This window comes from Acomys russatus, chromosome 21, assembly GCF_903995435.1.
Source record: "Acomys russatus chromosome 21, mAcoRus1.1, whole genome shotgun sequence".
NCBI classification, from domain to species: Eukaryota; Metazoa; Chordata; class Mammalia; order Rodentia; family Muridae; genus Acomys; species Acomys russatus.
The window spans coordinates 7,834,890-7,906,183 of record NC_067157.1 but is presented as its reverse complement, the minus strand read 5'-3'; the positions used below and the strand labels follow the sequence as shown (position 1 = coordinate 7,906,183).

Here is a 71,294-nt window from a genome sequence, read left to right as displayed (position 1 = left end):
CTGAGTTCAAGGTCAAACCAGTCAGGCAGGGCTACATAATATGACCCTCTCAAAACAAAACCATCTACCCGTGTGTGTGTGTGTGGTTTGGTTTGTTGTGTTTTTGAGACAGTCTACTAATAAACATCAGGGTGTCCTCAAACTCACTAGTCAAGGATAACCTTTGTTTTTTAATGTGTAGGTGATGCTTCAGAGACCAGAGAGGGTAGAGCAAGAGTCACAAGTGGTTGTGGGCAAACAGAGGAAGGAAGGAAGGGAAGAAAGAAGCAAGCCAGGCGAGGCGGCACACAACTTAATACCAGAACTCTAGCAGCAGAGACAGATCTCCTGAGTTCAAGGCCATCCTAGTCTACATAGTGACTTCCAGGCAGCGAAAAGCTACATAGTCAGCTGGGCATGGTGGCACACGCCTTTAATCCCAGCACTCAGGAGGCAGATGCAGGTGGATCATTGCAAGTTCAAGGCCAGCCTGGTCTACAAAGCAAGTCCAGGACACCCAAGGCTACACAGAGAGACCCTGTCTTGAAAAAAAAAGAGCCAGAGAGCTAAAAAAGCTCAAGAGCCAAAAGCCAAAGATCTTGCTAATTCAATGCTCAAAAGCCCCTTCTTCTTGCCACGTTGTCTTAAATGCCCTTCAACTGGAGGTCTCTCTTACTCTAGCCACCTGCCACCTGAGTCTTGCTCTGCCTTGTGACCTGGGGTTAATTTTATTAAATCCTGTTTACAGAAAGCTATTGGATTAAAGATGTGTGCTAGGTCTGGCTGAATCACACCATAATCACCTGTTTGCAATAAATATAAAGTTCTTGGATTAAAGGTGTGTGTTAGAGCTCAAACACACCAAACAAGAGACAGGGTTTTACAATGGGATCATATATCCTGTAACAAGAAAGAAATAAAGAAACAAACAAACAAAGAGTCAGGCATGGTGGCACACACCTTTAACCCTAGCACTCAGGAAGCAGAAGCAGGCGATCATTGTGAGTTCAAGGCCAGCCTAGTGTACAAAAGTGAGTCCAGGACAGCCAGTACTGTTACACAGAGAAACCCTGTCTCGAAAAACCAAAAAGATGAAGGAGGGGGATGAGGAGGAAAGAAAGAAAGAAAAGAAAAGAAAGAAAGAGAAGGAGAGAGAGTGGGGGGGAGAGAAAGGCAGTTTGAGTGTGGTTTATACTTATAATCCCAGCACCTAGGAGGCCAAGGCAAGATGGCTGCTACAAGTTCTAATCCAGCCTAGGCTACAGAGCACCCAGTGAGCCTGTCTCAAATAAAAGGTCTGGAGCAGCTACATGGCAGCTCACAGCTGGCTATAACTCCAGTTCCAGGGAATCTAATACCCTTTTCAAGGCTGGCCTGCACAGGTACCAAGCAAAGGCAAAACACATAAAATAAATAATAAGAGTGGATAGAGGCAGAATGTGGTGGTGCGCACCTTTAATTCAAGCAGTTGGGGATCGAAGCAGCTGGTTCTGAGTGCAAGGCCAGCCTGGTCTTCAGAGCCTGTTACAGGGCTACGTAGTGCCACCCTGCCTCAAACAAAGACAAATGACGGGGCAGATGTCTGGTTTCTTTTTTTGTTGCTTTTTTTGTTTTGTTTGGTTTGGTTTGGTTGTTTTCGGTTTTTTGAAAAAGAGTTTCTCTGTGTCACCATGGCTGTCCTGGACTCACTTTGTACACTAGGCTGGCCTCAAACTCAGAGATCCACCTGCCTCTGCCTCTGAGTGCTGGGATTAAAGGCCTGCACCACAACACCCAGCTGATACCTGATTTCATAGAGGCTCAGCAGTTGAAAGTACTTAGTGTGGCCAGGCGTGGTGGCACACGCCTTTAATCCCAGCACTTGGGAGGCAGAGGCAGGCGGATTGCTGTGAGTTTGAGTTCAGCCTGGTCCACAATGGGAGTCCAGGACAGCCAAGGCTACACAGAGAAACCCTGTCTTGAAAAAAAAGGGGGGGGGGGCTAACAATCGAGATGTAATATGAATAAATTAATAAAAAAAGAAAGAAAGAAAGAAAGTACTTAGTGCTGTTGCAGGATATTTAAACCCAATGTGATCCCTGAGGTTTTGAATGGTAAAGCCCTGTTTCTTGTTTTGTGTGGTTCAGCCCTAACATACACCTTTAATCTAAGAACTTTCTGGGCAGGATTTAATAAATTTAAACCTTGGTCAAGAGGCAGGGCAAGAAACCAGCTGACAGATAATGTAAATATTTAAAATACGTAATTTATAAGTAAATATGAGGGACTTTGGGTGGAAGTGTATTTAAGACATTGTGGGATGTGAGCTGAATAGGAAGGTCAGCTTTCTTTGCCTCTCTGCCTTGCAAGTTTTCACCCCCAGAATCTAGCTCCTGAGTCTTCATTTGGTAAAATCGAACAAATTGGGATTTCCTTTTTAAAATAACAACATTTTGGCATTCCAACTTGTGGCAAGACCCCACAGTCAAAAAGATCGCTTCATCTTCGGACAAACTGAGAAGCCATGAGATCTGGTAAGTCACCTGGGAAGTCCTCAAGGAGACAGTTAAGGCTGGGAAGTACCATAATGGAAGGCTTTAGGAACCCATATAGTGCTGCTCTAGGTGGCTTGAAAAAAGAAGCAAAAAATGAAAACCTAAATAATTTAATGGAAATTGTCTCAATACTAATTTTAATTTTTACCATTTTGGTATTTTATACTTTATTCTTACATTTTTGGCTGTGAGCCTAACCTTTAATGGCTGAGCCATCTCTCCAGTCCTTTATACTTTATTCTTAATACCCATAATGGATTTCTGTACTCACTCAAAGAAAAAGTGGATTGATAAGATACAAGCCTTAGAAGGAAAATTAGAGAGATTTATAAATGAGAATAAAGAAAATACTCAGACAGAGGAATTTAGACAAGAGCCTACCATGCTACCACATAATGAAACTGAAAGGGGAGACCCAATGTTGTTAGAAAAACAACCTTAGTTTATCTTGTTACTATACAAGACATACCAGGAGGTAATAGGCACCCTCCAAGGTTATAATGAAATTAAATGGAATCCTATAGACATATTAGATTCAAGGAGATTTAAGGAAGGAATTGTTCCCTGTTGTATGCATTCATGCTATGTGAAGAAGATTCTTAATTCATGGTTGACTGGGAAGAAGATTATCCACAAGATTGGACAGATTTGGCGGCAGCAATATTGAAAGCTGGCCCTCGGTTACAGTGGCAACATGGTGGAAAGAGGAAGCTATGGCCATAGAAGAATGAAACCAGGCAAGAGGTATTGATATTTCCCAGGATCCGTTGCTAGGTGAAGGTCAATACACTGGTTTACAAAGGTAGCTTGAATTTGATGGCCATACCTTGGTACTATGTCATTATCAGCTTTAAATGCTTGGAACAAGATTGAATAATCAGGAAAGAGGTGTGAATCCTTTACTAAAACTATACAAGGCCCGTAAGAAGCCTTCACTAATTTTTTTTTTATTTTTACAAAGACTGATTTCAGCTGTAAATAGAGTAATATCAGATTCAGAAGTCAGAAAAATACTGATTGAATCTTTAGCTTTTAAAAGTGATAATTCAGAGTACAAAAGGGATTAGACCTTTAAAGGGAAGATCAGCACCCATAGGCATAGAGGAATGGATTAGAGGTAGGCCTGATATTGGATCCCATGTTTATGATGCTAATCTGATAGAAGTAATTTCTAGCTGGGCGGTGGTGGCGCACGCCTTTAATCCCAGCACTCAGGCGGCAGAGGCAGGCAGAGCTCTGTAAATTCAAGGCCAGCTTGGTCTACAAAGTGAGTCCAGGACATCCAAGGATACACAGAAAAAAAAAAAAACCTCTGTCTCAGAAAAACAAAAACAAACAAACAAACAAAAAACAAAAAAATAAAGAAAATATTTCTGAATTGATTCTGAAAGGAAAAATGAAACTTGATCAATTAGTAGGATAGACCCAGAAGAAATTGCAGTAACCTTTACTAATGTTGAAATTGCCTCATTATGGGCAAAAATATGAACATTGGCAAAGAGCTTGTAGTAGTTTTTTTGAGCGAGATTAACAACAAATATCCCAAAAGCAAGAGACTTCAATTTATAGAAAGAACTAATTGGATTTTCCCTTGTATAGTAAAAGGGACACCAATTTCTGGAGCACCTACAATTATTTTTTAATGTATATAATACTCTGCCTGAATTACACCTGCAGGCCAGAAGAGGGAATACAATCACATTATAGGTGGTTGTGAGTCACCATGTGGTTGCTGGGAATTGAACTCAGAATCTCTGGAAGAACAGTCAGTGCTCTTAACCTCTGAGCTATCTCTCCAGCCCATTCTATACTGATGCAAATAAAAGCAGGAAAGGCAGGTTATAAGTCAGGGGGAAAAAAATAGGTAAAGTGGCTCAGAGTCCTTATGATCCAGTTCAAAAGTCAGAATTGTGTGCCATTTTTACGGCATTATGCTATTTTCATGAATCTCTTAACATAGTTACTGACTGGAAATATGCAGAAAGAATCGTTTTACATATTGAAACTGCTGAACTTATTCCAGATGATTGGAAATTAGCTTTGCTATTTATTCAACTACAACAAGTAGTTAGAAATAGGAACCATCTGCCAGGCGGTGGTGGCACACACCTTTAATCCCAGCACTTGGGAGGCAGAGGCAAGTGATCTCCATGAGTTTGAGGCCAGCCTCGTTTACAAAGAGAGTTCCAGGATAATCAGGACTAAACAGAGAAACCTTGTTTCGAAAAACCAAAAAAAAAAAAAAAAAAAAAAAATAAATTAACAATCATCCAGTATATACAATACATATCAGATCCCATGCGGGTCTGCCAGACGCCTAGCACAAGGTAATGATGAAATTGATCAGCTTTTAATAGGAAATGTGCTAGAAACCTCAGAATTTCATAAGAAACACCATGGTAACAGCAAAGGTTTTTATTTATTTATTTATTTATAGTTTTTTGAGACAGGGTTTCTCTGTGTAGCTCTGGCTGTCCTGGAACTCAATCTATAGACCAGGATGGCCTCCAGCTCACAGAGATCAAAAAAAAAAGAGTACCAAAAAAAAAAAAAAAAAAAAAAAAAAAAAAAAAAAAGAAAATCCCAAATCTCTGTCTCATATCAAAAGAGCCACCTGATATGAGACAGAGGAAAATAAAACATAAGGGGGCTATTCTATTGCCACTGATCTAATAATCTTTTGGTTTTCATTTGACTTTTTAGCTTTTGTTTTGTTTTGTTTTTCGAGACAGGGTTTCTCTGTGTAGCCTTGGCCATCCTGGACTCACTTTGTAGACCAGGCCGGCCTCAAACTCACAGCGATCCGCCTGCCTCTGCCTCCCGAGTCCTGGGATTAAAGGCGTGCGCCACCACGCCCAGCTGACTTTTTAGCCTTTTTAAGGTATAAATATTATGTCAAAATCCATAAGACCATTACACACGTGTAAACTTTCTGTTGTGATGCTGGTAGTCATGCAGACTATTAACTAGTTCTAGAAGTATGCTTCCTGTACACGTTTTCATGTTTGAGTCTGAAGCAGGGAACTAAGAACAAAGTTTGTGTACCTCAGACGTACTTAATAGATTATGATCCTCAGACCTTCCCGAGATCTGGTTAATACGGCATTTAAAATGTTTACATTTTTCTACCACTCCTAGCATAACCTTTTAGGTTTTCAAGAAGATGACGACACCCCCCCCCCAAGGGACAAATGCCCCTGGACTGTGTGACACCAGCCACTGGGAAGAACTGCTCCATGCTCCTTCCACTGCCATGTTCTGCTCAGACAGTGGGCACCTTTGAGTTGACTGTTACGGTCTACCTAGTCAGGACTGCCACTTAACTGACAACAACCACCCAAAGATCAGCTTTGGACTAGACTGCTTCAAACATTTACATTGCTGAATTCATATGAGACTAACGCAAACTTTTTACAGAATTTTTGACTCAGAACTACTTAATACAAAGACTGCCAAATAGAACCAAGCTGGACATTGTGGAAAGCTTAGCAAAAACTTCCTCATTTTTGTAAATGGTTTTACTGTATTAGAGTTAAAATATTTCCTTTTTATTTAGACAAAAAAAGGGGTGGTATATAACCAGGCACAATGGTGCACCCTTGTAATCCCAGCACTTGGGAGACAAAGGCAGGTGTATCTCTGTGAGTTCAAGGTCAGCCTGGTGTACAAAATGAGTCCAGGACTGTCAGTACTACAAAGGGAAACCCTGTCTCAAAAAAAGGAGGGAGGAATATATAAATAATATAGGAATAATAGGAAAAAAGGGCAGATTATTGAATCTACTCATCTTTGTATGTTGAAACAAGATTAAGGTTATAATTGGTTACATTAGTATAGATCTTTTGTATATTGATTCAAAATTAACGTTATATTTTAGTTACAGCATACTATGTGTCAACTCTTTTTAAGGTATTGTATCTATGTAATTCTTTAAAATGCAATGTGAAATTTTAGTTCTTTTAAAAACTACTATCACAGACTGTTTAGGATAATTAAAAATGCAAACTAGTAGTAAATCAAACTTGTAGTTTTGTTAGGTACGAGTTTAATCACAAGTGTTTTCTAAGTTAATCAGACAGTATATAGCTAGAAACAAGTAATTCAGATATACTAGACAAAGATAAATGGTCTTCAAAAACCTCAGAGATCTATAGATTATGGCATTTAAAGATGTTTTGTTAATTTAAGACTTTTTTGGCAATGAGACATGTTAGCTCCTGGCAGTGCCCCATTTTGACTTCGAAGAAGATGATGAGCATCAAAAACAAACAAACAAACAAACAAAACAAAACAACCCCCCCAAAAAAAACAACAACAAAACACTCTTAGGGGATGGCTTCATATGTGGCAAGCTAGCCACTGAGAAAGAAAATGTTCTTGCTTCAACTGCAGACAGAACTGCAGACACTGGGCAAACTGGATGCAGGATAGTTGATTGCTGAGCTTTGCAAGGATAAAGTAGGTAAATCCTTCATAATGCCTGCTTCACAGAAAAGTCTGCCAGATATTCTGAGCCAGAAGGCTGAACATGATGCTCCCACATTATAGAGAAATCTTGGGTGACTGTCCAGGTGGCCAGCAGGCTCTGGGTTTGGAATCTGCGTGCTCAGCACTTCCTGTTTATTCAAATAATATTTATCCTTCTCAGGTCTCTGATGGGCTTGAAGACTAAATAGTTAGAGTCGTACAATTAAACTTGTGTTGTTTAGGATTTAAGAAGACGTTTTAGGCCTAAAAAGATGTTTTTTGATTGGTAATGAAAATTATGATGCAAAGTGATTTAGGTACAGAGTTTTGAACTCAACAACGTAGGATAAATAGTAGAATATTTCCTCCAAGGCTGCCAGATGCTAATGGACTGGGCATTATGATTTTTTTTTTTTTTTTTACCAGATAGTATACAGTTTATTGATGTTAGAGAAAAGTCTTTAACTTAAACAAAAAGAGGGAAATATTGCAGGATATTTGATCCCATTGTGAATCCTGAGATTATGAACTGAAAGAAACTGTTTCTTGTTTGGTGTGGTTCAGCCCTAACACACTCCTTTAATCCAAGACCTTTCTTTTGATGGTAAACAGATGATTATGGTGTGGCTCAGCTAGCCCTAACACACACCTTTAATCCAAAAGCTTTATGTAAGCAAGATTAAATAAATTTAATCCTAGGTCAAGAGCCAGGGCCAGTGAACAGCTGACAGGGATTAAACAGAAAGGAGGGACGTTTGAGTTGAAGGGTATTAAGTCAGTGTGGAGAAGAAGCTCTGAGATGTAAGCTGAATTTCTAGATCAGCTGGGAGCTTTCTCTGCTTCTCTGAGTTGCAAATTTTCACCCCAGAATCTGGCTCCTGAGTCTTCATTGGTAAAATAGAACAAATTGGAATTTCCTTTAAAAACAACAACAACAACATGCTGCTCTTCTAGAGGATCCAAGGTAAGTTCCAGCTCTTATATTTTACATATTATTATTATGTATGTGAGCATGTGCCATTCCACACATGTGGGGGTCAAAGGAAAGCTCTATGACATCTGTATTTCTCCTTTCACCTTTATGTGGAATAAGGAGATTCGGTTTAGCCGGCTTTGTGGTCAGCCCTTCTACCTGCTGAACCATCTTACTAGCTTCTGGCTTAAGATTGTTACGACCTTTATCCCAGGACTGGAGAGATGGCTCAAGAACACTGTCTCTTCCTCCAGAGGACTCAGGCTCAATTCCAAGCACGCACATGGCAGCTCATACCATCTGTGACTGCAGTTCCAGGAGAGCCCCCTCTTCTGGTCTCTGTGAGCACCAGGCACCCAAGTGATGGAAAGACATGCCTGAATGCAGGATACCCAGACACATAAAATACGAAATAAATAAACAGACAAATACAGGCTTTTGTGCCTTCTTCACGTTCACATAGATATAAGATGAGGAGATGGAGGAGGGCAGATGGCCAGAACTGTCACACATGTTCCACACACACCACCCATTTTTTTTCCTGACACATCCAGCATCTATATTTTCTTCCGATGTCCTACCCATCAGTGACTGATGGTCTGAGCCTGGCATGCCACATCACTTTCATTTGTATCTCACTGTTGCTAAGTTGTCGCCATGGTATCAAGGCACTCAGGCAAATGTAGATGCCAAAAGACAGATGTGGAGGAAGAAAGATGTGGTCACTTTGCCTCTCTGTCATTAGGATGAGGAGGCGAGCATTAAATCTGTGTCATACTTGCTGCTCGGCCATAATAAAACAACGTTGGACTGAAAACCATGTCACTGCATCCCATAGGTGTGTGGTGTCTGCTAATCCAATCTCGTCATTTGCAGAATCATAGCTACTCTTGGTACCCATACTTTATTGTAATAGAAACAGCCTGCACAGCAATATAAAACATCAGCAAAAACACGGCCTTATTAACGATAATTTTATGCCCTACAGTTAAAATGCATGTCATATTTTTGTTCTGCCTCAATAATTAAAAGTTTTTCAAAAAAAATGTTTGTTTTCAGGTCAAAATAGATTTCAGCAAAATTACCTAACTTGAGCTTTACCTCATTTCTTTTTCCACCTTTGGTCTTTTTTTTTTTTTTTTTTTTTTTTTTTTTTTTTTTTTTTTTTTTTTTTTTCCTCCTCCCTCCTTTATTTCTCTCTTTACAGAGTCACACTATGTAGCCCAGGCTGGCCTTAAGCTCCTGGCTTCTGGAATTCCTCCTGATTCAGCCTGCTAGGTTTACAAATAGGGACTACCACATGCCACTGTGAGCAGTATTCTTTATCTTTATATCTTAGTCCTGTGATTTTTTAAAAAAAAATTATTACACCTTTGTGTGTGTGTGTGTGTGTGTTCATTGTGTGGCTATATGAGTGTCACATTGCAGGTGCGTGGAGCTCAAAGGACAAGTCAGTTCTCTCCTTCTACCATGTGAGTACCAGGATTTAAAGTCAGGTTGTCTGAGCCATCTTGCTAGCTTCAGTCCTATAACTTTCTCTACCTTTCACAGGATTATTTAATCCAAGATGTCTTACTTATTTTTCTATTGCCTAGATAAGACACTATGACAAAAGCAACTTATTTTTTTAAAAAAATTTTATTGCGTTCATAAGTCCAGAGGGTTAGAGTTCATGATCACTGTGGCAGGGAGCATGGATGGCATCAAGCAGGCAGGCATAATGATAGAGCAGTAGCTAAGGATTATACCTGGTCCACAGGCGAGAGGTAGAGAGAGAGAGCTAAGTGGAAAAAGCGTTAAGCCTCAAAGCCCATCCCCAGTGACACACCTTCTTAAACAAGGCCGCACCTCCTAATCCTTTCTGTGATGGGTTGAATAGGTTTGGCCCCCATAGATTCATTTGAATGCTTGGCCACTAGGGAATGGCACTATTAGGAGGGGTGGCCTCATTGGAGGAGGTGTGGCCTCATTGGAGGAAGTGCATCACTGTGTAGGCGGGCTTTATGGTCTCCTCTGTTCAGACTCTGCCCAGTGTGGAAACAGAGCCTATTCTTGACTGCCTGCTGAAGACAGATCTCTTCAGCTGCCTGTGGATCAAGTTGTAGGACTCTCGGCTCCTCCAGCACCATGTCTGCCTGCACGCTGCCATGCTTCCTGCCATGATGATAATGGACTAAACCTCTAAAACTGTAAGCCAGCCCTAATTAAATATTTTTCTTTATACAAGTTGCCTTGAGCTGGGCGTGGTGGAGCACGCCTTTAATCCCAGCACTCGGGAGGCAGAGGCAGGCGGATCGCTGTGAGTTTGAGGCCAGCCTGGTCTACAAAGTGAGTCCAGGATGGCCAAGGCTACACAGAGAAACCCTGTCTTGAAAAAAAACAAAAAAAAAAGAGTTGCCTTGATCATGGTGTCTCTTCACAGCAATAAAATGTAAGACACTTTCCAAACAGTTCTACCAACTGAGGACCAAACATTCAAATATATGAGCCTGGGGATGAGGGGGGGGGCTGTATTCCCATTTCAAAACACCACAAAGGCCAACAGCTACATTTTCTTAGAAGTGCACATCAGTATTATCAAAATATGTATATTGATTGGAGATGCCACTGTTTAGCCACAAATGTTTGTTTTGAGACTACTTCCCCACTATTCCTCATACATGGCTTCTTGGGCAAGGCTGTGATAGGAAATACGCCACATCTCCCTTTGGCTAGTTATAATGAGAGCTTCCCAACTGAAACAAGGTGTGTAAACACTCTTTTCATTCATAGCATGTGCCCATCAAAAAGCTCTTTCTGTCTGCAGGATGTCAGTTGCACTATTTATAACCTAGTTAACAATGCCAGCTAGAGGCAGTAAAAGGTGTGTGCTTCTAATGCAAATTCAGCATTAGTTCCTACAATTACCTGTAATTGCTCACTCTATTATGTTGAACATCAGCGTTACAAAACTGAATACAGGAAGGAGAAAATAATATTAAAATTATGTTTTTGTATTCCCTGAGGATTCTTTTATTGAACTAATTAAATAGTACAAAATGAAAGCAGACCTAAACTATAATGGGCATTTTCACACAATGCTACGTTTTAATAACCTTATTCATTTTGGTTTTATGTGTTTGAGTGTTTCACCTAAATGTATGTGCACAATATGTGTGCAGTTCCTGCAGTGGCCATGTTTCACCTAAATCTATGTGCACAACATGTGTGCAGTGCCTGCAGTGGCCAAAAGAGGGCGTCAGCGCTCCTGCCATGTGGATTCTGAGAGGCAAACTCAGGTCCTCTGCAAGAAGGGTGAGTGTTCTTGCCGGGCGTGGTGGTGCACGCCTTTAATCCCAGCACTGAAGTGGCAGAGGCAGTCAGATTGCTGTGAGTTCAAGGCCAGCCTGGTCTACAAAGCAAGTCTAGGACCACCAAGGCTAACAGAGAGACTTTGTCTCGAAAAAACAAACAAACAAACAAACAAACAAAAAACCAAAAAAAACAAAAAAAGAAAGAAAGTGTTCTGTGTTCTTAACTACTGAACCATTTCTCCAGCAACTTTGGTGATGAGTTACAGCCAGCCATTAAGAGGATAGTATGACAGAAAAATCCCTGGTGTTTTCTCAAACCTTTGTGGCGTCTTTGTTTTACCAGGTTAGGATTCCCCTGTTGAAGCTCTCAGAAGAAACCAGACTGAGTTCATGCCTCCTTTTCACTAACATTCATTAAGCAAGTGTTACTCATTGAGGCACACGCCTATACAAAGGTGAACCATAGGATGACAACATTCTACCTTCCCTCCTACAGTGTGGACCTCTTGAGTTATCACTGAAAGCAACAGACTCTAACACAGAGTGGGTTCAAAGCTTGGCTTCCCCATTTAATGTGATATTAAACAACATGAGGAGTTTATTTTCATTTTCATTTTTGGGGGTCCAATCATAAGTTTTGCATGTACTAGGCAAGTGTTCTACCACTGAGCTACAACCCATCTGTGATCAGTCTGTATGACAGGAACAAATATTTTGTAAAGAGACACTAGAGGCTAAAGAGATAGCCTCATTGGCTGTCAGACAGGAAACCCCTCCAGGGAAAGGTGTCTTAGTCACTGTTCTCTTGATGTGAAAAAACACTGTGACCAAGGCAACTCTTTTTTAGTTTTGTTTTGTTTTGTTTTTCGAGACAGGGTTTCTCTGTGTAGCCTTGGCTGCCTGGACTCGCTTTGTAGACCAGGCTGGCCTCGAACTCACAGCGATCCGCCTGCCTCTGCCTCCCGAGTGCTGGGATTAAAGGCGTGCGCCACCACGCCCGGCATCCAATGCAACTCTTATCAAAGAAAGCTTTTAATTGGGGCTGGCTTACAGCTTCAGACCTTTAGTCCATTGTCACTGTGGCAGGAATCATAGGGACACACGAACACTGGATGAGACTTCTACACCAGGATTGGCAGACACCAGGAAGTGAGAGACACTGGGCCTGGCACGAGCATTTGAAACCCAAAAGCCCACCCTCAGTGACACACTTCCTGTAACATGGCTAAACCCTCCCCAACAAGGAATAATGCCACATCCCCTCAGGGTTCAAATATATGAGCTTATGGCGGCCATTCTTAGTCAAGCCACCACAAAAAGGAAATGACCTTGCATCAGAGATTTGGAGCTGAGACTACAGGAGCTGGGGGCCAGAACTTACCTGTTTAGTACATATCCCTCTTGTTTTCTGCTCAACACTACTCTCAGGACTTAGGGGGAGCCCCCCTCAATCTCTCCATCTTTCTTCCCAGTGTGGCCATGTTGAATAAGTCTCTTTTTCTGCTTGTCACTGTTAACTTGGCTGCTTTAGTTGGTTTTGAGGATGGGTGGCCAAACGTGGCTTGTGGAGGCACAGTCTGTGACCCCGATACATGCAGTAGCATTTTTCTCTTGCTTTGTTGTAGACTGAGAGAGAGGTGCACAGTGAGACCCTACCTCAAAATCCTGAAAGAGGAGAGAAGGAAAGATATGGAGACAGCTGTGCTGACCAGTGAGTAACTAGTGACTAAGTAGCTGCTTCTCAATAATACAAAGGCTCAAGGTCAATAAACACTGTTAACAGAAATGGATTTTCCCATTTTCTTCTGAGCAGTCACTCGCTAAATAATCCAGTGTGGCCTCAAACTCAGCCATTTTGTCCCAGCCTCCTGGGTAGCTGTATACAACACAACACTTGGCTCCCAGGAAACAGACTTTATAACAGCGTCAGGGAGCGATGACTCACAAGCCTCAATGAGAAGAGCATAAATACAGAGAGGTTGAGAGGGTTTAGATGGCTAGCGGAGCATGAGGACCTGAGTTTGAATCCCCAGCACCTACTGCCTTTAGCCCCAGGCCTAGGGTTAGGGTTGGGTAGACAGAGAGAAGATGACTGCTGGGACTCATCACTAGCCTACCTCCAGGTTCAGGAAAGGACCAGCTGAGGGCAGAGAGCGATAAAGCAGGACACCTGACAGTCCCCCTTGGCCCATATGCAATACATACATACACATACACACCCATGCACGCGACACACACATAAACATGCATACACACCCATGCATGCAACACACATGCATATACATATGCACCCATGCATGCAACACACACATAAACATGCATACACACCCATGCATGCAACACACACATAAACATGCATACACACCCATGCATGCAACACACATGCATATACATATGCACCCATGCATGCAACACACACACATTGTCTAAAGTCCTCTTTTAGGGTTAAGACTGGGGTCTGGCTCGTTTGGTAGATCGCTTGTCTAGCATCCGGAGCCCTGACTTCCATCCCTAGCAACGCAGGACACCCAGCAAGGTGGTACAAGCCTGTAACCTGAGCCTTCAAGAAGAGGCGAAAAGAGACTAGAAGTTCAAGGCCATCCCCCACGTCTTTGTCACTGATCCATTGCTGTGTGGAGACTCTGTGAGCAAAGCAACTTATAAGAGAAGCCATTTAGTGATGGGCTTGTGACCAGCGTGACAGCAGGCAGGCAGGCAGGCAGGGTGCTGGAGCAGTAGCCGAGAGCTTACATCTCACCCACAAGCAAGACGGATAGGAACAGACTGAGCCCAGTGTGAGCTTTTGAAACCTCAAAGCCCACTCCCAGGGGCACACTTCCTCCAACCAGACCATGCTTCCTAATCCTTTCCAAATAGTTCCACCAACTGATGACCAAGCATTCAAAAATATAATGGTCAGCTGGGCATGGTGGTGCCTGCCTTAGTTCCAGCACTTGGCAGGCAGATTGCTGTGAGTTCAAGGCCAGCCTCGTCTACAAAGTGAGTCCAGGTCAGCCAAGGCTACACAGAGAGATCCTGTCTCGAAAAACCAAAATCCAAACCAAACAAACAGCACAACAACAACAACAAAACCCCAAAAATATGGGGGCCATTCCCATCCAAACCACCACAGCCTGCTACATAGGAAGCTGGAAGCTGGTCTGGGTTACATTGGATACCTTCCAAATTAAAAAAAATAAATTGTCTTTCCTTTTTTTCTTTTTCTTGCCAGTCATGATGGATTACATTTTTTTGTTGTTGGGGGTGGGGGTGAAGTAGAGGGTGGTTTCGAGAGAGGGTTTCTCTGTGTAATAGCCCTTGCTGTCCTGGACTCACTTTGTAGACCAGGGTAACCTCAAACTGACAGAGATCCACCTGCCTCTGCCTCCCAAGTACTGAGATTAAAAGTTGTGGGCCACTAAGCCCAGCTAATGGCTTACATCTTTAATGCCAACAGAGGCAGGTAAATTTCTCTAAGTTTGAGGCCAACCTGGTCTACAGAGCAAGTTACAAGCCAGCCAGGCCTACCCAGTTGCAACTGTCTCAAAAATAAATAAATAAACAACAAACAAAGAAAGATGGGAGAAAAACCATAAAGGACAAAGAAGGACATCGTATTTTTTTTATTTTTTTGTTTTATTTGTTTGTTTTATTTGTTTGTTTTGAGACATGGTCTCAATGTGTAGACCTGGCCTTCCTGGAACTTGCTTTGTAGACCAGGCTAGCCTCAGACTCATAGAGATCCTCCTGCCTCTAGGGTTAAATGCACGTGCCACCATGTAGGGTGCCATCATATGCTGTTCTTATTCCAGAGAACAAAGAAAGATGGTGTAATAATCAAAATACTGTGTGCTGCTAGCCATACAGCCTGAAAATCACCACCCCACGTCCTCATCCCTCCCCGTCCCCCGACAAACTATAGGAAGAAACAGATACTAATGTGTACCCTTCAGAAGTTGATCAATCAAATGTGGTTGCTCATACCTGCAACCACAATACTGGGGAGGCTGAGGCAGGAGGATCATGGGTTCAAGGCTAGCTGGAGCTATACTAGAAGACCCTAAATTTAAACAAAAAATTTTTTTCAAGACAACATTTTTCTGTGTTGCCTTGGCTGTCCTGGACTCACTTTGTAGAGCAGGCTGGCCTCAAACTTACAGCAATCCACCTGCCTCTGCATCACGAGTGCTGGGACTAAAGGTGTGTGCCACCACACCCGGCTCTTAAATTAAAAAAAAAAAAAAAAAAATAGCCGGGCGTGGTGGTGCACACCTTTAATCCCAGCACTCGGGAGGCAGAGGCAGGCGGATCGCTGTGAGTTCGAGGCCAGCCTGGTCTACAAAGTGAGTCCAGGATGGCCAAGGCTACACAGAGAAACCCTGTCTCGAAAACAACAACAACAACAAAAAAAGTAAAACAAAGCCAGCTTGGAAACATAAGCCTTTAATATAATCTCTTGAGAGGAGTGGGAGCTGGAGAGATGGCTCAGAGGTTAAAAGCATTGGCTGCTCTTCCAAAGGTCCTGAGTTCAATTCCCAGCAACCACCTGGTGGCTCACAACCATCTATAATGAGATCTGGTGCCCTCTTCTGGCCTGCAGGCAGAGCATTTACACATAATAAGAAAAATAAATCTACCAGGCAAAGTGGCACATGCCTTTAATCCCAGCACTCGGGAAGCAAAGGCAGGTGGATTGCTGTGAGTTCAAGACCAGCCTGGTCTACAAAGCGAGTCCAGGCCAGCCAAGGCTACACAGAAAGACCCTGTCTCAAAAAACCAAAATAGAAAAGAAAAAGAAATCTTTTTTAAAAAATATAATCTCTTGAGATGCAGAGACAAGTGGACTTCTACACATTTACAGCCTGATATTGAGACCCTGTCCAAGGAAGGACGGAAGGAAAAAAAAACTGAAAACAAGAGCTAAGGAAACGGCTCAGTCTGTAAAGTGCTTGCTGTGTAGGCATGAGGAGCAGAATTTCAGTCTGCAGAACCAATGTAAATAGATAATAGATAGATAGATAGATAGATAGATAGATAGATAGATAGATAGATAGATAAGATAGATGGGTGGATGGATGGATGGATGGATGGATGGATGGATGGATGGATGATAATCAGTCCAGGGCTAGATACAAAGTGTGCTTTAATCCCAGAACTGAGAAAATCCAGACAGCAAAACCCCAGGGCCAGCCCAGCTGTCAAATGGTGGAGCTCTTGGTATAGTGAGAGTTTCTGCCTCAAGGACAGGGAAGGGAGGGCTAGCGGGGTGTCACAGGCAGTAAGTTTCTACCACAAATGTGTGTCCCCCAGACCCACGTAAAACTGAAAGAACCAAATTCATGAGGTTACCCATCACACACACACACACACCCCAAAATGAGGAAGTTGATATTTATAAAATGCCCAGGTGAAAACTTTTTAAAACAAGAACTAAGCTCATGGGCTGAGCTGTGTGTTAGCGTCCCTCCACACCGTAGGAACTGCAAACCAACAATAGCTACCTCACAGGTTGAACTGTGACACCAGTGTTTAACTTACGAAAATGACTTTCACTTTATTCAATCTATACCTTATACATAAAAAAAAAAAAAGGCGTACGTAAGATATTTATCATAAGCCCTAAGCTCATCTCCTTTGTCATTTTGTCCCTTGACTGTAGTTATAAATTGATACAGTAAAAACTCGACTGCAGTTGGTTGGATGAAATGCAAAAAACACGCGGGCATGTGAAAGGTGAGGTGGCAGTGTTTGTGAACCTGACAACAGAGTGACTGATGTGGGTCTGTATGGCTAGCTGGTGAGGATTCTGGGAGCCCAGCTGATACAGCTCAATTCCTGCCAGGCTTGGCTACAATTTGATGCCACCTGGTGGCAGGAGTTGGTCCCATCTGAAACATCACAGTGGATGACTCTGAATCCAGAGGCCCCAGGATGGCCTCACTGGGTTCCAGAATGTACCAGGTAGTTGGTCAACTCAGCTGCTTTTTTTTGGGGGGGGGGGCGGCGGCGGGAGGCCGGGGAGCACGGGGTGCAGTGAGGATCTCTTTTCTTTCAGCAGTTCACATGCATTTCCTCTGCTTTCCTGGCTGCAGCTCAAATCCAAGAACTTGCTCCCCACTAGAATCCTAGCCCTTTAATTCCCGTCTCCAGCCTTTGTATGTACCCTGTTCAACAGAAGCTAGGCAGAGAACAGGAGCTAGTTGCTAATTCTTCATTATAACTACAATTATATCGAGAGTGAGTGAGCGTGTATGTGTGAGCGTGAGCGAGCATGCGTGTGCACGTGGAGGAGGCCCAAGATTGAAGTCTGCACGCGTCCTCGGCGGCTCTTCCTATTCCCAGAGGCGGGTTCCCTCAGTCAAACCCTGAACGCAGTGATATGGATCGGCTTATTAGCCAGCTCACTCTGAGGACCCCCTCTGTGTGCTTTTGGAGGCTGGCATGACACGTGAGCCACCAGACCTTCTGGCATTCTACGTGGTGGGTTTGGGGGGCCAGAACTCCAGCCTCGTGTTTATACAGCAAGCTCTTTGGCCACTGAGCCCTCGGCCCCAGTCCCTAAAGTTAAAGCTTATTTGTTTATCTATTTATCTATTTATCTGTTTATTTATTTATTTATTTATTTATTTTTTTTTTTTTTTTGAGACAGAGTTTCTCTGTGTAGCCTTAGCTGTCCTGGACTTACTTTGTAGACCAGGCTGGCCTCGAACTCACAGAGATACGCCTGCCTCTGCCTTCTGAGTGGTGGGAATAAAGCTGTCAGGCACCACCACCCAGCTAACAAGACTTGTTTTGTTTTGTTTTGTTTTTCGAGACAGGGTTTCTCTGTGTAATAGCTCTGGCTGCCCTGGCACAGGTCGGAAGCCCTGCTCACCATTGTCTTGGCTGGCTTACCTGTTGTGTGTCCTTCTGTCTTACCCTATCCTCCAGCTACACAAAAGACTGAATCACAATACTTCAGTATTTCCCAGTTTCCTACCTCAGCTGCAGCCCACACTTTCCTCATCCTTCTCGGGGATAGTCCTACGCTGGGCCCTGAAACCCCGCCCTTGCCTCCATGAAGTCTCCAAGATCTGGTCTAGCTTCTTGCTCACTCCAACTCGTTGCTCCCTCTGATGCCACTGGCTTTACTTCTCTGCTTGCAGGGCTAGTCCTCCTGAAAGTCTGAAATGATCTCTTGCCTATCCTGGCTTCATTCCCTAAAGACTCAAAAGCCTACAAAGAGTTAATTTTGAAAGCTTTTGTCGCATGAAAACTGGTGAGGCCATCATCCAAAAAGCTCTCTCACCCAAGGCCATCATCCAAAAAGCTCTCCTGCCAAGACAGGTGTCCTCAGCCCTATATTTAGGTGCTAAGTGGTCTCACTCACCTCTCTCCATAACTGATAGGAGCCAAACTGTCACTCCCAGTGATGAGAACGCAGTGCTGGAACAGCTGGCCCACACACTGTAGCCTAGACTGGAGACCCCATAGCAACTACAGTCATTTATTTACCTGCCTGTTGCCAAGTGCACTTCGTACATTTTGCACAAGGATAGTGTTAATTTACTGAAAATCAGAATGGTCACAGAGCTGGTTATGGTGGTGCACACCTTTTATGGCAGCACTCGGGAGGCAGAGGCAGGCAACTCTCTGTGAGTTGGAGGCCAGATATCTCAAAAATAAATAAATAAATAAATAAATCTCTGGAGGAAAAGAACCTGACACTTTACATGTTTTCAAATACAGGTGCTGAAGAGGCTGGCCTCGAACTGACAGTGTGCCCGGCCTAGATTTTCTTTTCTTTATTACTGTATCATCAGTAATTTAAAACACTGAGCCACAGTGGTTAAGAGCGCCACCTGCTCTTCCAAAGGTCCTGAGTTCAATTCCCAGCAACCCATGGTGGCTCACAACCATCTGTAATGTGATCTGATGCCCTCTTCTGGCCTGCAGGTGTTCATACAGGCAGAACACTGCATATATAATAAAAAATAAATAAATCTTTAAAAAAAAAAAAACACTGAGCCAAAGCTGGGGGGGGGCACATTCCTTTAATCATAGCACTTAGGAGGCAGAGGCAGGCATAACTCTATGAGTTTGAGGCCAACCTGGTCTACAAAGTAAGTTCCAGGACAGCCAGAGAGGACTACACAGAGAAACCCTGTCTCAGAAAAGCAAAGAAACGCGGGGCACACGCCTTTATTCCCAGCACTTGGGAGGCAAAGGCAGGTGGATCTCTGTGAGTTTGAGGCCAGCCTGGTCTACAAAGTGAGTCCAGAACATCCAAGTCTACACAGAGAAGCCCTGTCTCAAAAAACTGAAGAAAAAAAAAGCAAACAAAGAGCAAGGCACCAGGCCTGGTGGTACACATTTGGAATCTCAATATGAGGGAGGCTAAAGGCAGGAGGACTGATGCAAGTGTGAGACCAGCTTGGCTTACATAGTGAACTCCAGCTTGGTCTATGGAAAGAAATCTTGTGGAGACTGAAAGGGCTAAAAGCTATAAAAACCCTTGCACTCTGGGAAACACCTTTATTTCATCACTTTCTTCGGTCAAGGAAGAGATGCCAGGCTCAATGTGATCCTGATTTGAGTAGTCAGGAGTCGGGCAAGATGAAACTCCTTCAGACCGATGGCCTGGCCACCGTGCTCACCTATGTGATCAGCACTGAGCAGGGAGAATTCGTGCCTTTTCGAGTCAGTGTAAGCTTGAAGGAAACAGGCCATGGGATTCCAGCAATTTACGTTTGTATGTTAGTGCCCTCGATATTCTACATTCGAAAAATTTAAAATTTGCCTGGGTGGTGGTGGCAGCACACACCTTTAATTCCACTACTCAGGAGGCAGAGGCAGGCCAGTCTCTGAGTTTGAGGCCAGCCTGGTTTATAGAGTGAGTTTCAGGACAGCCTGGGCTACACAGAGAAACCCTGTCTTGAAAAAGAAAAAAGAAAACCTTTTTAAAGGCTTATTTATTCTATTGTATGAGTGTTTTGCATGTGGTACATATGTCCCATGTTGGTGTGTGGTACCCAAAGAGGTCAGAAGGTGGTGGCAGATCCCCTAGAGCTGTAGTCATGTATGGATGGCTATGAGCTACCTCCAGGGTTCGAGAAGCTGAACCTGGGTCTTCTGAAAGCTGCAAGTGCTCTCAAGTCCTGAGACATGCTTTCTTGAAAAAAAAAAAAAAAGAAAGAAAAGAAAAGAAAATCTACAATTATTGAATCCAGAAATTGCCCATGTTAGAATCAAGACAATTCAGTTCCATATTAGTAAAAGTGAATGGTGTGTGTACGGGTAGTTTTGTTGGTTTTGTAAGATTAGGTCTTACAAAAAAATAAATAAATTAATTAATTAATTAAAAAAAAAAAGATTAGGTCTTACTATTCAGCTCAGTCCTGCCTCAGCATCCTGAGTGCTGGGAACCACGCCCAGCTATTGTTATATACACATAATGTGAGACAAGATGAAATATGCCATGAATTGGCCGGTGTGGTCATCTGAATATGAACGGCTCCCATAGGCTCATATAATTTAATGCTCAGTCTCCAAGAGGTGGCAGTATTTGAAAGGGTTAGAAGGCTTATGAAGTGTGGCCTTGTGGGAGGAAGTATGCACCTAGGGGTGGGCTTTGAGGGTTCAGAAACCCAAACACACCTAGAGTCTCTCTGTCTGTCTGTCTGTCTGTCTGTCTGTAGTTCTCAGCTTCTGCCTCAGTGTCTGCCTGCACGTCACCATGCTTCCCTCCACGGTGATAGGTGAACTAAACTTCTGACACCATAATCAAGCCCTTATTAAATGCTTTCATTTATAAGAATTTCTTTGGTCATGGTGTCTCTTCCTAGCAATAGAAGAGTGACCAAGACAGACGGATTGGGTTTTTCTTCCTAATACTTCCTTATGGTTGGTAGAATGGGGGAAATTCTAGACCCCTGACCTACAGTACTTTTATCTATAAATGAAGACGCATTTGGTGGTAGCGCGCTTGCTGAGCACAGTGGGAGCCCTGGGTTCTAGCACTAGCATCTAGGACAGTGGAAAGGGAGAGAAAGAGAAAGTCTTCCTAGCTGCTTGAGGATCACCATCATGTCAAGTCATGTGGTAACTACCTGACCCAGGAAATTCATGACAAACTTCAGAGGACAGAACCTGTCATCCCAGGAAAGCAACAGCACCTGTGACGGGAACTCAGGAAACACCAGCCACATGTATGCAGCTCCACCAGATGGCCCTTTCTGTTCAGATCTAGAACTGTGAGTTATGATTCCTTGGATTATGCAAAAAAAAAAAAAGGAGTCCTAATACAGATTTGCAAAACATGGCCTGTAGGAGAAGGCCTGGAGGGAACAGAAGAGCAGGAGGATGAAGGATGCAGGAAAGGTGAAGGCCGGGAACCAGAGAAGCCAACACTGGTGTTGGCAAAAGGGGATCTGGAGGCTGGGTAACAGCAAAGAGGAAAACAAGAAGAAAGGAAAAACAAGAAAAAAGAGGGAAAACAGTGCCATTACTTCATCACCTCTTTATGAGAGAGAGAGAGAGAGAGAGAGAAAGAGAGAGAGAGAGAGAGGTGTAAGCATGCTCCTGCCATGTGAAGATGGAGGGGATTTTTGGAGTTGGTTTATTCCTTACAATTTTTGTGAAAATTCCAGGCACCAAACGTAGGTCTCCAGGTTTGCTGAGATGTTCCCCCAGCCCAGTGGTGCAAGTATCCTAGGAGAGGACCAATGAACTGTAATGCTTTAGAAAGAAGGAAGGCGGGGCTGGAGAGATGGCTCAGAGGTTAAAAAGCACTGTCTGCTCTTCCAAAGGTCCTAAGTTCAATTCCCAGCAACCACATGGTGGCTCACAACCATCTATAATCAGATCTGGTGCCCTCTTCTGGCCTGCAGGCACACATGGGAGCATAGTACTGGATAAATAATAAATAAATAAATAAAAATTAAAAAAAAAAAAAAGAAAGAAAGAAAGAAGGAAGGCAGAAAGGAAGGAAGGAAGAAAGAAAGAAAGGGAAATAAAATAAAGAGCTGAGAATAAGTTATAGACAGACAGACAGATAGACAAACAGACTGACTGAAGACAGCTCACACTGAGAGAACCGCGGGAGCTAGCGTGCTTTGTTTTAAAAATGAAGTTTGTTCTTTCCCTAGCCAGCTTCACCCCTGCTGCTCCCTGTAGATGTTTGGTCCCTTGACCTGTTCTAGGTGGTCTTGCAGAGAAGTGACCGTGTCCCTCCTTTGGCACGACAGAGCTGCTGCCTACGGGGCAGAGCAGAATGGCAGGTAGCTCTGCAGAAACCTGAGGCAGGGCAGCCGAAAGGAGCTCCCTCCTGGAAGTCTCCAGGCTGAGCGGAGCAAATAGGAAAGAGCTCACAAACACCATGTTTCCACCTTTGCGTCACATCCCCACTAACTGTGCCTTCTCCTGGCCAGGTTGCTTACCCCGAGGTCCCAGGTGCACATCAGCAGAGGATGCTGGAACCTGTCCTGGAGAAGGATGGCAGGATGCTTGCTTCCTTCCTTATAGGAGGCTGAGAAGAATGGACATTAGGATGCGGTTTGGGGACCATTGCCTTATGGGCTCACTTGAGATGCTGGCAGTGGGCAGAGTGAGCATTTGACGTGGTGGTCTATTGGTCTACTTGTAATCCCAGCCCTCGGAAGGCTGAGAGGTGTAGAGGCCACCCTTGGCTCCCTAGTGAGCTCCAGACAAGCCCAGATTACACAGTGAGACACTCCCACCCACCCTCCAAAAAACCCTGTAAGTCATGTACTGAATAAAGCTAGTCATGTGAATTTTTGCATTTTCACTGCTAGAGTGGGTTTTTTTCTCCCTTAAAAAAAAAAAACAATTTTTTTCTATTTTTTATATTATCTGTATGAATGTTTTGCCTGTGTGTGTGTGTGTGTGTGTGTGTGTGTGTGTGTGTGTGTGTGTGTACACCATATGTGTGCAGTGCCCAGGGAGGCCAAAAGAGAACATCAGATCCCTCTGAACTGGAATTTCAGATGGTTGTAAGCCACCATGTGAATACTGGGAAGGAATCAAACTCAAGTCCTCTGTAAGAACAAGTGTCCTTAACTACTGAGCTGTCTCCCTAGCTCTCGAAAGGAGTTTCTTATTCTTCTGTCTGTATGAAATTGGATACCAGCCGGGTGTAGGTGGCACATGCCTTTAATCCCAGCACTCAGGAGGCAGAGGCAGGCGGATCGCCATTAGTTCGAGGTCAACCTGGTCTACAAAGCGAGTCCAGGACAGCTAAGGCTACACAGGGAAACCTTGTCTCAAAATAGAAAAAAAGAAAAAAAAAAAAAAAGAAAAAAAAAGAAAGAAAGAAAGAAAGAAAGAAATTGGATATCAGGGGCTGGAGAGATGGCTCAGAGGTTAAGAGCACTGTCTGTTCTGCCAAAGATCCTGAGTTCAGTTCCCAGCAACCACATGGTGGCTCACAATCACTTCGAATGAGGAAATGGTAGCTAAATGCTCAAGTGGCTTCCTAAGGTCACACACTGTTGCTGCTGGAACCTGGATCCCAGCCCAGGGCTGTGGACTTCACACCCCTGCCCAGAGAAGGTAGCAAGTCGGACAGTATTTGCCACCTGCTATTTCCAGACACTGGGGCTAGGGACCAGGGCACAGAAATATGACTGCAAGTGGCTCAGGTACAAGAAGCAGCAAACTTAAATTAGTCGCTTGTTTTTCCATTTTACTAGCTAGAACCAGGCTCCGTGCATGCTAGACAAGCTCGCTACCACTGAGCTACACACTCAGCTGTTCTTGCTTTATTTCTCTTTCTTTGCTTTTCCAGTGAGACAGGTCTAGCTATATAGGCCAGGCTGGTCTCAGACTTGTGATGCTCCTGCCTCATCTTCCTGAGTAGCTGAGATGAGAGAGAACATTAGTCTTTGGTGGTGAGGTGGGGGAGGGGGCAGAGGGGGATTTAGCAGAATGGCTCACAGACTGTGGTCAGCTAATCCAACAATTATGAATAGAAAGTCCAAGAATCCAGCTCAGTCCATGAGGCTGGGTGCCCCGGCTGGTTTCAGTATACACTGGAATCCTGAAGAAGTCGGCTCTCACGCTAGTGAAAGAACAGACTTGCGGGCTCTGGGGAGAAGGCTCAGAGGCTAAGAGTGCTGGCTGCTCTTCCAAAGGTCCGGAGTTCAATTCCCAGCACCCATATGGTGGCTCACACCATCTATAATGAGATCTGGTGCCCTCTTCTGGCCTACAGGTGTACATGCAGGCAGAACACTGTATACATATAATAAATAAAAATCTTTAAAAAAAAAAAAAAAAAAAAAAGACTTGCCAGCCCGGGCAAGAGCAAGCAGGCAAAGAAGGTTTCCTCCTTGCGCGTGCTTCAGTCCACCAGCAGGGATAGTCCAAATTAAAAGTTTATCTTTCCACTTCAACCCTCAGGATTAGGAGTGGGTCTTCCCACTTCTAATGACTTAAGGAAAAAAAAAAATCCAAGAATGGCCCTAACAGTCATGTTCATGTTGGGGTGGGTATACATTCCTACAGTACTGGCATCTACTACTAGGCTGTTGGGGGCCTTGCTAAACTTTGACACAATGATGCAATAATTGTTAAATTAAGAACTAAATTAAGACAGCCAAGGCTACACAGAGAAACCTTGTCTCAAAAAACAAAAACAAACAAACAAACAAAAGAAATAAATTAAGCCAGAGCCTGGCACAATTACTCACACCTATAATCCCAGCACTCGGGAGGCAGAGACAGGCGGATCAATATGAGTTTGAGGCCAGCCTGGTCTACAGAGCAAGTCCAGGATAGCCAGGGCTACACAGAGAAACCCTGTCTTGAAAAACCAAAAAAAAAGAAAAGAAAAGAAAAGAAAGAAAGAAAAAAGAAAAAAAAGAAAAACCAAAACTAAAAAATAAATTAAGCCAGGAGTGGTGGTTCATGCCTTTAGTTCCAGCACTTGGGAGGCAGAGGCAGGCAGATCTCTGAGTTCTAGGCCTGCCTCATCTACAAAGTGAGTCCAGGACAGCCAAGGCAACACAGAGAAACCCTGTCTCAAAAAACCAAGACAGGAAACAAACAAACAAACAAAAAACCCAAAAAACAAAAACATTATTACATAAACACGTAAATTAAAAAAAAAAACCCGAGTGTGGTGGCGCATGCCTTTAATCCCAGCACTCGGGAAGCGGAGGCAGGTGTAGCCTGGGCTACACAGAGAAACTCTGTTGGGGGGGGGGCGGGGGACCCAAACAAACAAAAATCAACCAACCAAAGGAAAAAAACGTGTTTCCCTTGAGTCAGGCATGGAAACACACATCTACCATCTCTGTCTTCGGGAGCCTATAGTAGGTGCCTTGAATTTGAGGGTAGCTTTGGGTACAAAGCAAATTCCATGATGCCAGGGCAGCCGCAAGAATGCCTCAACAAAATCCTATCAATCAACTTAGATATGTCTATTACTTTTTCTCTTTTTAAGAGGGTTTGATTGGCAAGGCAGCCCTAGTTCTTTGCTCCTGCTTACCTGTCTCTGCAGCTATGTGATCAGTATAGGGGCGTCTGCCTGCAGGCCCTTGGGCATCCCCTGGGCACAGAGGCCTCGGTGGCTATAGTGCCTCCAGGCAGCACTCTCGGCTTAGAATGAGTTCCACTTCAGATTGGCACTTGTTTTCTCAAGGGCTTGAAACTGAGCAGGACTGTAGCTGTGTTTATTCTGCTACCTTGAAGCATCCTAGTGTGCTAACGAGGTATCAATTAAAATCAGAGCGTAAGAGCTGTGTTAGTGCTTAAAATCTCAGACTCATAAGTCAGCAAAAACTCCTACTTATAAACGAAGTGCCCAGGTGGAGTTGTTGTAGCTTTTCTTTCCTAATCTTATTTTGTGGGAGCATGTGCTTACCATGTACAAAGTCCTGGTGTCTAATAGTAACAGAGGGCATTAAAGGAACACTCCTGGTCAGAAGACTAGAATTTCTGGCCTGGGTGGAGACCTAACATTCCAGTTGGGTAGGTCAACCAACCTGGCCCAGGGACCAACTCTTAGGTAGGAGGCATGGCCCCTAGGTAGGCAGGCTTGCCTTAAGCCATGCTAAGGTAGGAGGAATAAGTTTTCTTTCTTTTTTTTTCTTCTTCTTCCTTCCTTTTTTGAGACAGATATCCACCTGCCTCTGCCTCCCAAGTGCTGGAATGAAAAAGGTTCACACCACCACTGCCCAGCAAATAATTATTTCTTAATGAGAAATTGTACTTTTCCTTCCCAGAATTCCTGCCGTGAGGTTCATGATCCTGACTCAGAAAGGTGCAACTTTTCCTCTTCCTGTCAACAAGTTTACATTTTCTGATACTTTGGGCTTTATTCTTTCTCATGGCTGTCTGTCTGCCATGGATTTCCTGCCTCTTTTCTCCTTTCTAGACTTCTGCTGAAATGTATAGCTTTCCTGCTCTGATCTCTCTCTCTCTCTCTCTCTCTCTCTCTCTCTCTCTCTCTCTCTCTCTCTCTCTCTCTCTCTCTCTCTCTCTCTCTCCCCTGCCCTGATGTCTGTCTGTCTGTCTCTCTCTTTTAGATTTTTAAAAAAAGATTTTTATTTACTTATTACATATACAGTGTTCTGCCTGCAGGCCAGAAGAGGGCAGTAGATCACATTGTAAATGGTTATGAGCCACCATGTGATTGCTGGGAATTGAACTCAGGACCTCTGGAAAAGCAGACAGTGCTCTTAACCTCTGAGCCATCTCTCCAGCCCGATGTTTTTCTCTTAAACTGTAATGAAATTGTGCTTGAATTTTCATTTAAGTTTTTTTGTTTTGGTTTGGTTTTGGGTTTTTTGTTTTGTTTTTTTTTTTTCCCCAAGACAGGGTTTCTCTGTGTAGCCTTGGTTGTCCTGGACTCACTTTGTAAACCAGCCCAGCCTGGAGCTCACAGCGATCCGCCTGTCTCTGCCTCCCGAATGCTGGGATTAAAGGCGTGCACCACCACGCCTATTTCTTCTTCTTCTTCTTCTTCTTCTTCTTCTTCTTCTTCTTCTTCTTCTTCTTCTTCTTCTTCTTCTTCTTCTTGAGACAGGCTCTCTCTAATGTAGCGCTGACTGTCTTAGAACTTACTATGTAGACTAGGCTGGTCTCCAACTCATAAAGATGCACCTGTCTCTGTGTCTGGGATTAAAGTGTGTGCCACCACACCAAGCTGCATCTTTTTAAATTATTTTATTAATGAGACTAAGAAGCCCAGAGGGGACCCCAGGCTCCCAGGTAACACTGGGTTGCATTCCTGCCACCAAAACCCAAAGCCCACCTTATGTTTCCCAACATTAAGTAATGATGTGTCTGTTAGGATTTGGCTTCAGTGTGCCTACCTGTGATGTCATTGCTTACCTGCCACAGGGGCGTGGCCCTAAACCCCTCCCCCCCTTACTCTTCTTCCTCTGTCTCTGTCTCTGTCTGGGGTACCCCTCCGCTTCTCATCTCACCCATGCTGATTTAATAAACTCCTCTATAACATAATCTCTGCTGCCTGGTACCTTATTACCTTATATCTTATTATTTTATATTAATCATAGAAGTGCCTGTCATATTATTCGTCCATCATTCCACTAAAGAATGATTCCTTGTCCAGCACGGTGTGGCGCACAACACCTTTGATGCCAGCACTAGGGAGGCAGAGGAGGGTGGATCAATGTGAGTTCAAGGCCAGCCTGGCTACACAGAGAAACTCTGTCTTGAAAATGAAAAACAAAGGCCAGGCATGGTGGTGCACGCCTTTAATCCCACCATTCCGGCTGACTTTTCCACTCTTCTCTTTTCTTTTTTTTCTTTCCCCACCTCTTAACACAGTGGGGCTGTCTTTTTTTGTTTTGCTTTGCTTTTCGAGACAGAGTTTCTCTGTGTAGCCCTGGCTATCCTGGACTCTGTAGACCAGGCTGGCCTCAAACTCAGAGGGATCCTCCTGCCTCTGCCTTCCAAGTGCTGGGAGGGGCTAAGTCTTAAGTTATGTCTTTTTAATAAAGATAATACAGTCTTGTGCCCCTCCCTCCATTGAAAGTAATCACAGAATCTGGATCTGCCAGTTACTTGTTTGAATTCAAGAATGGCAAAATTATACATCCAGCAGGCCAGAAATAAAGCAGAAATTTTTCATAAGGAACAGTAAGACCTGTTTCATTGTTTTAAGACTTAACTACAAAAAGAAAAAGAAGTTCCACTGAATACTATCTTGGCAACTAGGAATACATTTTAGCAATGGTTAAAAATCTAGTTTAGGTCAGGCAGTCATGGCGCACACCTTTAATACCAGCACTTGGGAGGCGGAGGCAGGGGCAGGTAGATTTCTTTGAGTCTGAGGCCTGCCTGATCTACAAAGCAAGTCCAGGACAGCCAAGGCTATACAGAGAAGCACTGTCTCGAAAAACCAGACCAGAATAAACCAAACCAAACCAAAAAACCTAGAATAAGGGGCTGGAGAGATGGCTCAGGGGTTAAGAACTCTTTCTGCTTTTCCAGAGGTCCTGAGTCCAACTCCCAGCAAACATGGTAGCTCACAGCCATCTATACTGGGATCTGATGCCCTCTTCAGATGTGCAGGTACACATTCAGATAGAGCATTCAGATACATAAATAAGTCTTAAAAACAACAACAACAACCTAGAATAAGAGTCGGGGTACGGTTAGGGCACATTTGTAATCTCAGCACTCGGGGAGGCAGAGGTAGGTCGATCTCTGTGAGTTCAAGTTCAGCCTGGTCTACAAAGTGAGTCCAGGACAGCTAGGGCTATACAGAGAAACCCTGTCCTGAAACAAACAAAAAACAAAACCAATCACACAACAAACAAACAAAAAAATCCAAAACCTAGATTAACAGTTGAAGCTATCTGAAACCTAATGTGTGCAATTATTACATATATATGTTTTATATATGTATCTATATCTTGTTCTTCATTAAATTAAGTTTCCTTTTTTTGTTTTTATTTTTTCCAGACAAGGTTTCTCAGTGTAGCCTTGGCTGTTCTGGACTCTGCTTTGTAGACCAGGCTTGCCTGGAACTCACAGGATCTCCCTGCCTCTGCTGAGATTAAAGGCGTGTGCACCACCACACTTTGCTGCCCCATTTTGGTTTTTTCCATCTGATGTTTTATGTAATGTTTTACATGGCCAAGGAAGCAATTTTCCCCTTGCAGTAGTTGCTCAGGTAAAACGAGGGGTACAGTCCCCTCAGCATGTACCCATGCCTGGGTTTGAGCCACAGTACTAAGGGGTGGGGACGGGGACGGGGATGGGGATTGGGAAGATAACTTTTCCTAAACCAGGTGTGGTGACACAGGTTTGTAACGTCAGGTTAGGGAGGAAGAGGCAGGAGGATCAGAAGATACAATGTGGCTAGCGAGGCTCCCTCTCAAAACAAACATCTAACAACAAAAGCTTTCCAGATAAAACATTTTAAATCCTCAGGTGTGGTGGCCTACAGCTCTTTTCCTGGCATTCCTGAAGCTGGGACAGCCCGGGTTACAATTCCAGGCCAGTCACTGAGACCCTGTCTCAAAAACAAAAACAAACAAACAAACAAACAAAAAACCGGGGAAGCAGCTGGAGAAATGGCTCAGCACTCTCAAGGCAGCGCACCACCTCTTGTAACGCCAGTTGCAGGGGACTCTAACGCCCTCTTCTGGCTTATGTGGGCACTGCATGCACTTGTACTCGGATCCAACTAACGCACATATAAAATCTTTTCCCTCCCAAACCAGGCAGATCTGCCAGAAACAGGAAGTCCTTTTTACTTTTCACTTTTCTTTTCTTTTTTTTTTTTTTTTTTTTTGGCTTTTCAAGACAGGGTTTCTCCGTGTAGCCTTGGCTGTCCTGGACTTGCTTTGTAGACCAGGCTGGCCTCGAGCTCACAGCAATCCACCTGCCTCTGCATCCCGAGTCCTGGGGTTAAAGGTGTGTGCCACAACACCGGTTCTACTTTTCACTTTTTCTTCCCAGACAAGTTTTCAAAGCAAGCTGGCCTGACTATGAATGTAGCCCAGACTGCATTAAAATCAAATCTTACTTTCCCTACCTGGAATGCTGGGATTAAATGCAGGACTGGGTTTTATTTTATTTTTAATATTTTGGGGTTTTAGTTTTTTTTTTTTTTGGTTTTTCGAGACAGGGTTTCTCTGTGTAGCCTTGGCTGTCCTGGACTCGCTTTGTAGACCAGGCTGGCCTTGAACTCACAGCGATCCGCCTGCCTCTGCCTCCCGAGTGCTGGGATTAAAGGCGTGAGCCACCACGCCCGGCTTTTATAAAGATGTTTTTGTTTTTTTTTTGTTTTTGTTTTTGTTTTTTTTTTTTTGGGGGGGTTTTAGTTTTTGAAACAGGGTTTCTCTGTGTAGCCCTGGCTGTCCTGGAATTCCCTGTAGATCAGGCTGGCCTTGAACTCAGAGAGCTGCCTGCCTTTGCCTCCCGAGTGTTGAGATTAAAGGTGTGCATGGTGGCACACGCTTGACTCAAAAAAAAAAAAAAAAAAAAACCAAAACAACAACAACAACAAAAAACCCCAAACCTAGGATTATAGGCAGAATCGTCTGTAACAGCTGAATTTCTGCTTTTTTTAAATTTTATTTTATATCCCATTGCTTTCATCTGCCATGTTCACTCACATTTGCCCACTAACTACTACTCTGTCTATTAGCAGAATTTTCAGAAGAATCTTTTTATTAACTTTTTTTGGGGAGGAGGAATTTGGATTTTTGTTTTGTTTTTTGAGACCCGGTTTCTCTGTGATAGCCTTGGCTGTCCTGGACTTGCTTTGTAGACCCTTGAACTCACAGTGATCCGCCTGCCTCTGCCTCCCGAGTGCTGGCATTAAAGGTGAGCACCACCACTCCTGGCACAGGATTAAAAAAAAAAAAAAAAAAATATATATATATATATATATATATATATATTTCAATACCTTAAAAATTTTTTTTAAAGACAGGGTTTTATGTAGCCCAGGCTGACGCTAATTTGCATCTAGGAGGGATGACCTTGAACACTGGATTCTCCTGCTTCCACACCCCAAGCGGATCACAGGCTTCTTGTATCTCACCTAGTCCCATTTGTTTATTGAATTGGAGTCTAGATAGCCCTTGGGTGGCTTCAAACTCCCAGAGATCCACCTGACTGTCTCCTGACTGCTAGGATTAAAGGTGTGCACCACTACGCCCTGGTCGGATTTGTTTTCCAGAGCACACAGACTGGAAATTTGGTGCTTTTTTGGCCTTTCTGTTCTTCCAGAGGACCAGAGTTCATTTCTAGCTCCCATGTTCAGTAGTTTAATTTTTTTTTTTTTTTTTTTTTTGAGACAGGGTTTCTCTGTGTAGCCTTGGCTGTCCTGGACTCACTTTGTAGACCAGACTGGCCTCGAACTCACAGCGATCCGCCTGCCTCTGCCTCCCAAATGCTGGGATTAAAGGCATGCGCCACCGTGCCCGGCTACGTTCAGTAGTTTAAAGCAGCCTGTAAACCCAGCTTTTTTTTTTTTTTTTTTTTTTTTTTCCATCTCAGGCACCCACACATACACCTGGTATATACATGAATTTGGAAGAAAAAAAAAAAAAAATCCAGGCCAGCCTGGTCTACAAAGCAAGTCCAGGACAGCTAAGGCTACACAAGGAAATCCTGTCTGGAAGAAACAAACAAAACACAAAATGCTCGTTAAAAATATGAAGCTGTTTCTTTTGTAGATAGTAATGGACACTATGCAGATACGCCGAATTCTATCTGGAAATGAGTTTCTGGTAATGAATCATATTCATTTCACACTCCTTTTAAAAACATCACTTTTGGGGCTGGAGAGTTAGCTCAGTGGTTAAGAGCATTGCCTGCTCTTCCAAAGGACCCAGGTTCAATTCCCAGCACCCACATGGCAGCTCACAACTGTCTGTAACGCCAAGATCTGACACTCTCACACCAATGCACATAAGTTAAAATTTAATAAAATATTAAAAAAAACAAAACAAAACAAAACAAAACATCACTTTTTGCTTGGGAGACAAGATCTCACCAGGAGGTAAAAGGTTGGCCTGATTCTCCCTAAAGAAGAACCCTAGCACCTCTGTCTTCAAAGTGCTGGGAGCACAGGTGTGCACCACCATGACAATTCTGCTAATAATTTATCTGGAACAAACAACTCAGAGTAAGAGTGTGCTATCAAAGTAGACTGCAGAGTCATTGACAAAGTATTTTGAATTTCGATTTGCCAATTAGGGATGGTCATTTCCCTTGAATGCTATTTACTTAAAAACAAAACAAAAAACAAAAACAAAAGGAAACAACCAAAAAGCCCCTTGTATTTGACAAAAACTTAGGTTCCTAACATTATGAACAAAGAAGCGAAGATTCCTACTGAATTCTTAGATACCAACGTTCTTGGTGTGAACCATTGGCTGAAGATGTATCCGGTCACAATACAGAATATTGTTTTCGTCCTAAAAACTGAACATGGTCATTTTACATTCTTAAAGCGAAACAGTAAAGTGGTTTAAATGCAAAAAGAGCTTAAATGGTACTTTCAGCTGTTACTGACTCTTTTGGGAAATCCTAGAAAACTGAACTAATGAAATGCAACGTCTCCTTTTACAATTCTAATTATAACTGTCACATTAAATTGAAGGTGAGAATAAAACTGCTGCATCTGTTAACGCAGTCAAGCAAAGTGCAGTATCATACGTGTTATTTAATGCACAAGTGCAAAAGCCAAGTTCCCTAAAGAAATCCAAGTGCTTCCACTTTGTCTCCTGGGAATGTATAAATTAACCATTCCCCCTCCTTCCTCTCCCCTCCCCCGCCCATTTTAAATGTAGATAGGACAACCCATGCCTTTTGAATTTGAAGGGCTGCTATCTCGGGCCCATTCTTCTCATCATCCTGTTTTGAATGACACTGGGCACGTATAGATTCTCTTATAAAAGCACCCCTAGGTCGCTAGCCTCCTTCCTCCGAGCTGCTAACTAATTTAGCATAGCAATTAGTACTGGCTTCTCCACGTCCGCAACCCAAACACAGATCCCGAACGTTCCACAGTTCCTGAAAGGTCTTCGACTACTGAACTCTGTGCCATTAGATTTCAAACCAGAAGGGGAGGTACTTGAGTAATGATTAAATTCCCAATTGGTGTGGTCTGGAAGACACGGTAATCCTCGCCTACACGTTAATACCATCCCTCGCGGCGACTGGGCAGCTAGGAGGCAGCATGTGCGTCGTTTTAAAATCTATTCGACCTATTCACTGACCGCGCCGGCCCCGGCCACATGGTCCTCTCTCGCAGCCAGTCAGCTGTGGGCAGCAGATGGGGTCATTTGCATTTTTCTTTTTATACACTTTTTTCCATCGGCAAATTAAAGGATTAAAAAAAATACGTCCTCATTGTTTATCAAAACTACGCACGCGGCTTAAATGTTGACTTGGGCTTTTCTCTCACCCCACCCCCCCCCTCCACCCCAAGTCCCTGTAAGTTGGGAAAAACGCGAGGGGTAGGTTTCATATTTATTAGCTTGGATTCTGCAGTCCTGTCTTTATTGAGTTGGCGAATGGAGTTTTCCCGTTTTCCGCGCGGAGCGCAGACGCCCCGTGGGTCCGAGTTTCTGGCGTGAGGGTCCGCGAGCGCGTGCTTTGCTCCACAGCCTCAAACTGCAAAACTTGGGCTTTACCGGAGAGGGCGGCCACCCTGCCGGGGGAGTGGCCAGCGCCAGCGAGCCCCATAGCCGGGGTCGCTTTCTAGCGTCCCCCGCAATCCGCATGGATGGCGGGGGGACGACGACAGCGCACCCCGAAGTCTTTGTGCCCCGCGCGGCGCGAGGGTACAGCGCCACCTCCGAGCGCCCCGAACGCGGGAGGCGCGTGCTGAGAAGACACGCCGCGCTGCGCCGTCCTCCCCCCTCCTCCCGGGGGGGGGAGAGAAAAAGTAGAGAAAGAGGCATCGGAGCCACGCTCCGGCCGGGAAAGCACGTAGTCGAGAATGCCGCGGGGCGCTTGCTCGTGGGTGCGGGCCGCCGTTGTCGCCCGGCAGCCGGCGCGGGCCCACGTGGAGCCGCACGGTGCAGGCCGAGCGCGCCCGCCCCGCAGCGCGCCCCAGCTCCCCCGCTGCCGCCGCGGTCGCTCACGCCCGAGTGCCGCCGCCGCCGCCGCCGGTCCCGCGTGTGCCCCGCTGAGGGGGAGGGGCGGCGCGGTGGGGGCGGAGGGCTTGAGGTTCCACTGCAGCGGGGGCTCCTGTGTCCTTGTGCGGAAATGACACACGGAGTCCCGTCACGTCACGCGAGAGCGCAGCGCACGGACACACACAAAGAGGGGAAAATACACGGCGCCCGCCCGCCCGCCGCCCCCAGCCAGTCGGCGGGGCCGCCCCGGCCAGGCCCTGCGCGCTCGGCCCCCACTGCGGCCCGCGCGCCCGCCCCCCGCACGTGGCGCCCGAACTCGGCGCGGGCCCGCTCCGCAAAGTAACAACTCTCGTCCCAGGTGAGTGCGGCCCGCCCGGGGGCCGGCTGCGAGTGGCCGCCGCCTCCTCCTCCGCCTCCGCGCGGCTGTACGGAGCGAGCGCCCACGGGCTCGCCGCGCCCATTGTGCCGCGCGCCCCTTTGTGCCCGCTCGGAACGCCGCGACTCCATGGCGTTCCGGGAGCACGCGCGCCGCGGCCGGGGAGGGTTGCTGTGTGGGGTTCGGGGCGGGAGGGACGACGGTGGGGGGGGGGGGGAGGAGAACGCGCGGTGGAACGGTCCGCGCCGCCGCCGCCAGGCCGGCCCCACTCGCGCCGCGCGCCGGCTCTCCACCCCCGCCGGGCCCCGCGATGGAGCGGTCAAGGGCCCTCCGGGAAGCTGCGCGGCGCCGGGGCGCTGGTGTTCTAGCCGGCCTGCGGCGGGGGTACGGCGCGGCGTGTGTTGGGGTGTCAGAGGGGGCGGGGAGCTGGAGGCCGGAGAGAGCCGGCGCTCGGAGGGACGCTGCCCCGGGAGGCTGCGGAGGGAGCGAGGCCGGCTGCAGCGGCGGGGAGCCGGGTGGGGCGAGCCCCGCCGCTAGGGGGCGCGGCGCCCTCCCGGGCCGTTCCACGGCGCTCCGTGGTTCCCGCTGCCCGGCTGGAGGCGGGCCCAACCCGGCGCCCTGGGTGTGCACCCCGGGCTGGCGCGAGGCCTTCCTGGCCCGGGGCAGAACCGGCCGGCCCCGGGGCGCTCGCCGCTCCTCGTGACTTCTCTCCGCCACGGTGGGCGAGATTTCCCACGCAGACTTAGCTCTGCCGGGACCGGCGCTGTGCGGTGCGGAGTTGTGAGGGCCTTGTGTGCCCGGGACCGGCTCGTCTGTGTTTTTTTTTTTGTTTGTGTTTTTAAAAAGTTTTTACTGAAGTAGTTTGATCACTCAGGTGGCCCGCTTGGGAGAATTTTGGAGGCGGAGGTTAGCCAAAGATGCTCTGGATTAGGGCTAAGTATTTGGGAGTCAGAAAACTTCCTTTTAAAAGTAACTTTTGAGTATTTTCCTATAAATAAAACACGTCACGGGGTAGAGTGCACCAAAGCTAAAGACTTCAGGAGAAGGAGGAAGAGTGGAGAACTTGTGGCAAGCTCGGTACGTCCAAGACAGAGAAGGTTCTGGGTTTTCCTCCGTTCCATTTACATCCTTGCAGTTTTTCTCTTTTTGTGACTGACTACCCTTAATTTATAGGTGTTTAGGGTTTTTCTTGTTTTTTTTTAAGCGTTTGCTTCCCGTGTATGTATTTTGACTTCCTATGTGTAGATGTGTGCACCATATGCCCGCCTCCTGTTTGGGGGGTCAGGGGAGGCCATTGGTCCCCTGGAACTGAGGTACAGATGGTGGTGAGCTGCCACGTGGGTGCTGGGAACCCAACCCACGCCTCTGCAAGAGCAACAAGTGCTTTTAAACGCTGAACCACCGTCTCTCCAGCTTCTAGTTTACAGGTTTATGTCACCTTACAGGACCTCAGTTTCCCAAAATACTAGGGTTTGGGCAGAATGTTTTTGCGAAGAGTCTCTTGTGGCCCCGGGCTGGCCTCGAACTTTTTAATGTAGGCCAGGGTGACCTTGAGCTCCTGATTTCCCACCACCTGTCAAATTGGGATTACAAGTACGCCCTACCGAACCTAATTTTTGTGGCCTTCAGTTATGCGAGGCAAACACCCTACCAAACCAAGTCACATCCCTACCCCCAAGATTATTATAAATTAAAAAAAAAAATCTAAACTTTTATATTTCCATTTGTACCAGACCAACTCAGGTCGGATAACTTAGTAGGTGATCATAAAGTATACAAATTGAATGGAAGACCTCGAATTGCAGGTAGGGAAAGGTGGGGTCAGAGCGGCCAGTTCCTTCTACTGAGGTAGCTGGTGGAATCAAGTAATGCCAGAACCACATTAACTGCTGCAAGCTAGTTAAATGGCTCAACAAGTAAAGGTGCTTGTCACCAAACCTAATGGCTCAATTGGGGGAAGACACACACACACACACACACACACACACACACACACACACACACACACACGGCAAAAAGAAATGTCTTATTGTATCAAAGTGCCTGCCTCACCTATTATGGACTTTACCAGAGGGATTTTCTTTGTTTGTTTTCTCCCTAGACAGGGTTTCTCTCTATGTAGCCTTGGCTCTCTGTAGACCAGGCTGGCCCTGAGACGCGATGGCCTCTTGGCCTCTGCCTCCCAAGTGCTGGAATTAAAGGCGTGCGCCACCACCGCCCAGCAGATTGCTTGCTTGTTTAAAGACAGGGTCTCACTGTGTAGCTTGACTGGCCTAGAGCTTGATTGTTTAACCAGGCTGGCCTTGAACTGAGGAGATCCACCTGCCTAGGCCTCCCAAATGCCACCACTTGTTGTTTGGTCTTTTTTTGAAAGAGGTCTGTGAACCACTTTGTAGACCAGGCTGGCTTTAAACTCAAATCTGACTGCCTCTGCCGTCCAAGTGAGGTGATTAAAGGTGTGCGCCATTGAAGCCACCACCTGGCTTCTGTTGTTTTCTGAGGCTGTGTAGCTCAGACTGGGGTGGCGTTTCATGTTGTTTTTAAAGACGAGGTTTCTCTGTAGGCCTGGCTGGCCTGGAACCTGCTCTGTAGACCAGGCTGGCCTCGAACTCAGACGTACCTGACTGTCATCACCCCTGACCTTTCCTTCTAGGGCTGGGATTAAAGGTGTGGCCACTATGCCCATGTCCTAGATGCCATATCATTGACGTCACTTAACAGGAAAGCTTAATGTGCGCACCTGCGTGCAAACACACACACACACACACATGATCAGTCAGTCCTAAAGACAGAATAACATCCTGTTAAAGATCCACACATTACAGGGTTTCTCTGTGTAGCCTTGGCTGTCCTGGACTCCCCTTTGTAGACCAGGCTAGCCTTAAACTCACAGCGATCTGCCTGCCTCTGCCTCCCAAGTGCAGGGATTAAAGGTGTAGCCACCACGCCCGACACTGGAGCCTTTTTCTCATCAAAGGAATGGTTCCGGCAGAACAGTATTTAGGAAGAGGAAGCTTGGACTCAACCTTGACAAGGGCTTGATTGGATGAAAGTTTTAAAATTCCATCCTGACTACTGTTCTTTAGAATTGCCTAGAAAGTCCCTGAAGTGATGGGAAGTACATACAGCACGCTTTCATGAGTTGTACAGGCACCAACATTTTCACATAACATCAAGTTACAGAAGATGAAAACATAAAGGTTGGTAGCCAACCAGCAGTGACACGTACAGGGGACTAGGGGATAGTGGGGTGTTGGTGCGCATGCTCATTTGCATGTTTCTGCCTTAATTTTGTAGGTGAAACTGTGGTTGGCACTCTTATCACACTGTACCCACATAACTGGGGATTCGCTAGTTTTAGGGTTCACTTTTGGAGTAGTAGAACTTTTCTGTTCTGCTATGTTTAGAGGGACATATATTCATGCCGTCTTTTCTAGCTCTTGGGTGACCCAGAACTCCTGTCACAGCTTCCTGCGTGCTGGGATTACAGAAGTGTACTACACCTGTTGGGGGTTTTGCTGTTTGAGACAGGCTTTCAGGTAGCCCACACTCTACAGCCAGATATAACCTTGAGTTGTCCTCTCAGCCTTCCAAATGCTGGGATACAAGGTGAGCCGCCTTCACTCCTGGACCGTGGTGCATCTGGAGGTCAGAGGGCAGCCTACAGGAGTTGCTCTCCACTGTGTGGGTTCTAGAGAGTCAGCTCAGGCCGTCAGGCTTGGTGGTCAGCCATCTGTCCTATCCTAGATGATAAATTGCTTCCAGCAAGTGAATATAGACCTAAGTGAGTGTCTCTGAGGTTCTGAGCATCACTTTCCTTTCAGCCTTTCCCCATTCCGGAGCTGGCAAGGCCTTCCTCCCCACTTGAGGTTCCAATATAGTATTTCTTTGAGGATCATCAACCCCCAAAGCGCGTGAGTTCCGGAACTGGATGCACACAAGTTAAACCAAGAGCTCCGCATTTTAGCATTCTGTCTCTAGTGTGTTAAACAGGGCACTGTTGGGTTTTTTGGGGGGGGGAGGGGCGGTTCTTTATTTTTTTATTTATTTATTTTTTTCTGGAGTGGTGGTTCGTGACTGGCATGTTAGAATTTTGTCTGAAAAGCAGACTTGTTTTAGAACTGTTTGTTCAGCAACCCTGTGATTATAACCCTCTTTTTCCTTTCCCTTTTAATTTATTTGGGGGTTAGGGTTGAGACAGGTTCTTGTCATGTAGCAGGTCTCCAGCACACACTCCTTCGTCTTCCCCCACTAGACATTGGGATTATAGACATGCAGGTTCACGTGGCTGATCCACATCCTCTTTCTGTGTGGGGTCAGGCTGTGCTAGAACCCGTGGTTCCGTTGTCTTTCTGTGTGGGGTCAGGCTGCACACTCAGCGCTGGGATTATAGGCAGTGTACTACTACCAACCATAAATCAGTGCTCTTAAATCTGAAGGGAAGATTGAGAGTGTCACACTGTAGCCGGGCTCCTCTTGAACTCCTGCCCCAGACACTCAATCTGGCCAAACTGTTACATTTTGCTTTGTTTTGTTTTGTTTTCTGCCAATGGCACCTTTCTCCTTCGCCTGTTTCACCTGCCTGATTTTCGTTTATCAGTGAGCACTATGCCAGCTGCATCGCTCATATGCGTGCACTGTTGGTCTGAGCATGGAGCAAGTGCTGGACCAGAACTTGCCTGAAGAGGCCAGGCTGTGCCCAGAACACTAATTAGCTCGTGTGCTCCTAAGACAGGACAGTTGGAAAAGTGGGCAACACAAAGGAAACTCTGCTTCCGTCTCTTAAGAAATAGTCCCCTTTTTCCAGCCCTGGAGTGGATGCTGGAGCAGCTGCCCACCCTGCCCTCTTGGAGCCAGGTCTGACGGGGAGCCCTTCCTCAAGGGACCCTAAGGAGAACCTATCAGTGGAGAAAGGTATGACGAGTAGGCAGATGCAGGAAGTGCAGGGGCCAGCCGGTTAGACCGTGGCTCTCAGGCACGTGGGCTAGCCGCTAGGGCTGTGCGCCCGTGCTTCCATGTCTGCCGCAGGATGAGGCTGACTGCGGAAGGGAGGCAGCAGCGATTACAGCTTTAGGGGCAATTGCTCTGGTTTTCTGAGAGCTGGTGTTTCTCAAACTGCATCTGCAAATGTGCCTAAAAATAGAAACACACTGCAAACATGTCCTGCAAATCCCATGGGTACACCGACGCTGCCAAGAGTGCCGGTTCTGAGAGCGCCGAGGCTCTTAGCCGGCCTGTGAACCCAGAGACAGACCCTGTGAGGGCAGATGGCATGGGAACAGTCTTCAGTCCTCAGAGAAGACACTTGATTTCACTTCACTTCAGCTTGTTTCTTTCATTTGAAAGAAGATTAATAAACTTTAAGACGTTTGTTTTAACTTTGCAGGTTTTTTTTTTTTTTAAAGAAAGCAAAAATCTTTTTAAAAAGAAAAAACAAACAAACCACTAACTGCTGTAAAGTTTGGCACACATGTTTAAATCAGTGCTGCAGAGTCGGAAGCAAGAATATCATAAGTTTAAAGAAAGCTGAGCCACATAGTGAGATTGTTGTCTCAGATTTAGGATCTACTTTAAACTTTTTTTTTTTTTTTTTTTAATTACTATATGAATGTATGTGACCGCACGTGCCTGAGCGGCATGACGCAGGTGTGGAGGTCAGAGGGTCCTGTGCCTTGAGTTAGTCTGGATGCTAGGCATCTTCATCCACTGAACCATCTCCCTGGAGGTCAGAGGGTCCTGTGCCTTGAGTTAGTCTGGATGCTAGGCATCTTCATCCACTGAACCATCTCCCTGGATTCAAACTTAATCTAGGACATCATCATATTGAGTGCTTTTTGCCAGGCACCATTGACGACTGATTGGCTGGTTGGTTGGTTGGTTGGTTGGGACAGGGCCTCACTATGCATTCCTGGCTGGCCTCTAAACGACTATAGACTGGATTATCCTCAAACCCTACCACTCTCTGCTATGTGTCACCACCATGTCTTCTTTTTTTTTTTTAAGATTTATTTATTATGTATACAGTATTCTGCTTGCATGTACACCTGCAGGCCAGAAGAGGGCACCAGATCTCATTACAGATGGTTGTGAGCCACCATGTGGTTGCTGGGAATTGAACTCAGGACCTCGGGAAGAGCAGTCAGTGCCCTTAACCACTGAGCCATCTCTCCAGCCCACCACCATGTCCTTTATACTTGTTATACTTTGCACAGTTCTGTGAGGGTGAGGTGGGTGTGTTCCGTTTCATAGAAGAAAGAACTAAGTCTTAGGCAGGTAAGCAGCTGTCTGGGTTGTGTTTTGTTTTTGTTTGTTTGTTTTTTGCTTTTTCGAGACAGGGTCTTTCTGTGTAGCCTTGGCTGTCCTGGACTCACTTTGTAGACCAGGCTGGCCTCGAACTCACAGTGATCCACCTGTCTCTGCCTCCTGAGTGCTGGGATTAAAGGTGTGCGCCACCATGTCTGACTCTGTCTGTGTATTAAATGGTAAATGTTCTAACAGGGTTAAAGAGATGGCTCTGTGGTTAAGAGTGGCAGTGGCTCTCATAGAGCACCTGGGTTTGGTTCCTAGTACCCACATGGCATCTCACAACTGTCTGTAATTTCAGTTCCTCAGAATTTAAAGACCCCTCCCCCTTTTTCCCGCCCAAGACAGGGTTTCTTTATGTAGCCTTGTATGTCCTCAACTCGCTTTGTAGACCAGGCTAGCCTGGAACTCATAGAGATCCGCCTGCCTCTGCCTCTTAAGACCCCTTCTGATCTGTAACTGCTAAGCCATTTCACCAGCCCAAATTCTATTTTCTTTTTTTGAGTCAGGGTCTCAACCATGTAGCTCTGGCTGACCTTGAAATAAAATAGGTCCCCATGCCTCTGCTGGCCAATGGCTGGGATCAAGGATACGCACCATCATACCTGGCCAAATTCCATTTTCTTTCTGTCTTTTTTGTTTTGTTTTTGTTTTCCAAGACAGGGTTTCTCTCTGTAGCCTTGTTTGTCGTGGACTCACTTTGTAGTCCAGGCTGGACTACAAAGGTCCATGGATCCTCCTGCCTCTGCCTCCTGAGTGCAGGGACTGCTGGGATTAAAGGCGTGCGCTACCACTCCCAGCTCGGGCAGGTTCTTTGGCCCCTCCCTTGGTCATCTAAGGGCTCCTCTCACTGGTTGGCCAGTTAAGCATCTGGGCTGGGAGTAGGGAAAGCAACCAGCAGGCTTCCCTTAGAAGGCTGCAGTGAGGCTGTCTACCCTCTTGATTCCTGGCCTCCCGGTCAGCCTCTAAGGTCCAGAGGGGACCCCTTTGTCTCCGTCTGCACAAGGTGCTCTGGCATGTAGCAAGAGCTGTCGGGAAGCCAGGCCTTACAGTGTAGCAACTGTGAAAGAGTTGAAGGAAGCTTTTGATTTTCACTAAGCCTTTTAAATCCTTGAGTTTCTTTTAGTAACATTGTCATTAAAATGATTGGAACATAGTCTTGCTGCTTTGCCTTTTGTGTGTGAGGGACTGACAAGCCACCACATGGCTATTTCCTACCCGTGAGGCTCACAGACTCAGGGTACTCTGTCTGGAAGTGAGTGTATAGCATTGCTTCTGGAAACAGCCCTTGAGGGGAGGAGGGTTTGTATTTGAATGGCCTGAGGTCAGGACTGCTTCGTCAGCCCATGACCTACACCTCAGCCTGTTGGCAGCCCTCATGGCAGCTTCTGATTCAATGGAGCGGACTCCGGGGTCGGCTGGCTGGGACTGAACCCTAAAGTCTTACGAAGCCCCATAGTACTTGTCATTTCTGGCCTGCTGCTCGTCCTGTGTGACGCTGCCCCTGCTCTCCTCACAGGGTCTCGTTTGTCCTGTTCTGGCGAACTCAAAGCATGGGTGCTGCACCATTCTAGCCACCCACTGGCAGCCCTAGAAAACGGTTCTTCTGGAACCTAGGGACCAGTTAGGGGAGAGGCGGTGGTCCTTCAAGGCCAGCCAGAGGAATTGCCACATGAGGTGTCCCTGCTTGCGTCATCCATCCTGTTTCTTAAGGGCTGGTTCCCTAGTCAGGTTCCTGCATAGCTCCCTCCGTACGGTCCACCTGGCCAGCATTCCTAGACTCCTTTTCTGTTCAGCTCCCGTCTCACCTTCCGCCAGGTGCTCAGCTCCCAAGGACCTCCAAAGAAAAGAGCGCTTCTTATGGTCTCGTCGCTCTGACCAAAGATGCCCAGCAAGTAGTATACGTTTTCACCCCGATGAATTGCTGACTTCATTCAAGCATGTCCAGTCTTTTAATAATGTGACATCATACTAATATTAATGAAGTTCATGATGAAGACAGTCACAAATTACAAAAGAAAGTTCCAAATGTCTTGTTTGCAGTTTTTGTTGAGCCATATTTACAATACAACCTGTGGGCCACAGGTGAATGTGTCTGCTAGACTATCGATTTCCTTATCCAGTTGCAAACCCTGTAAGTGACTAAGTCCTGGCCTCGTCCACATCCGGCAGACTTGTTCCTCCCCTGAAATTTAGCTCATTTTGAAAAAATGCAGTGGGGAGGGGTGCTGCTTGCCTTTAATCCCAGCGCTGGGGAGGCAGAGGCAGTCAGATCTCAGAGTTCGAGGCCAGTCTGGTCCAGACCTTCCAGGACTATGTAGTGATACCCTGTCTCAAAAACAAAAGGACCCCGAAACAATTATTTTCTTTATCAAAGAGTTTCATACTTATTGTAGAATATTTGGAAAGTGGAGGAAATTCTGAAGAATCATCCGTAATCTTGCTAATTGGAGATAATTAACATTTTGGCATATTTCCCTCCAGCTGCCTTATGGCCTTTTAACATTACATGGTATATCCCCAATGAACGTTGAAGTATGTTACTATTAATTGGGTAGCCTTACAATGAACAATTGGTTTGAATTCTGCACATAATTTAATTCCTGTCTCTTCTTGCTGATTGAGGGTTGGAAACCACCTGCTTAGGAAATGTATAGACCATGACTTCATGGCTTTGTGGAGAGGAAAACACAGCAGTGATCAAAGGCCACTCAGTCTGTGGCACGTTTGGTTTGTTCTCTTACAAGTTGTGCTCAGCCTCTTGTACAGTTTGTCTGTTACTAATCGGCCAGTGGAGCTCTCCACACCAGCATCTTCCCTGGCCAGAGCAGACGACAGGCGTGTGTGTGTGTGTGTGTGTGTGTGTGTGTGTGTGTGTGTGTGTGTGTGTGTGTGTGTGCACACGCGCCAGTTCTCTGCTCCTGACCTTTGCTTTGTTGACCTGCTTAGGGCTCAGTGTTTGATGACTTGTGGGTAATAGAAAGGTCTAGTCCAAGGTCTTTAGAATATGAATGTGATAAGAAAGATTGTTACATCTGGGTGAACACTGACAAACTTATTTCGTAGGTGGATTTACTCCCTCCAGCAATAGCTTTGGTTACTCTTTGATTAATACTCTGTCTCTCCTGAAAGGGAAAAAAAAAATGTCTGGGTCTCTGTTGAGTTTGCTGATAGCTCAGTGTGTTAAGGTATTTTGCTATAAAGCCTGACCATCTTAAGTTTTATTTCTGGGACACATGGTGGAAGGAGAAAACCAATTCTCACAAGTTGAACTCTGACCTCCACTTGAGCACTGTGGCACAGCCCTCACTGCCCCCCCCCAACACATACACACAAATATAAATAAATGTAATACAAATACTTGCAGCTGGATGTGGTGGCCTATCTTGTGACCTTCCTCAGCATTTGAGAAGTAGAGGCAGAAGAGTCAGGAGTTAAACCCGGTCTCAAAGTCTCAAACAAAATATTTCCTCACAGTGGTAGTGAAGAGGTCATGGTCATAAAAAGGCCAAGGCAGAAGGGTTATCCTAAAACCAAGGCTGGTCTTGGCTACATAGCAAATTTCAGGCCAACTTAGGCTACAGAGTAAGACCCTGTTTTTTTTGTTGTTGTTGTTTTTTAATTTTTTATTAATTTATTCTTGTTACATCTCAATGGTTATCCCATCCCTTATATCCTCCCATTCTTCCCTCCCATTTTCCCCTTATTTCCCTTTTGTTTTTTTTAAAAAGAAAAAAAGGTTGCATGGATTCCTGCAAACCTGTAGTCCTGTCACTTGGGAAGCTGATTGGCACGGGTTACCACTGATGAACCATTGTGATCAAAAGCAAGCTGGAATAGAAAGAAAGGGTTGGCTTACTCTTCCGCACCGTAGTCCCTCAAGGAGGGCTGGAACCTGGAGGCAGAGGCTGATGCAGAGGCCAAGGTTTTGCATTTGGCTTTTCGAGACAGGTTTCTGTGTGTAGCCCTGGCTGTCCCGGTACTCACTCTCTGTAGACCAGACTGGCCTCGAACTCATTAAGATCCACCTATGTCTGCTTTTCGAGTGCTGGGATTAAAGTCGTGCACCAGTACCACCAGGCTCCCAGACTGCTTTCTTTTTCTTTCTTTTCTTTCCTTTTTTTGGTTTTTCCAGACAGGGTTTTCCTCTGTCTGCCCTGGCTGACCTGGAACTCCCGTTGTAGACCAGGCTGGCCTCGAACTCAAGAGATCTGCCTGCCTCTGCCTCCCTGAGTGCTAGGATTACAGGCGTGGACTCCCACACCTGGCTCCAGACTGCTTTCTTCTAAACCACCAGCCCAGGGACGGCACCCCCACAATGCTCCAGCCCCTCTCCACTAATCACTAGTTTTACAAAATGCCTCCCAGCAGGATCTCATGGAGGTGTTCTTGCAAACTGAGGCTCCCTTTCAGATCATTCCAGCTGGTGGCAAGTTGACAGAAAACTACCAAGTACGCGGAGGGTTTTCAGAGGTCAAGCCACATTCCCACCCCCATTAAATCATGAGTGGTGGGAAAAACTAAAGCTGGGGAACATATTTCAGTTTTTATTATTTTAAAATAACCATAATGATAGATAAAGCCACTACAAGGTGATATTTAAAAATTTCACAATTTAGCTGTAGGTGTGTGTCTGTGTACATGGAATACACATAGTAGCCTAGGGTGGTCTTAGGAGTCACAGTGTGGTGTAGGTGACCCAGCTATTCCTCCACCTACTTCCATTATTTCCTGTGCTGGGATTACAGGGATGTACCACCATGCGTGGCTTCAGACTCTGTGTGTGTGTGTGTTGTGTGTTGTGTGTCCGTCCCTGTCCACGTGTGTCTGCCAAGGTCTCATATCCCAGGCTGCCCTTGAATTGGCTGTGTAGCTGAGGATGGCGGTCCTTCATCTTATATTCTGCATGCTTCAGGAATGAGTTACCACGTCTTGTCACCAGCCAGGTGTATGTGGCGCTGGGCTTCCAACCCAGGACATGGTGTGCCAGGAAAGCACTGTGCTTCCAGACAGGCACCCCCCAAACCCTCCACAGTTTCTCTGGACACAGGCTAAAAAGTCAGGCTGTCCTTGAGCCTGGGATTACAGGTGTGCAACTTGACGTTTTAACCAGAGACAAGTATCACTATTTCTCCCTTGCTTTGCTCAAACATTTCTGAAGTACATGGAATAGCTGCCCCCATTAGGGGAAAACCGATTTATTTGTGCCTCTGTGTGTGTGTGTGTGTGTGTGTGTGTGTGTGTGTGTGTGTGTGTGTGTGTGTGTGCATGTTTTCAATTTTAAGGTCTGCTGAGGAACATGGTTTTGAAAAGAAGTGTGCTGGAGTGAGAGGCAGGCGACAGTACAGTGTGGTGGGAGCTGCTGGCTCCACCATAACCTACCGGTTTGCAGTTGCAAAGAATGTCTGTGGCATGCTAGGCATCTGGGTCTTCTGTGTCCACCCACAAAGAGCATGTGACCCTCTGCTAAGCAGATGACCAGGAAGTAGAGGTAGCAGTGTGATACACATCTCCTTTCTACTAGCCTGGGGATGCAGGGTGTGACTTGCCAGGCCTCTTCTTGGAAGCTTCCTGCAGTGTGGGGGAAGGGATGTGTCTTTCCAAGCATGTGTCCGCCCCGCTTTTCAGGTAGCGTTCGTACAGCAAAAGGAGATTTGGGTTCCTCACCTGCTCCTGGAAACAAGACCTGGGTCTGGAACTTGGTTAGTGTTCCTCAAAAGCGCTTCCTAGAGGACAACAGGTCATTCTGTTTCCTGCCTGCCTGCCTGGGTAGGAGGTACACACTGACTGATTTTTAAGCCTGGTCACTGTGGGACCCTGAGCAAGCTCCCTGGCTCAGCATTCTGTTGTAGGTTTGGGATTAAAGTTGCCCTGGGCTAAGGCAGTGCTGTGTGTAGACCAACCAGGGCCTCATCCCACTCCTCAGCACAGAGCAGAGGGAGTGTTGCAGAGCAGGAGCACTCTGGGTGTCCTGTGTTCAGGAGACCAGGCCGCCCATTCACCTCTTACTAAAGCCTTAGGTCCTTCCAGTCCCTCTGCCTGCAGGAGGCTCACATGCTGCCGCTCTTCCGTCGTCAGGGTCTGGGCCTCACCATTAGCTGCTACATTTTCTGGTGTGGCTTCCTATGGTTCAGAACATCTGGCTCGCCCAGTCCCATTCCAACAGATTCCATCTGCCTCTCAGCTCCACGGTGCTGCCTGTGTGACTAGCACACAGTAGGTAGGTAGATATGATAGTAAGTCTCTCTCATCTTCCTGTCTTCTTGTGTCTGTTCATCCCTGAGTGCTTTTTCATCTACCCAGAGTCTTTGCACTTTTTATCCCTCAAACCATCTGCTGTCTCCTTCCCTTCCTACTTTTCCTCCCAAGAATAGAATGTGTAACTGGGCTCGGCAGGTAGTACAGGCTTGTGTCTCAGCATAGATAGAATGGAGTTCAAGGTCAAGCTAGGCTACCTAAAGGTCAAGGTCAGCTTGGGCTACACAGCAAGATCCTGTCTCAAAATAAAACTTGTGTGATTTGTAGACAGTACCTGCTTCTGACAGCCTGTCAGAAGTTTCTCCTTACCTGTTTTGCTGACCTTTGACCTCATTTGGAGGAAATGGGGTATGTGACTGTGTGGCAGTGTTTCCAAAGGCGGCTGTCAGCAGGCTTGGGCACTCCGGTGACCTGAAGTATGTTTTCTGACCAAACCCCTGGGTTGATCGCCAGGCTGGACTGGGAGTAATATTTGAACTCCTCTCCTGGCATTTGTCAACTTCCTGACTGCTGAGGGACTCCATCTTAGGTGAAGATCTTACTTGTTGAGGTGGATGGAAGTCGGCACTAAAAGTCATCTCTGAATGCCGGGCAGTGGTGGTGCATGCTTTTAATCCCAGCACTCAGGAGGCAGAGGCAGGTGGATCTCTGTGAGTTTGAGGATGGCCTGGTCTAAAAAGCAAGTCCTGGACAGCCAAACCTACACACACACACACACACACACACACACACACACACACACACACACACACTTTGTTTTCTGCTGGAGTTGCTTTGTATAGTTCGACTATGAGATAGCTTTGTGAGTGGGGGGGTTATTATTTTTTAAGCTTTTAATGATTCTTTGTGAGTTTCACATCATGTACTTCAGTCCTGCTGATCTCCCTGTTTCCTCATATTTGCTCTTTGATCTTGCAACCTCCCCCTCCAAAGTAAAACACACACACACACACACCGCACAGAAAAACATTTCATCATGGAAGCCATTGTGTGTCACAGCATGTCCTACAATATGTCCCCTCCCCGTCCACATATCTTTACTTGCAGTTGTTAATTGCAGTGAGTCATTGGTCTGGTCTGAGGTCTCTGGCTTCTTTCACACCATCATTATTGCATTCTGCCGGGCCTCCTCCTGGTTATCCTGTTACTTCCTGTGTCATGGAGATCCTGAGACATTCCAACTGTTCCCAGATGATACAGATTTTGGGGTGGGCCCAACTCATAGCCCTGGATGTGGGGCCTGCTTTCACTTACCTTCACCACCAGGGTGAGCTCTCCAGCACTGCTCTGGCTAGGCCACCCAGTGCCGCCATTGTCAGGAGGCAAGATCAGCTCTCCTGCTCTCATGCCCTTGGGGCCAGCTCCACTGCGCTGCCCAGTTTTCCAAGTGCTGCAGCCATGGAGGGGCTGGGCCAGCTCTGCCAACTACCACACACCTGAGCCTCCTCCACCGGGGCCAGCACTCCCAGCTGCCACAGGTAGTGAGGGGTAGAGGTGGGGCATCACCCCAATGTGGGAATTATTATTTTGTGTTTGGTTGGTTTTGCTTTTTTTCAAGACAGGGTTTCTCTGTGTAGCCTTGGCTGTCCTGGACTCACTTTCTAGACCAGGCTGGCCTCGAACTCACAGAGATCTACCTGCCTCTGCCTCCCTCAGTGCTGAGATTATGGGCCTGCACCACCATGCCCGGCTGGGAATTATTTTTAATTGCAAATACATCTTTTGTCTCTGCAACAGTAATGCAGAGATGAAAGGCTGGTGTCTGATTCTGGGCAATGCTTCCACTCCTTAGAACACTGCTTTTATGCAAGTGTTGCTATTACTAGGTTTGGCTGCTGTTTTGTTTTATTTTGAGGCACGGTCGCTCTTTCTGTGTCTGTTTCTCTCTCTCTCTCTCTCTCTCTCTCTCTCTCTCTCTCTCTCTCTCTCTCTCTCTCTTTCTCTCTCTCTCTCTCTCTCATCCTTTGGCCTTAGATGTCCTGGAATTTGATGTGTAGACCAGGCTAGCCTGGCCACGCCTTCAGAGATCCACCTGCCTCTCCTCAGAGTGCTGGAGTTCTTGCACAGTCGTGCACAGCCTGTTAACCGACTTTGACGTATGACTAGATCACCTAGACACTGTCTCTTTTGTCCTCTGCTTTCCATTTGCAAAACTCTCTTTAAAAGACAGCATGTTGAAGACACGACAGGCCGCGGCTACCCCGTATAGTCTGCTGGACGCTGTAGTAGCATCTGTTACAGAAATGTCTCGAGATACACGCTGCTTCCACTTCCTCTGATCCTCAACCAAAACAAAACATAGGTTTGTAGTTACCTAATCAGTTGTAGGACCCGCAAGTCCCTAGTACCAACATTAAAGGATGTGGTAAATACATTTTTTCCAAATGTCACTTGGATTTGTGTGGTGTTTTTTGTAGAATTGGGGGGATACCAGAGAATCACTGGTGGTTTCAGCGATGGTGTGAGTTCTATCCTGGCAGGCGAAGTTGGACAGGGATGGTTCTGTCTCTACAGAGCACCAGCCCCTCCTCTTACCTCAGTCCACATTTGGTCTGTTTGGATTTCCCTCCATGTTGCTTCTGAAAGAAGGGTCGGACAAGTGTTGTGCAGTAAAAATATAGTGGGACCTCATGTGTAGTTTTAAATTTTCTAAAAGCTTTCTTTTAAAAATAGGTGAAATTAGGAGAGATGGCTCAGTGGTTAAGTGCTCTTACAGGGACTTGGGTTCAATTCCCAGCACCCACATGATGGCTTCCAGCTGTCTATACTCTAGGCCCTGGGATGCTATGCCTTCTTCTGGCCTCTGTGACTACCAGACATGCATATGATACATAGATATATGCAAGCAGGACACTCATATACTTAGGTAAATATAATTTATTTTTAAAAAACAAGTGAAATTAATAAATAATTTCCTTTAGCTCAGTAACTCTAAAATATTATTTTTGGCATCTAATAAATACAGTTGTTGATGAGATAGTTTACATTGTTTTTATTTTGCTGTCTGGATCCATATGCACTGATACTGGAGCACTTCTCTATTTGGACTGACTGTGTCTTGACTATGTAGGGGTCATATTTGGCCACATCTCTAGCTGCACAGGTGTCTAGTCTGTCTGGAGTGCTGGTCCATCAGCTCTGATTATTGAGACCACAACCTCCCGCCCTCAACTTTACTTTTTGTTGTTGTTTTGTTTTTTTAATATAGGGTGGTTGTGTGTGTGTGTGTGTGTGTGTGTGTGTGTGTGTGTGTGTGTGTGTGTGTGTGTGTGGGTGTAGAGCTGTGGCTGTCCTGGAACTAGGATGGCCTTGAAATCCACCAGCCTCTGCCTCCCAAGTGCTGAGATTAAAGGCATGCACCACTGGTAGAAACACTTCAACTTTGTATTTCCTGGGCAGGATTTATAAACAGGAATGAAAAGGAGAGCATCCACACTGGAGTCTTAGAAAGTCGGTTTGTTTGCTCAGGAACATTACTCAGTCAACACCGTGTTCATATAGTCTGTAGCGGGCTCCAAGTAGGTGCAAGGCATGGCTGTCTGCAGACATGGTGGTGCATACCTTTAATCCAAGCCCTGGAGACAGAGGAAGCAGATCTCTGCATTCAAGGCGAGCCTGCTCTACATAGGGAGCTCCAGGCCAGCTGGGTACTTAGTGTGACCCCAGATCACTCTCTTGGGGTGGGGGTGGGGCACACTTGCTTACATCTGTGGCAGAGCCCTTAATCATTGCTCCCAGAGCTGGGCTGGGGGATGAGGGAGTTTCTCTTGTTGGTAAGGAACATTAAGAAATAAATCAAGCAATAAACGGAGACCTTGTCTTTATCTTTTTATTTAGTGGAATAGAAGATGAACTCAACTGAATTCAGTGAAGATGTAGAAGAAGGTAAAGAAAAGTTTTTAACTGACTATTTTTGGATAGGTTATACATTCATATACTCTCAGTTTTTAAAGTGTATTTAATGAAAAACCTCCTTCCTACCCATTGTTAGCAGCTCCTGTTTCAAGTTGCTTTAGCTCAGAGATACTGTTTAGGGGTGGGGCCGTAGTCCAGTTTTGGAGTCCTCAGCTCTGGGTTGGTTAGATCTGCCACACACATGAGGGTGCGCCCCCCCCCCCCAGCTCATTTCCTCTCTGCAAGACTTTTTAACCCACTTTGAATTGAAATGTGATCATACTAGACAGCACTGGCAGGCAGTAGGGAAAAGATCATGTTGCTGGGATGTGCCAGTCTGCAGCATCCTTTAGTGACAGTGCTAACGTGTGGCCCACAGACGCCTGCCACCTAGAGACCCCCTACTGCTCTCCCGGCAGCCCTGGTCTTCCCTACTGAGCCCCGTTTCTTCTCTGCCATAGTTCTAAAAAATAACACTGTGAAGGCAGACGGCGACGATGCTGCGCTGGACTGCTCCCGGAACTCCAGGGCCTCTGAGAAGCACCCTCTGGACAGCGTCCTCACTGCCCTCCAGGATTCCAGCAAGCGGAAGCAGCTGGGCAGCGACGGCCAGCCAGACTCTGTCCCCAGTGTGAAGAGGAGGCGGTTGATTCCCGAGGTGAGGGCCTCACTCCCTCTCGTCCAAGATGAATCTCTGCACTCACGGGCGTCTGGCCAGCTGTTGAATTCTAGGGCTCGAGAGCGGTTTCATTTAAGCTGTCTCTCGTCTGGCATCAGCGTTTGGAAAGTGTTCAGCTGAAATCCTTACCTGTGTCCTTATGGGAAGGGCGAAGTCTTCATAACACAACCGCTTCTGAGTCCTTTGTTCTGCTCAGCCTTTAGGGATGTGGGGGCAAGAGTCTGTTAATGACAGAAACTGTTAACAGATGCCCACTGCAGCTGTGCGTGCTACGCTGGTCCTGGGGAAGTAAAGAAGCGATCCCTCCTAGATTAAGCCCATCATTTATATATACAAGGGACTGTTCCTTAAGGAACTCTCAAGTGAGTCTTCTCTTCTGCCACAGTTCATTCTCGCCCCGCCCCCCCCTCCCACCCTCCCTTCCTCTAGAGTCTCTATTTAGCCCTGGTTGGCCTCAAACTTACAGAGAGCCACTTGCTTCTGCCTTAGGAGTGGTAGGATTCCAGGCATGGCCCACTGGGCCTTGCTTTTTCTTTGCTTGGTGCTAGGAATTGAGCTGCGCTGCAGATCTCATCAACTTGCCTACTCCGGGCTTTTGACTCACTTTGTAGCCCAATAGGTCTTGAACTCACCATCCTCCTGCCTCAGCCCCCTCAGTAGCTGGCATTACCCTTGGCTGGATTTGCTGCTTCTTCCTCCTCCTTGACAAAGTCCCGCTGCCTTAGCTGACCTGGGTACTACCTGTGTAGGCCAGGCTGGCTTTAGACCTGCGGAGCACCACCTGCCTCTGCCTGCTGCACTGTGACTTATACCACCACGCCCAGCGGCTGCATTTTGTAACCTCGCTGGAAACTCCAACTTCTAATTCAGACCCTGGGTCCCTCCATATGTCTCTCTGTATGATTCTTTGCCTTACTGCAACCTTCATACCGGGTCTTCCCTTTCCATCCTACGTCTGATTCCCTGTGGAGCCCTACCTCTTAGGTGTGAGCAGGATCTCCCTAATTGTCTCCGGAAAACCCCTCTCAGCCTTTTCTCCCAGCCCACCTCTGTTTGTCTCTGCCACCCACCAACCTACAGCAGCACCCATCTACCGGGCCACCAAGTGAGACCTGGGAAAGTACAGTGGGATGGAATAATGAAAGCAATTCATGAATGACAGAATTTAACAAAGAAATAGAATCGCCAAGAAAACCCAAAGTAGAATAAAACTGGAAATGAAAAACTTAGGAAGGCAAACAAAAACCTGGAAAGGACACCCACCCACAGAGGCATTTGTTTGTTGTATTGAACTGGGCCAAGGGCAGGTTCGCCTCTCACAGCCTGAGGCTCAAGAGGGAAGTGTCCTACATAAAGCAGTAGGGTCTGAAGAAGGGGCTTGTGGGAGGTGTCTAACCTAGGGTGGAGCCTGTGGTCCATTTTCCCAGACTCCTGTACCTAGTTCCAAATCTTCTGCCTTTAGCCCTACGCTGTTGCCATACTTGCTCTTTGGGAAAAGCAGAAATGCATTCTGACCTGCATGTGCACACAGCCTGAAGTTTTCAGTAACTGTAGTTTATGGGTACTGGGGATGAAATGTGGGGTGCTAGGCAGTCAGTGTACCAGCTGAGTTCCATTTCCAGCTGTGGTCACTGTTCTGTTGCTGTGAAGAGATGCCATGGCCAGGCCAACTCTTATGAAGGAAAGCATTTGATTGGGGGCTGGCTTACAGCTTCAGAGGGTGAGTCCATAGCCACCAGGAGCTGAGAGCTAGATCCTGATCCATGCCCCCAGAGACACCTCCTCATCTCCACTACCACTGCTCCCTGGTGACTAGTCCATGAACCTCTGCGAGGGCATTCTTTCTCAAACCACCACCCAAGCCTTAGTGACTTTGTTCATATAGATGTGTCCTATCTATATAGCTAAGCCTTTCTTTTGCTCTGGGGTGTGTGTGTGTGTGCGTGTGTGTGTGTGTGTGTGTGTGTGTGTGTGTGTGTGTGTGTGTGTCCCCTGATGTGCATATAGAAGTCAGAAGACAGTTTGTAAGTTATTTCTCTCCTTTCACCATGTTCTGGGACTGGAACTCAAATCACTAGTCTTGAAGGAAGACACCTTCAGTTAGATTTTACTTACTACATTTCGTGAGCATCCATATTTTGCCAGCATTTATGTCTACATACCACGTGGTTGCCTCCTGCTCTCAGAGGCCAGAAGAGAGCACTGAACCTCCTGAGCTGGAATTACAGATGGCCGTGAGCCAGAAACCAAACTTCAGTCCTCTTCTTTTTAAAAAATTATTTATTTTATGTATATGAGTCCTCCATCTGCGTGTGCACCTGCAAACCAGAAGAGGGCACCAGATCACAATGTAGATGGCTGGGCCACCATGTGGATGCCGGGAATTGAACTCAGGACCTCCGGAAGAGCAGCCAGTGAATTGCTCTTAACCATTGATCCGTCTCGCCGGTACATTAAAAAATTTTTTGGGATTTTTGTTGTTGTTGTTGTTTGAGATGGGGTTTCTCTGTGTAGCCCTGGCTGTCCTAAACTCACGTTGTAGACCGGGCTGGCTTCACAGAGCTACCCCCTGCCCCTGCCGGGATTCAGGCCTGTGCCACCACACCCGGCACATGAAAAAAGTTTTAGCTCCTTCCTTCTAAAGGCCCTTCACTTCAGTTTTCTTTCCATATTTTATTAGCATTAGTACAATGTTGAACAGAAATGATGAGGAGGCTTTGTATGTGTTTCAAATGATCAGAGGGTTTCTAGTTTCTCGCCATAGACTATCAGGTTAGTGTAGGTCAGAGGTCAGCTTATGATACTCATTTTGGTTTTCTTTCTTTTCTTCTTCTTCTTCTCCTTCTCCTTCTTCTTCTTCTTCTTCTTCTTCTTCTCTTCTTTCTGTCTTCTATGCTTCTTTCTTCTTCTTCTTCTTCTTCTTCTTCTTCTTCTTCTTCTTCTTCTTCTTCTTCTTTCTTGTTGTTGTTGAGATTATGGTCTGTAGTAGATGGTTTTTCTTCTTGTTCTTTAGCTCCCGGAATAACGACTCATGAGACCCATTAAATACTATACAAATACCTAGGCTGTATATCTAGCTAGGCTCTTCTCTGACTACCTCATAACTTAATAACTCATTTATACTAAATTATATTCTGCCATGTGGATGGTTACTAGAACTCAGACACCATTTGGTCTGTCCTCACATCTCCCGTACGCCTGCCATCTCAGCATCCCTCTGCCTACTGGATGTTCCCCTCCTGTTTCCTGCCTAAGCTATAGGCCATAGGTTTTTTGTTTTTGTTTTTTTTTAATTGGCAGGTGTTGCATCCATACAATACACTTCCTGCAATTCCTCCTGCAAGGGTCTCTCTCTGGATAGCTCTGGCTGTCCTGGAACTCACAATGTAGACCAGGCTGGCCTTCAACTCACAGAGGCCTGTCTCCTGAGTTCTGGGATTAAAAGTTTGTGTTGGTAATTGGTTCTCTTCTTCAAACATATGGGTTCCAGGAATTGAACTGAGGTCCTCAGCTTAGTGGCATGCTTAAGCCATCTCACCCCAACACTATCCTCAGATATTCCTCTACAAGTTTAGCTCCAGATTACTTAGAATTTTTATTATGAATAATTTTTTATTTGGCCACTTATTGATATAATCACATGACTGTTTCTCCTTTATTTTGTTGTGACAGATTACACTAATTGTTCATTTCAGATGTTGAACTAACCAAGATCTGGCCTGGATCATTGTATATACTTTTTTGTTTGTTTGTTTGGTTGGTTGGTGGATTTGGCTTTTTGAGACAGGATTTCTCAGTGTAGCCCAGGCTGGCTGGAAACTCTAGCCAATGACCAGGTCGGACTCAAAATCGAGGATCTGCTCACCTCTGTTTCTGGAGGTGTTTAAAGGCGTGCTATATACTACACCCAGCAGTTTTTAAAATTCATTGTTAGGTTAAATCCGACAGTATGATAGTCAGCATCCCTATGTCTGTGTATGGGTAATACTCCTATGGCGCTTTCTTTTCTTTCTTTTCTTTTCTTTCTTTCTTATTTTTCAAGACAGGGTTTCTCTGTGTAACCTTGGCTGTCCTGGACTCTCTTTGTAGACCAGGCTGGCCTTGAATGCACAGCGATCCACCTGCCTCTGCCTCCTGAGTGCTGGGATTAAAGGTGTGAGCCACCACTGCCTGGCCCGTTGTGGCGCTTTCTCGTTGTGTTTTCTGGCTTTACTATTAAAGCAGCCTGGTCTCACTGAAGGAGTCAAGATATAATGTCTGTCTTCTGCAAGATACTGTGGAGAAATTCTATTGGGCAAGAGATGTGATTGTGATTGACTTGTGCTTATATAGGATGCGAAAATTCTGGCTTCAACCTCCAGCTCCACATGTAATGAGTGGTTATAATGGTGCAGGGCTATAATCCCAGCGTTCTGGAGGCGGAGCCAGGAAAATCAGAACCAAGGTCAGGGTTATTCTCAGCTGCTTAGCTACACAGTGCTATTGAGGCCAGCTTGGAACACAAGAGGTCCTAGGTGGGAGGAGTTTATAATGTAGGCATGAAGACTGTCTTCTGCTTCCTAAATGGTAGGATTACGGGTCTTGAGACAGCAAGCCTGCTTAATGCAGTGCTGGAGTGTGAACTCAAGGCTTTGTTCATGCTCAGCAAGCATGCCACCAGCTGAGCTACACTTAGACCCTAAGTTTCTTTTTGGGGGTCAAAGACTGACTTTCTTTCCTTTCCTTTCCTTTTTTTCTTTCCTTCCTTCCTTCCCTCTCTTTCTTTCTTTGTCTTTCTTTATTTCATTTTTCTGAAACAGGGTTTCTCTGAGTAGCCTTGGCTGTCCTGAACTTGCTTTGTATACTAGGCTGGTCTGGAACTCACAGAGATCCGTCTGCCTCTACCTCCTGAGTGCTGGGATTAAAGGCCCGTGCTATCACTCCCGGCTAGGACTTCCTATGCTATGAACCTTAGTCTGGCCTGGCACTTAACCAAGTAACCCAGGCTGACCTTGACTTCATCAGCCTCCACCAGTTGTGTGGACATCTTTAAGTATCTATAGAATATACCTTTGAAATCATTTGGGCCAGTTGGCTTCAGTTTTGGAAGACTATTCATTTTCCAATGTTTAGCTATATTCAGATTGTCTGTTTGTTATGTGAAGTTTGGCAGATTGTATCTTACGGAATTAGTCCTTTTCTTTTTTGTTTCTGTTTTCTGAGACAGGATTTCTCTGTGTAGCCTTAGCTGTCCTGGACTCGCTTTGTAGACCAGGCTGGCCTTGAACTCGCAGTGATCTGCCTGCTTCTGCCTCCTGAGTGCTGGGATTAAAGGTGTGCCACCATGCCCGACTGGAATTAGTCCAATTAGTCCATTTAATCTGAGTTATCTACTTATCTCCCCCAAACTGCAACCATAGAGCAGTATTCCTTTTATTATCCTTTCAGTGGCCATGAGCTCTTCCCTTCCGTCCGCCCCCCCCCCTATTTCCCCCCCCCCCTCAGTTTCTTTGTGTAGCCTTGACTGTCCTGGACTCGCTTTGTAGGCCAGGCTGGCCTTGAACTCACAGGGATCCACCTGCCTTTGCCTCCCAAGTGCTGGGATTAAAGGTGTGCACCGACCACCTGGCTTCAGTGGCCATGAGCTCTTTAGTGATAGCTCCCTGCTTTTTTTTTTTTTTACTTTTGGTCTCATGTAATTCAGGCTGGCCTCTCACACTATGCACCAGGCTTGACACTGAACTCTTGAATCTCCAGTTGTTACCAGTTGCTGGATCATAGGTGTATGCCAACATGCCCAGCCTTAGATCCTGTCTTTGGTGATGTATACTTTCAGTGATGATGCATGTTTTCATATCTTAATCTTCAAATTGGTAAGTTGTGTTTTCACTTAGTTCAAAATAAATTTAATTTCCCTTTGTGATTTCCACTTTAACCCCATGTGTTATTTTAACTTTTAATATTTATTTCTAGCATTGAGGATTAAACATAGCTCCTTGTGCATGTTAAGCAAGCCCTGTGCGGCTGATGTGCACCCTCAGCTGAAGTCTAGTTACTGAGTCATGTGGTTGGTAATTACCAACTTGATGATCTGGGCAGAGAGTGTCACGGAGGCCTGTTCTGGGTTAAGCTGTCTATGGGGAGAACTGCCCGCTGTGGGGGGCATCATTCTCTAGCCAGGGAAACTGAGGTGAGTGAGTGGAGAAAGGGAGCTGAGCTAAGACATGAGACAAACAAAAAGCCACAACAAAACCTCCTGCAAAGTGCTAATGGTTACTTTAGCAATCTGTCTCTTTGTTACATTTAGGTAGTTTATTACCACTGTTGTTGTAACAGTTTACTGCTGGCTAGCATTAGCTAGCTTCTGGGAGACTCAGCCTCCTAACTTGCTATAGAAGCGCTGAGGCAGGCTAGAGAGATGGCTCAGTGGTTAAGAGCGCCACCTGCGCTTCCAGAGGTCCTGAGTTCAATTCCCAGCAACCACATGGTGGCTCACAACCATTTATAATGTGATCTGATACCCTCTTTTGGCCTGCAGGTGTACATGCAGACAGACCACTGTATACATAATAATAAATAAATCTTTTTAAAAAAGAGAAAAGAAGTGCTGGGGCTGCTGCAGACCACCACATCCGGCTTTTATGTGGGTTCTAGTAACAGTATTGTCAGGCTTTCACAACCCAGCATGCTTTGGCCCTGAAACTGGTTCCTATTTGTTGTTGTTCTTATTTTTGTCTTAAAGTTTTTTTGTTTTGTTTCGTTTTTCAAGACGGGGTTTCTCTGTGTAGCTTTGGCTGTCCCGGACTCACTTTGTCGGTCAGGCTGGCCTCGAACTCAGAGATCCACCTGCCTCTGCCTCCCAAGTGCTGGGTGGTTTAATGTTTTGTTTTCTGGAACAAGGTCGTCATCCTCCTCCTCGATTGATTTGTTTGTTTGTTTGTTTTTCAAGTCAGGGTTTTTCTATGTAGCCTTAGCTGACCTTGAACTAGAAATCTCCGTGCCTTTTCCTCCCAAGTGCTGGTATTAAAGGAGTGCACCACCACCTCTCAGTGGCCCATGATGGCCTTGAACTTGCTCTGCATAGAACAGCTTAATATTCACAGTGCCTCAGTCTTCATAGTGTTGGGACTATAGATGTTTGCCAGGATGGCTGCCTCTTCTTAGGTTCTGTGGGGTTTGTTTTGTTTTTGAAGCATGGTTTCCCATGTGGTCTTCCTGTCATCTGTAGTCTTGCTTGGTGTATGTTCCCTATATAGACCGAGCTAGCTTAAAAATTAGAGGTTGGGGCTGGAGAGATGGCTTAGTGGTTTATAGAGCACTAACTGTTCTTCCAGAGAACTGGGGCTCAATTCCCAGCACCCACATAGCAGCTCAGAACTGTCCAGTTCCAGGGGATCTGTCATCCTCACACAGACATACATGCAGCAAAATACCAATACACATAAAAAATTTAAAACATTTTATTCTATTTTGTTTTTTCTTTCTTTTTTTCCTTCTTTTTTTTTTTCAAGACAGGGTTTCTCTGTGTAGCCTTGGCTGTCCTAGACTCACTTTGTAGACCAGGCTGGTCTCAAACTCACAGCGATACACCTGCCTCTGCCTCTGCTGGGATTAAAGGCGTGTGCCATCACCACTCAACTTTGTTTTTTCAAGACAGGGTTTACCCTTGGCTGTCTTAGACTTTGTAGATCAGGCTGGCTTTGAACTCACATCGATCCTGCCCATCTCTGCATCCCATGTGCTAGGATTATGGGCATACACCACACCCAGTTTACACTTAAAACTTTGGTTTGTTTGTTTTTTTGAGACAGGGTTTCTCTATGTTATCTTGGCTGTCCTGGACTCACCTTGTAGACCAGGCTAGCCTGGAACTCAGAGATCCACCTGCCTCTGCTTCCCAAGTTCTGGGATTAAAGGTGTGAGCCACCACACCTAGCCACACTTAAACTTTTTACATTTATTTGTATACAAGCCCACATAGTTTGGAGGTTCGAGGACAGCTTCCATCTGTGCATTCTACACCAATAGCCCAGTGTCCTGCTTTGCTCTCCATTTAGCAGGCCTGTGCTGCTTCTCTGTCCTCAGCTCAAGGTCCTATCTTGTCCTACTCCAAACCTCCCAGCCCCCTTTCCCTGCCCAAATGGCGTCTCCTTCCTTCAGGTCATACACTGCATACGCCATACCGGAACATTCCAAGTAGTTCAGCTTTTAATTCCTCCACCATGTCCTAAAGGAATTCTTCTCTGACATTTACTGAATGTTTGAAGGGTAAAACCCACAAAAATGTGGGCGTCCTCTGACTGAGACCTGTTGAGATTTTCAAGTCTGAGGCTTGTCCGCCTGGCTCATCCCACTCTGATTTCCCCTCCCTGCCTCTGCTCCCCTGGAGATCTCTGCTCTTGGCTGTAATTCTCTGCACTCACGGTCCAGTTTTGGGGGTGGCTGTTGGTCTGTGCCCTCTCCTGTCCTAGGAGAGTTTTGGTTTGTTCAAGCTGTTAAAATGGGATAAGGCTTCCATGCTGTTTGCACACAGAACCAGGATCCCAAAAGCACCCCATTCTAGCTAGTGAGTAGCCCGTGGTCTCTCTCTGTTTCCCCATTGGTCAACTGATGGCCATGTGGGTTGCTCCCATTCTGTAACTGTGGTAATGTTTAGATAAGGCAGTTTTCGGGAATCTCTCTGTGGGTGTGATGCATGGGCACAGGTCTGAATGTGAGTACAAAACTTGTGTGTTGGAAGTCAGTGGATGGCCAGGCGCTGTGCTCTCCCTCACCTTTCACCTTGAGAGGAACTGTCTTCATTGTTTACCTCTCTGTGTGTCAGGCCAGCCGACCTGAGAGCTCTCTGTACCTCCCATCTGGGCTTAGGAGCCGTGGCATTTTATTTTGTTTTATTTTATCTTATTTATTTTGGCTTTTCGAGACAAGGTTTCTCTGTATAGCTCTAGCTGTCCTGGAACTTGCTCTGTAGACCAGGCTGGCCTTAAACTCATAACGCCTGCTTCTGTATCACAAGTGCTGGGATTAAAGGCATGTGCTATCATGCCTGGCTTATTTATTTTTACTTATTTTTGGTATTTTAAGACAGGATTTCTCAGGGGGGTGCTAGTAATGCACACCTTTAATCCCAGCACTTGGGAGGCAGAGGCAGGCAGATCTCTGAGTTCGAGGCCAACCTGGTCTACAAAGTCCAGGACAGCCGGGGCTACACAGAGAAGATCTGTCTCGGGGGGGGGGGGGGGGGGGGAAGGACAGGATTTCTCTGTGTATCCTTGAACTGAGAAATTGGCCTGCCTCTGCCTCCTAAGTCCTTTTGAAACCTGGGAGGGGGGGGCTCATTTTAGGCCAGAGTTCTACATAGTCCCTGGCCTTTGTTTTATGTAGCCCAAGCTATCTTCAAATTCTGTATGTAGCTGGGCATGACCTTGAACTCCTGATCCTCACGATTCCACTTTTCAGAGCTGGGATTACAGGCGGGTCACACCACATTAGGTTTATATGGTGCTGGGGTTGAACCCACAGCTTTGTTTGTGTCAGTAAGCACTATTGACTGAGCTATACCCCATCTATCTTCTGTCGTTTAAATGATATTTTATTGTCCTTTCTCCTAATGTGTTCTCCTTTTTTCTTTTCTTTTCTTTCTTTTTTCTTTTTTTGGTTTTGGTTTTTTGAGACAGGGCTTCTCTTTGTAGCATTGGCTGTTCTGAACTTGCTTTGTAGACTAGGCTGGCCTCAAACTCAGATCGATCTACCTGCCTTTGCCTCCTCAGTGCTGGGATTAAAGGTGTGTGCCACCATGGCTGGTGGTGGTTTCTATTTTTATAATGCTAGAGGGACACCATCCTTATACACAGGCCTAATCACTGGTATAAACGTATCTATAGACTGGAGTCCTAGAGGCTATTTGGAGAGTGTTTGGAAATACTCTAAAAATTAAGGTGTGGTGCCACACACCTTTAATCCCAGCATTTGGGAGATATAGGAACGCAGAGCTCTGTGAGTTTGAGGCCATCCTGGTCTACAAAAGCTGGTCCAGGACAGCCAGGGCAGCACAGAGAAACCTGTCTCCATCAAGGCATATTGGACCATACCCTTCCCTCTTTTAGTCAAAGATGACCTTAAACTATTCTCCCGACTCCACCTCCCAAGTACTGAGATTCCAGGTATGTGTCTCTGTGCCCAGCTCCCCTCTCTCTCTGACTTCCCATCTCTTGAGGCAGGGTCTCACTCTGTGGCTCAGGCTAGCTGAAATTTCTGCATCAGCCTCCTGAGTGATGTGATTACAGTTGTGTACCTTCGTGGCTGGCTAGTATTTGCTTTCTTGAAGTTAATGGAAGTTTATGTGTCAGTAAGCAGTATTCTCAGAGCCCTAGAGACTTGAGAACAACTCTTGAATTTTTCCAGATTAGCGTGTAGCTCAGATACAGTTGGTGCTTGCCCGTTTCCTGGCATTTCTGAGCCTTGTGTTGTGATACTGGGTCCAATAGGGAGCATGGGTTCACTTAGCACTTTCGCCACCTGGTGAGTGGGGAATCTGAAGGCTAGTAGGTGGTCATCATAAAGGGTGGAAGGGGACACTTACACTTCCCAGGTCTGTGACAGAGTAAGATGTTCAGCATACCTAATGTCCACACAGCTCTGGGTTCAGTCTTTATTAACAAGCCCATATGTTGTCCAGGGCTTTATAATTCCTGCTCTCAGAAAGCAGGGGACAGAGTTTGAGAGTGGCCTGGATTCTGTAGTGAGTTCAAGGCCAGCCTTGCTTGGGGAGGGGGCAGCAGGGAGCGGGCAACATGCTCATTTTGTAAAGGTGCTTGCAACCAAGCCTGGTGACCAGGGCAATCTTTGGATTCACAGGTGGGAGAGAGCCATTGTCGACACGTGAGTGTCTAGCCTCCACTTACTCACTGTAACTACTGTACATCCAACATGCACAAAATGAATAGAATAAGATTTTGTTTTTCTTCTCTGAGACAGGGTGGAATAAATTTTTAAAGGAAAGCTAGAGTGTAGCTCTTTGATAGAGTGCTTATTCTAGGATATACAGTTCTGGGCCTGATACCTACACAATAAAAACAATAAAATAGCCAGGTGGTGGTGGCGCACGCCTTTAATCCCAGCACTTCGGAGGCAGAGGCAGGTGGATTACAGTGAGTTCCAAGGCCAGCCTGGTCTACAAAGCAAGTCCATGATAGTCAAAGCTACACAGAGAAACCCTGTCTTGGAAAGAAAAAGAAAAGAAAAGAATAAAATAGTAAGAGTTACAGTGTTTTTGCAGGTGCCAGGATTGGTTATGGTTATATAGATCATCAAAGAAAAGCATTAAAAAGAAACAGACAAAAGCCCCTGCTGTGGAGAGCTGGCTTAGTGGTTAAGAGCAGTTCCCCAAGTGCCCTCATGCTAGCTTACAACTGTTTGTAACTTCAGTTCCAAGTGATGCACACTTTCTGGCCTTTGAGGGGAACCAGTCTAGCACGTGCAGGCAAAATACTCATACACATAAAATAAAAGGCAATTCTTTAAAAATAAATACGGAGAATTTTTAAAAACAAACTGCTGGTCAGTGGTGATGTACATCTTTAGTCCCGCACTGGGATGGAGAGACAGGTTGATCTCTCTGGACTAGAGTGAGTTCCAGGGCCAGTGAGGTTACACAGAGAAATCCTGTCTGAAACAAAAAAGAAGTCTTTTGTATTTGAAACAGGCTGTCCTTGAACTCAGATCTGGCAGTCTCTGCCTTACCAGTGTTGGGATTTAAAGGCATGTGCTGCCACCGCCCTGCTAATAAATCTTAAAACAAAACAAGAAACCCCTTCTTTTCCTACCTGAACCTCTAGTTTTAACTCCCTAACCTATGGACCATCTTCAGTTGCCTCCTTGCAGATTTATCAGAGGGGAACTAGCACAGGACTGTCGTCGGACACTGGTGCCTTCTAGGATGCCACATGCCTTGGTGCCACCCCCAGTCAGCACAGATGGCCTTCCATTACTGCTTCTGTCTTGTGGAGGGGTGCAGAGCAGGGACTGCTGTAACATGCACCGTACTGAAAAGTCATCCATGCTGACACCAAGTGTGCATGGATATGTACCTGCATGTAGCACGCTCGTCACGTGAATGCCTGGGTGCCCATGAAGATTCAGAAGAGGGTATCGAATGCTCTTGAACTAGAGTTCCAGACAGTTGCTGCCATGTGGGTACTGGGACTTAAACCCAGAACCTCTGATAGAGCAGCCAGTGCTCTTAGCCACCTAGCCATCACCCGAGCCCCCTGACAACTTGTTTATGATTGACAGTTAATGCTGGAACTTAAAACAGGCCCGGCGTGGTGGCGCACACCTTTAATTCCAGCACTTGGGAGGCAGAGGTGGGCGGATCACTGTGAGTTTGAGGCCAGCCTGGTCTACAAAGTGAGTCTAGGACAGCCAAGGCTAACACAGAGAAAGCCTATCTTGAAAAAACGAAAAAAGGAGGGGGGAAAAAAAGAAAAAGAAAAACAGCATTTTTTGAAGTCTGACAAGGACTGTAGGAAGACTGGCTCTGTGTGTGTGTGTGTGTGTGTGTGTGTGTGTGTGTGTGTGTGTGTGTGTGTGTGTGTTTGCGTGCACATGCGCATGCTATGGCATGGGGGGGGGTTCAAAAGACAGTTTATAGGAGTTGATTCTTTGCTTCCACACTATGGGTCCTAGGGACAAAACTTGGGTGGTCAGGCTTGGTGGCAGGCCTCTTTGCCTGCTGAGCCAGCCCTGCCAGCTTGGTAATCATCTCTCTGCTCACGGAGGTGGAGGTGGTGGTCGGGAGCTGTGCCAGGCAGGCGTGGTTACCTGTGTTCTCCTACGGCTTTTTGTCTGTGTCGATCAACTGTTGGAGAGCAGAAATGCCATTCGTTCCTGCTACATGTCAGTGCCCTGTGCACATCTGACTGCTGAGCGAGTGGGGATCTCTAAGATGCCTCACAGAAACGGAGGCAAATAGAGATAGCTGTTGTTCCCCATTAAAACCTGGAAGCTGAGAGCTTGGTGCTACCACGCCTGCTTCATCCTTGTGCACTTAACCGGGAGCCAGTGGGGTGAAGGCTGCAGGGATGCTTGTGCGGTGCTAGGGGAGTCTTACGATAGGGACTCCAGCTGGGCATGGTGGTGCACGCCTTTAATCCTAGCACAGGCGGATCACTGAGTTTGAGGCCAGCCTGGTCTACAAAGTGAGTCTAGGACAGCCAAGGCTACACAGAGAAACCCTGTCTTGAAAAACAACAACAACAACAAAAAAAAAGCATTAAAAAAAAAGTTGTGGACTCTTTCCGGGTTCTGTGAACAGCATCAGGAAGCCTGAGGAGAGAGCCATGAGAAGTCATCTGAGTCTGACTCCTTCCAGTGTGCTCAGGGTCTCGCTTAGTTCCTAGGCACTCGGGGGCATTTGTCTGTCAGCTGTAGTGAGCCCAGGAGACCACCGCTAAGTGGGTCTGGGCACTTGTGGAGAGTTCTGTGGAGAATGCATGGCAAGTATTGCCTGCACTGCCCAGATTCCACAATGGGGGCGCTAGCCTCCTGCTGCCACATCACAGGGCCTACCCTGTGCGGCACATTAATTTTCCACTCCTGCTTCCCGCAGGCCTGCTGCTTTCTTGGCCTTCTGTGCTGACTCCCTGGACACTGTTTAGCCCCTCATTGTTCACTGAACTGAATTCAGTAGCTGTCGTAGGCTCTGGGGTCTGACGGTGGTGGCCAGTACTTAGCGCATTGGTGGCCGTATCCCTGGCATCTCTCCAGCATGTCTGCTGCCTTCACTTGCATGCCAGGGTTGGCCTCTCGTTTATTCTCCTTCTCCAGCTGAGATCTGGAGGCCATCCCTCGTGAGTGTGCAGGTGCTTCTGAATGAAATGCCGTCAGGATCCAGGCTAGATGCTGGCATCAGGGCTGGAGCTGTGCCACAGCGTCCCCATATGGCTGGAAGACGCACCTTGGAGAATTGGGAACTGTCAGCCAGATACGATGTGCCAAGTAGCACAGATTTAAAGATTTCTTGATATCCCTAGACAGCTGAGCAGAGATTTTTATCATCGGCAGTAAGCGCAGGCAGCGCACCATCACCTTGGCAGGGTTTGTGGAACTGACAGGACACCAATGTAGGGATAGCTGAGAATCTTCCCTTTAGTGTGTGTGTCTTGTGTTGAATTGTGTGTCCAGGGTTTCTGTGAGTGAAGAATATTGCCCTCTGCTGGGGCTCCTAACTTGTTATTAAGCGGTTTAGTAAAGGCTGTTTCCATTGATATAAGAGCTCCTGTCATGCTTGGTATGAATGGCAATGTTTGTGTTCAAAAGACGAAGCCTGGATTGAGAAGGGGGTGTCCAGTCAGATACTCTCTGACATCTGCCTGCGTAGGACTCTGTCGAGGGAATCCAGAGGTTCAAGGTTGGCGTTGAGTCAGTCTGCTAGGAAGGACTCTTACCCCGTACTTACTTCCCTTCCATATTGTCCACTTGGGCAAGTCTCCCTCCAGAACACTCACTGAATAGTAATTCTATTGCACAGAATTCTATTCCATGTGTGCCAGCCCAGCTACTTGTCATGAAGCAAACACTGCTCTCAAAAAGCTACATTACAGGCCAGGTGCTGCATACCTTCCATCCCAGCACTCGGGAGGCAGAGGCAGGCTCCAGTTCCAGACACACAGTATGTATATGTGTCTTTGTGGGTATGTGCACATGAGTGCAGCTGTCCAAGGAGGCCGGAGGTGTCTGATCCCCTGGAGCTGGCCTGGTCGTGAGCTACATGAAGTTGGTGCCAGGAACCAAATTTGAATCTGCAGGTACGCTCTTAACTGCTGAACCATGGCTCCAGGCACACTCCCTGACCACCAAAACTATTTTGATGCAATAGAACTTTACACACAGTAGCTAAAAATCTAATTTGGTCTACAGAAGTTGACAAGTAAAATAACAAGAGTGTGCTAGGGCAGAGCTCCCGTCAATGGCCTACAGTTGCAAACCCCTTCAGAGCAAGGCTGCACAGGTGTGTTCGCAGATGGTCATGCACAGGTGTGTTCACAGATGGTCATGCACAGGTACGTTCACAGATGGTCATGCACAGGTAGACACAGAAATGGAACCTCAAATCCACGACAATCCTCTTGCCTCTGCCTCCCAGGAGCGCGCACCACCACAGCCTGGCTGTGTTCTTTACTTTAGTATGACAGAATCTTGTCTAAAGACCAGGAGGGGGTAGGCCTGGAGAGAGATGGCTCAGGGTAGGAGCACAGGCTGCTTTTCCAGAGTTCAATCCTCAGCACTTAAGTCAAGCAGTTTACAACTGCATGTAACTCTAATAGTTTTCTGAGCTCTGTAGGCACCTGTAGTCACATGTTCATACCCACACACAGATAAATACATACACATAAGTTAAATTTGATCCATTTTCCAATTAATTTTGTATTGAGCTTGAAGTTTGGGTTAAAATTATTTATTCAGTCTTTATTATATGTGGATATATGGCTTAGAATTATTTGATGGAAAACTCTCTTTTTGCCTCTAAATTGCCTTTGATTCTTTTTCTTCTCTTTCTTTCTCAAGACAGGGTTTCTCTGTGTAGCCCTAGCTGTCCTGGACTCACTTTGTAGGACGGCTGGCCTCTGCCTCTGCCTCCTCCGTGAGTGCTGGCTCCATGGACTCTGGGAGGTTCTGGGCCAGCCCTTGTCTAATGTGAATCAAGAGCGAGTCCTGGCAGCTACTACTGTGTGCCTCATGGAAACACACTCCTGGAAGCTACAGGCTGAAGCCACCATAGCCAGGAGCCACCGTTCCCGTAGGAGAGCAGTAAGGTCTGGGCCAGGAGGTGACCTTCATAAGGCCAGGCAACCACAAGATCTCTTCATTTGGGGTCTCATCTGTTCTATAAGTTCTTGCCCAGTCTTACCAGCCTGGCACAAGTATTCTCTAATGGCAGGAGCCTCCCTGGGTCTAGTCTAAGCTTTCTCAAGGAGAAGGGAGATGGAACAGGTTAGCCCTCAGATGCTACTGTGTGTTTGTGGCACGTTCCTGGATGGGCAGAGTGGTTTGGAAGCATTGACCTTGGGCCCTTTGTGCTGCCCTGGCCCAGTTTAGTGCCATGTATCAGAGCACACGCCTAACTATGCACAATGGTTTCTGTTTCTTAGGCACTCCTGGCAGGCATGCGTAATCGCGAGAACAGCTCGCCCTGCCAGGGAAATGGAGAGCCTGCCAGCAGGGGCAGGAGTGGGAGCTGCGTGTGGCCGGCTGAAGAGGAGCCTTCCACCGAGGCCACCACTCCTTCCTACAAGAAACCTCTGTATAGCATCTCACACAAGATCCTGGAGAAGAGGAACACTCCCTCGGGAGACCTGCTCAGCCCCTATGAGCTCTTTGAGAAGGCCAACTCCACCAACAGCCCTTCTCCTCTGCGCCTGCTGAGCGAGTCTCAGAAGCGGGAGTGTGGTGCTGGGGTTGCTGCTGCTGACGGGGACCCCAATATCTACTTCCTGATGCAGAAGATGTTCTACATGCTCAACACACTCACGTCTAACATGTCCCAGCTTCACAGCAAGGTGGACCTGCTCTCCCTGGAGGTAAGCCGCATCAAGAAGCAGCTGAGTCCGCCCGAGCAGGTGGCCAAGTTTCAGCCTCCCCCCGAGTACCAGCTCACGACTGCCGAGCTGAAGCAGATCGCCGAGCAGAGCCTGTCCTGTGGCGACCTAGCCTGCCGCCTGCTTGTGCAGCTTTTCCCGGAGCTCTTCAGCGACGTGGATTTCTCCCGTGGCTGCAGTGCCTGTGGCTTTGCCGCCAAGCGGAAGTTAGAGTCGCTGCACCTCCAGCTGATCCGCAACTACGTGGAGGTCTACTACCCCTCCGTGAAGGACACAGCGGTGTGGCAGGCCGAGTGCTTGCCACAGCTTAATGACTTCTTCAGCCGCTTCTGGGCCCAGCGGGATATGGAAGACAGCCAGCCTGGTGGCCAGGTCACTAACTTCTTCGAAGCTGACCAAGTAGATGCCGGCCACTTCCTGGACAGCAAGGACCAAGAGGAAGCTCTGTCTCTGGACCGCAGCAGTACCATCGCCTCTGACCATGTTGTGGACACACAGGACCTCACTGAGTTCCTAGATGAAGCCTCCTCCCCAGGTGAGTTTGCCGTGTTCCTCCTGCACCGGCTCTTCCCCGAGCTGTTTGACCACCGGAAGCTGGGTGAGCAGTACAGCTGCTATGGCGACGGCGGCAAGCAGGAGCTGGATCCGCAGAGGCTGCAGATCATCCGCAACTACACGGAGATCTACTTCCCTGATATGCAGGAGGAAGAGGCCTGGCTGCAGCAGTGTGCCCAGCGCCTCAATGATGAGCTGGAGGGCCTGGGGCTGGAGGGGGGCAGTGAAGGCGAGGCCCCGCGGGATGACTGCTACGACTCTTCCAGCTTGCCAGACGACATCTCAGTGGTTAAGGTGGAAGACAGCTTTGAAGGCGAGCGACCTGGCCGGCGCTCCAAGAAGATCTGGCTGGTGCCCATTGACTTTGACAAGCTGGAGATCCCACAGCCTGACTTTGAGGTGCCGGGCTCAGACTGCCTGCTGAGCAAGGAGCAGCTGCGCAGCATCTACGAGAGCAGCCTGTCCATCGGCAACTTTGCCTCCCGCCTGCTCGTGCACCTGTTCCCGGAGCTCTTTACGCCCGAGAACCTGCGCAAGCAGTACAACTGTAGCGGCTCCCTGGGCAAAAAGCAGCTGGACCCCGCCCGCATCAGGCTGATCCGCCACTACGTGCAGCTGCTCTACCCGCGGGCCAAGAATGACCGCGTGTGGACTCTGGAGTTCGTGGGCAAGCTGGACGAAAGATGCCGGCGCAGGGACACAGAGCAGCGGCGCTCCTACCAGCAGCAACGCAAGGTTCACGTGCCTGGCCCCGAGTGCCGGGACCTAGCAAGTTATGCAATCAACCCTGAGAGGTTCCGAGAGGAGTTTGAGGGCCCCCCGCTACCTCCTGAAAGGAGCAGCAAAGACTTTTGCAAAATACCCTTGGACGAGCTGGTGGTCCCGTCGCCCGACTTTCCGGTGCCTTCCCCTTACCTGCTGTCAGACAAGGAGGTACGTGAGATTGTGCAGCAGAGCCTGTCGGTGGGCAACTTTGCCGCCCGGCTCCTGGTCAGGCTCTTCCCTGAACTCTTCACGGCCGAGAACCTTCGGCTGCAGTACAACCACTCTGGGGCTTGCAACAAGAAGCAGCTGGACCCCACGAGGCTGAGGCTTATCCGCCATTACGTGGAAGCGGTCTACCCCGTGGAGAAGATGGAGGAGGTGTGGCACTATGAATGTATACCTAGCATCGATGAGCGATGTCGCCGCCCCAACAGGAAAAAGTGTGACATCCTCAAGAAAGCCAAGAAAGTGGAGAAGTGACAGGTCTGGGGCCGCCCAGGGTCTGGGGTCAACACAGGCTGAGCAATGGGTGCCCTTGGGACTGAGCATCGCTCTGAAGCTCGTGTGTGGTATCCACAGACAGGCACCTTATGTCAGTGGGGAGTGGTTTCCTACATTTGCACACGTAAACACCTACCCAGCCACAAGAAAGAAGCCTTGAATTGGGTCTCTTGCATTCATGACTGTTCTGTGCTCCCGGGTGGCACGGCCACAGTTAGGGGGGTTGGCCAAGCTGTGAAATCAGAATTGGTAGGGTTGGGTCCCTTCTCAGGGCTGGGGCGCCCTCCCTAACCCTTACAATTAAATACAAATTTAGACTAGACATGGTGACTCACATCTCTAGGCAGAGGCCGGTGGACCCCTGTGAGCTCGAGGCCAGTCTAGTCTATATAGTGAATTCCAGGCCAGCCAGGGCTGCATAATGAGACCTTGTCTCAAAAACAACAATGCAAACTGAGCAACTTTTTCCTCTCCCCATGTTTTACATCTACCATTTTTATTTTATTTTTTAATTAGAATGAAACCATTTTTAAAGAAAATCATTGGGCTCTTTGGGAGCCATTTTATTTAGGAAAAAAAATTTAATATTTGAGATGAGATGCTGTAAAGTTACTTCAGTTGCTGGGATTTTTAAAGATGATTTTAGATTTATGTTTGTTTGTTTTTTTTTTAAAGAAATGCTATATTCAGGCATTATGGCTAACTGTGGCTTCAGGTGGCATAGTGACTAGTTCTACTAATGCTGTGTTTGACATCTGATTTTAGAAGAGTCCAGAGGCCTCTTGGATTCAGCAGACAGGATGGATTATAGGTAGTGTAGCCCCTTCTTATTATATGAGTCTCCCTTCTGCTGCGGTCCCCAGAAAGGTTACTGTGGCTCAGCCTGTGTGCCACTGCCGTGTGGTGCTCACTGTGAGGACGAGAACACTGGAAGATGATATATGAATGTAGTTAGGTGTGCAGGCGTGGTTCTCACTGTCCTCGTGTGAGCTGTGTCCTGCCACAGCCCTGCTCCCTCTCCACACATACATGGTGGTGGCTCACAGGGAAGACACATTGGGACAC

General features: G+C 46.6%; 1 protein-coding gene across 1 annotated transcript; it reads left to right on the top strand.

Moving 5' to 3' along the window:
• Window positions 1-34,593: 34,593 nt before the first annotated feature.
• Bend3 (BEN domain containing 3) lies at window positions 34,594-70,897 on the top strand. Its single transcript, XM_051164296.1, has 4 exons — window positions 34,594-34,679; window positions 51,096-51,143; window positions 51,614-51,810; window positions 67,962-70,897. The coding sequence occupies exons 2-4, from the start codon at window positions 51,107-51,109 to the stop codon at window positions 70,206-70,208; spliced, it is 2,481 nt and encodes an 826-aa protein (XP_051020253.1). The 5' UTR covers window positions 34,594-34,679; window positions 51,096-51,106; the 3' UTR covers window positions 70,209-70,897.
• The last annotated feature ends 397 nt before the right edge of the window (window positions 70,898-71,294 follow it).

What these genes read in the sequence shown, in the direction of transcription:
- Bend3 (XM_051164296.1), top strand. Translation starts at nt 51,107, where the DNA reads ATGAACTCAACTGAATTCAGTGAAGATGTAGAAGAAG. An exon ending in CAGTGAAGATGTAGAAGAAG is followed by an intron (nt 51,144 to 51,613) that starts GTAAAGAAAAGT and finishes TCTCTGCCATAG; the next exon opens with TTCTAAAAAATAACACTGTG. An exon ending in GGAGGCGGTTGATTCCCGAG is followed by an intron (nt 51,811 to 67,961) that starts GTGAGGGCCTCA and finishes TCTGTTTCTTAG; the next exon opens with GCACTCCTGGCAGGCATGCG.